Source organism: Athene noctua, chromosome 16 (assembly GCF_965140245.1).
Source record: "Athene noctua chromosome 16, bAthNoc1.hap1.1, whole genome shotgun sequence".
NCBI lineage: Eukaryota > Metazoa > Chordata > Aves > Strigiformes > Strigidae > Athene > Athene noctua.
This window is the reverse complement of record NC_134052.1, coordinates 15,453,092-15,521,522: the sequence shown is the minus strand read 5'-3', so window position 1 is coordinate 15,521,522 and position 68,431 is coordinate 15,453,092. Positions and strand designations below refer to the sequence as shown.

Genomic DNA, 68,431 nt, shown 5'->3' with positions numbered 1-68,431 from the left:
GCTCTCTTGCTTGGCCTGTTCAACTTTGCTCCGATCTGAAAGCGCACGGGAAGGATAAAGCAAAGGCTCATGACAGAACGGCCCTTCGTGGTGTGCTCGAGCTGGAGAAATAAGGTTAAAGGCTCTTATCTGATGGAGCCGCAGCCTTGCCAAAGCCTGTTGCTATCAGCTCGGGACACATGTGCTATTGGCAAAGCTTCGGGGACACAATAATACAAACAGTTTTCATTGTCGAGTCAACAATGATGGGAGAAGGAGCCTGGTGCTATTACCGGTGTAAAAGGCGCGCTGTAGGAAAGCTCAGGACAGGAGGATGCAGTCGGGATCAACAGCGGGCTTTAGCAGATTACAGTTCTATTTGTATTCGGGAAGGAGAAACCTTCCATCCCCAGTGGGCTGGAGCCAGAAGGATGGAGCCAGGGGGGGCGGTTTAGGCTGCAAGGAAAAACTCTTTGAGCAGCGCTGGAAGCAGCTGCAGCAAAGTGCTGATGGCAGCGGGTTTGGGCAAGGGCAGGTTTGCAGCGCGTCAGCCCGAGGTCACACTCTGCCGGCTCAGGAGAAGTCACCCAGGGAAAAAACTTGGGGCCGTACATGACTGAGGGGGCTGCGAGGAGAAGGGGGGGGCTGCCCCCGTGACAGCCTGGGGCTGGCGGGATCCCTCTCCACAAAAATCTCTATTTGAACGGTGTGCGCAGGGTGGGAGGGCATTCGGCACACGCTGCACCCCCTCCTGCTGTCATTCGGACCGACACGAGGGCGGTGGGGAGAAGGTTGGTGCCTCGGGGCTGGTGCGTGGGGGCCGTGCTGCACCCCTGAGTTTTATGGGGTGAAGCGGCCTTCCAACACCCGTGTCACATCTCCCCGCACTCTTCCTCCTCAGGTTTCCTCCAAACAGGGGATTTATGGAGAACACACGCTCCTGGGCTGCGTTGGATGTGCGGGTGGATGAGTGGGGTGGGAGGATGAGTGGGATGAGGCCACCGTCCAGCCCAGGGCAGCAGCCCCTCCAAAGTGGCACCCAAGGTGGCTACCACATGCCCATGACTCTGCCTGCCCCAGCCTGGGGGCTGTGCCATGCCCCTGGCACCCAGGCAAGGTCTTGATCCACAATTCCACACACTGACGGGGGCACAGGGAAGATGCTTTGGGGAGAAGCATCCAACCACAAGATGGAGGGTCTCCAGCCACCTGGCTTGTGAAGGGTGAGCAGCTGGGCCACCCGGACTGAAGCCCAGTGCCAGCCCTCACCCTTGGGGGTGGATGGCAAGGTAATGGGGAGCATCGCCTCGGCCGTGCCTGTGATGGCGAGGAGGAGTCACAGGTTTGCCAGGATCCCCCTGCCTCCACTCCACAGGAGGCTGCAAAGCCGGGCAGGAGGTCAGGAACTTATCGGGTGCTGTCAGGGGTCAAGCACGGCTGGGGTGGCCGTTGCGACCAGGAGCAGGGAAGTCAGGCGGTGGCCACAGCTGGGAGGCAGGAAGCCCAAGGCAGCCAGCGAGTCTGTCCTCCTCGGCCTTCACCGTGTATTTTCATGAAACAATGCACCCCATGTTGGGCACAGCACGAGGCTGGCCCCCCCCGCACTGCGGACACTGTGAGGCCACCTGGCCCCCGTGCTAGCCGCCCTCACCCCGCATGCAGCTCCCCATCCCCGTGGGCTGCAGGATGGCACCAGCGTTGCCCCTTTTGTGCCAGGATTTGGGGTCTCTGCTGCAAGGTCTGGAGGGAGGAAAACACGGCGTGCCTTGGCTGTGGCCTGCAGCGCTGCTGTGCCCCTGCCTGCGCGGGCAGGGCTGCTGCCCAGCCCCGGGTGGCACAGCTGGCCCTGGCAAGACACACCTGCGGGGCAGCCGGGCTGGCAGGCCCCGAGGAAGCCCCCGCAGGAAGGATGGCTGTGCCAGCTGCCGGCCTGTCCCTCTCCCGTTCCCAGCTCGGCTGGTGCAGGGTAACTACCCGCCTCGAGCGGCCGGCTCTGCTGCCCGCACAGCCAGATATTCCACCTGGAAACAGCAACAGCCATCACTCAAACGCGCCAAGGAAAATCCCCGGCAGACCGAGATGCTCAGAGATACTGTGAGATGCAGACGAGCCCCTCCAGGCTGGGGGTGCGCTGGGGCGAGGGGAGGCATAACCCCCACCTCTGCGCTCCCAGCCCGTGGCGGCCGGGGCTTGGCGCTGCCTGCCAGCCCCACGAGCAGCCCCCGCGCACCCGGCAGGCGCTCGGAGCAGGCGGGGGGGGCAGCGAAGCCGGGGACAGAGAGGGGGGCTTCCCACGTGAGCTCCTCAGCGGGGTGGCCAGGACGGGGCAAGGCGCCTGGTGGTGAAGGCGCAGAGGGAGAGGGATTTCCTGAGCGCCGGCAGCCCAAGGATGGCCCCAAGGCCTCCAGCGCGGCCTCTCCCTCCACCCCACCCCGCACACCCTTGTTTTCACAGAGGTGCCTTCGTGCAGGAGGTGGGGGGGGACGCGGGAGGCAGCGGCTGGCAGCCATGTCGGTGCTGGTGCCGACAGGCCGGCTGGCATGTTTTTCCCCCCGGGAGGCTTTAGCAGGAGGCTGTGCATTTGTCCAATTTCTGGGAATTGTGTCGGGCAGGGAAGGAGGTTATTGTTCGAGCTGCAAGTGCTCGGCGCGCTGATGAGATCAGGGCTCGGCGGTGGGGCAGCTGCGCCCTCCGCAGTGCCGCTGATGGGGTGATAAGCCGGGGGGAGGCTTTTATCCTTGGCCCCCTCGCTGCGGGGAGAACTGGGCACCGCAAAACCCCGGGGATCCAGCTCCGCTTGGCCTTGCCGTGTCGTTAGCAAGGGCTAAGGGGGTGTCCTGAGGGGGGGTTCAAAGGGAGGGATGAAGGCAGGGAGGGCACTGCCTTCGCCCTCTGGCACACCGCGGGGCAGCTGCCCGCTCTGCTGACTTCAGCCACACAAACTCTTCTTCCCAGTCATCCCAGTTCTCCCAGCAGCCCCCTCAGGTACATGAATTCAGCCCTAGGAGCTCCAATAGATGATGGGTGCCCTCACCATGGGGGGAACCTGCCCTGCACAGCCCCCTGCGGCTGTGCCAAAACAGCTTTCCATGGGTGGAGGGGGCCAAACACTGCCTGTTCACTGCCTGGATGTCACCCTCTGCCTCACCAGTGGGCAGCAGGGGGGGGTGTCCCTACAGCCGCCATGTGGGCACCGTCTGTGTGTCCTCGGGGTAGCAGAGGGACCAGTGTGACCCCCACTGAAACACTGAGGGCCTTGTGCTCTGGCTGAGCAGCACAGGGAAGGGTATTTCTGAGAAAAGGCCGCTCTGCGCTGCCCCAGACCTCCTCGCCGAGCCTCTCCCTCCTCCCTCTCTGCCAGTCGGTCCCCATCTCAGCCCCTCTGAGGTCTCAGTGCCAGCCCTGGCTGCTCTGCTGTCTGCGTGCTCCTTTGCAGACAGGACACAAGTCCCAGCGATCCCAAACCGCGTGCGAGACGATATTGGCAAAACCACCGAGAGGAAGAGGCTGGGGAGCTCAAAGCTCTCCGCAATCCTTCGCTGCGGGTGAGCTGAGAGGTGCCACCTTTGCCCATGAGAAGCCAACCATCCTTCTCCTCCTCTGGAGGATGCCTCCCTCCCCGTGCCATGGCTTTTGACCCAGAGCAAGTCACGAGAGCCCGAGGAGGACGCTGCCACAGAGGGGGCTCCGCCATCCGGAGAGCGTCCCCCCACCCTGGTCTGGAGGTCGCGCTGGTGAGCAAGGGCCAACATAGGAAATGCTACATGGGAAAGCCCTGTGTGAGAGCCCAGCAGCCCCTGCCTTCCCACAGCAGAGTTATCGAGGCACCAGTTCAGAGTGGCGCTTTCCGTGGGCCAAAAGGGAAGTGCAGACACACCAGACTTCTCAGGGTCAAGGATGCTGGGCAAGCAGCGAGCCGAGAGGCTGCAGGGGGCAAGGGAGGGAACCGGGGCGTGGAGAGGGAGACACAAATAGCAAAATGAATGGCTTGAACTTCCTATGTTTTATGGAGGCAAATAAGAGACAGAGAGGGGGAGAGAAAGGAGATCTGAGCGCTTGCCCACGCTCTCACGCACACACGGGGCGGCCCAGAGCCCCGTAGCCCGTTGGGGGCCGGTGTGGCGCGGCAGCCTGCACCCACTGGGCTGGCACAGCTCTGTGCCAGCTGCTCGTCTGGCCCAGCATCCCCTGAGAACACCTCATGAAGCGTGACAGGCTGCTGCTTAGCACTTATTCCTTCCCCCTGTCGTTATTATTTTGAACAGCAGCCAGTATAATTAAAATCGTTAGAAGGAGGAGGTTTAGAGAACATCCAAAGTGTCTCAGAAGAGTGTTTGCAAAGCTGGAGGTCCAAACTCCCCCCTGGCACTCACAACGAGCAGGGCCCAGGGGAACTGTCATCTCCTCTGTGTCCTCCCTTCCACGCTCCCTGTTCCACAGGGTGGCAGAGGCTGGGCTACCATGCAGGGTGGTCCTGGCCACGTTCCCCTCTGCGGCTGCTGCCCACTGCAGACCAATCCTGCAGCCCTTCCTAGTGCAGGACTTGTCCCAGGAGGTCCAGATGGCAGCGGCCCCAGGCACAGGCTACTCACCAGTAGCACCAGGAGAGATGCAGTGGGAGGCTATGGGGAGTGGAGGACACGGAGCTGGTTTCTGGTTGTGTTAGGAGGGCCTGTGCCACAAGGCGAGGTGTGGAGAGGTCCCTGCCCTCCTCAGAGGAGAAAAGAGGATGGTCTGCAAGACAGAAATGCAAGCCACCATTTGTGTCAAATTCTCCAGTCTTTTTAACGGTTTGACTGGAGGATTTTGGCTTCCCAGGTCCCTGGTGCCAGGGCTAGGAGACTAAGGACATCAGACAATCGCAGCAAGGAGGGGGACACAAGGCAAATCCCTGCCTCAGTTCTGCAGCTGGCACAAGCTCGTGTCTAGGGGATCCGTTCCCCCGTCTCTCTTCCTCCTCCTCCTCTCCCAAATCTGAGCTGTCCTGGGCTCAGGGAGGAACAGAATAACCATCCCAGGGCGGTCAGTGCTAGGAATGGCTTGTGCAGGACAACCCTCCTCGCCAGTGATGCCGTGCCAGGAGATGGCCAAGAGTCAGAAACGCTCCACTGCTGCTGAGGCAGGCTCATGAGGGCAAAAAGGAGGGGAGACACAACAAAACCTCTCCCCAAAATCAGCACTGCTCTGGCAAAGTCTACGACAGCTGCTCCCATCTCCCACGGTGCCGGATGAGGGCTCGGGGTCTACCAGCCTCCTTGCTGTCTGTTGTTCCCTGGATGGGGTCTCTCGCTACCAGCTCAGTGCCCAGGACAGCTGAACATCCTGTCCCTGCGAGCTGTGGCCCCAAGGCTGAGATCCTGGAGACTGGGGCACACCTGAAATTTGGGGGTGTCTCAGGATAGAGCTTCTCCAGGGGTCTCATGGTGGGTAGGTGGGCAAGGCTGGGCCCAGGAGCACCTCTTCTCTCTGCCTTCCCCAAAAGTGGACCGGATTGATCCGCCAGTGGTTGGGAGCGAGGGAAAGGGTGGGGTTTGGTGGCCGATCTCCAAAAGAACGACGGTGACTTGAATCTGCTGGGGATACTGGAAGCAAGGAAAGCTCATCGGACTTGATCCAGCCCATCCGCTGGGTCCAAAGCAGCTGAGAGTCACTTGGGAAACACTGTAGCCCAGTGGGAAAACCAGGTGAGATCTTGTGGGGTTTTATTTGCAGCACACTCTCCTCCTGGCTCTACCAGCTCTGCCTGCTGAGGGGAGCTGCCAGCAAGGCACCACGTACAGAGACTTTGTTGGTGCCTCTGGATGTGCAGGGGTCAGCTGAAGCCCCCTCCCAACCTCTCCCCCGAGGCCAGCTCCAGCGACAGGCTCGCTCCTGCTCTGTTTTTAGCACATTCAAGTAGCTGCTTTCACAAGAGGTAAAAGAAAGTTCACGGATCCGTTGACAGATCAGCCCAAGCAGGAATTTCTCTGGGAATTCCTGCAATAGCAGGTTGGCTCCCGCGGAGGTGGAGTTTCCTCTGGATCTACCTCCACCCAGGCTTGGGGAGCGCTCCGGCCACCAGCTCCACGCTCGGGGGGCTGGGCTGAGCGACGCCACCACCACGGCTGCTTCCCGGCCAAGGTCAGCCAGAAACCCTCCCCACTCTGCAAACGCCTGTCCTGTTAACCCTTGGGAAGAGCAGAGCCACAGGCTGGCAGGGTTAGGCTGAAGATCTGGCCCGTGCCTGCAGGCGTGCAGGGACAGGGGGCATTTTCTTCTCCTGCCCAGCCGGCTGCAGCCGGGGCTGCAGGCGTGAGGATTTCATGCCATTCTGTTCCTCGGGGACCCGCTGCCAACCAGGCAGTCAGGCCTGGGCGAGGACGGTCCGCCGCGGCGGGAGGCCGGCGTTGGTGGGGTGACGGGTTTCTCGCTTGGAGGCAGGGAGCGACGGGGTGACGGCGCTCGGCATCGGTGACTGTGTGCTCTGGAATCTGAGACACGTCCCCGGCCATACTTGTGGTCAGGAACCATCTTTGCGCTGCAGCGATACAAACCACATTCACAGTGGCAGCAGTGCTGCTCGAGCGCGTCTCTGACGCCAAGGACTGGCGTGACCCGACCCCACACACGAGACAGGCAGCTGCCCGCTTCCAAGGGCCTCCAGAAGGTCCCCTTGTTCGGACTTCTTTCCTCCTCCCTCACAGAGGTGGGCCTCTCCAAAATGGCACCCCCTCGCTTCACAGCCAGACCCTGCCAAGGGATGGAGGCTTTCCAGATGCTGCAGACGCTCCAGACGGCTGGTTGGAGGGAACTCGCATTCACAAACATGGGGCCAAGCCAAAAAGTTTCAAGGTAGCGCCAAGTGTCATGCCAAGGAGAAGAGGGTCTGGAGCTCGGGTCTGGTCTGAGGGCACCTCTGGTTTGGGGGATGAATCGAAACGTGTCTTGCATATCTGGGGAGTGGCTCTTGCTCGAGGGAATCCCAAAGGTCTGTCCAACTCCATGAGAGCTACCATAAAGATTAGCAAGCTGGCAGCTTTAGGTACCTAATGGGCATCTTGGGGATCAGCCACCCCAGAGAGGTTTAAGATCTGCTCAATCCTCCCCACCTTTGTGTGCTGGTAAAGTTACCTCTGCCCTCAGTGACTCAGTTGCCAGAGGACAGAGCGAGGCTGGAGGGGAGCTCAGGGAGCCCTGGTTCCCAACGCCTCATTGTGCAGCCTGAGGCCACACGTAGCACATCTCCATGCTTTCGCTTGATCGGCAGCCCCGCCGAGGCAGGACACGGCCGCTCTTTACCAGCACAGTCAGGGCCTTCTCTGAAACATCCGTGCTTGGCAAGGGCTGTGAAGCCGGCTGTTGCAGGAGGAGGCTTCGACGTTGTCCCCCTGCCAGGAACCAGCTGGAGAGAGCAACAATATTCAGCATCGAGCGAGTCCCATCGTGCAGCTCCCGGGGGAACGTGCTGCCCTCACGCAGTCTACGAGTGCCACCTACAGGGGGGCTACGTGCCCTGGCCTGGGCACCCCCAAGCCATCCGTTCCCTCTCCACCCTTCTGTTAATTAGTCCCAAGTTCCTAAGGTCACGCTGGACTGGCTGCACAGCCCCACGTCTCCGTTTAGCCAGGCAGCGGGGCTAACCGCAGCACTGAGAGTAACCCACAGCAGGACTGCTGCCATAGGTGATATTCTTGTGGTGCTCAGTCACTGCTGGAGCTGCTTCCCTGGCCCCGAACACCACAGGATTGCTGATTCGAGTCGTCTTCAAGGCAGCGCTGCGGCTCCATCGGGATCAGCTCACCTGCGGCTGGTGCAGGAGTGAAGCGAGGCCCACCTGTGGTGGGGCTGGGCAAGTTACAAAGAGCAGGGCTCCCTGCTCCCACCCTGCCTGGGGTGTGTGTGGGTGCAGCGGTGCTCAGGCCTCTGTGGTGGTGGGGCCGCCTGAGGCCCAGCTCAGTGAGCCCTCGGCTGGGGGCGCTCCCCGAGGGATGGGGCAGCATCCACCTGGGGGGTGCCAGGCTGAGGGAGACGTGACCTGGCTCAGTCACAGATGCCCCGCGGCAACAACTTGGGACACGTGTGTCCCTGCTGTCTCAAGGAGCCCTGAAACGGCACCGCGAGGGGAGACCACGGCGCTCCCCTTCCGCGCTCCCGCAGGGCGGCGGCCGGCGGGCCGTGAGGGGACGGACTACAGCCCCCACAATGCCCCGCGGCAAGGGCCGGGCGGGCGCGGGGCACGCTGGGAGTTGTAGTCCCGCCGCGCGGCAGGAAGAGGCGGGCGGCCCCTCTGGAGGACTACAACTCCCATCGTGCCGCGCGCGCCGCCCGCCCTGACTGCGGTACCGGGGGCTGTGGTGGGCACCGGGCAGCCGCCGCCAACCCCCCCCTCCCTCCCGCCTCCTTCCCCCGCCTCGTCCGGCCCCCGGGACCGGCCGCCGCGGGGAGCGGCGCGATGGGCGGGGAGGAGGAGATCGTGCGTATCGCCAGGCGGTTGGACAAGATGGTGGCCAAGAAGAGCGCGGTGAGTGGCGGCGGCCGGGCCCCCGCAGCCCGGTTGGGGTCAGGGGGCCTCCCCCTTTACCCGGTTTCTGGTCCAGCGGCCGGGGCCGCCTCCTCCGCGGGGCTCCTGTTCTCGCTGCCGCGCTGTAGGGCCCCCCCCTACTTCTCCCTCAGTGCCCGTTATGAGGGGGACCCCCCCTTTCCTCATCCCCCATTTTGGGGGCCTCGCTCTCTGTGCGGCCCCCGTCGCTGTGGTGGAGCAGAAGCCTCCCCCCAGGCAAGGTGGGGTTCTCTCCCCGGGACCGGCTTGCAGTGGGGTGGGCTCCCTCCCCGTGGGCTCCGGTGTAGGATCCACCCCTTTCCATCGCGCTGTCTGTTACTGGGGGGCGGTGGCTCCATGTTTTCCCCCCCCCTTGCTGCTGTGACAACCCATCCTTCCCACGCTGTGCCCCCCACCCGGGCCTCATGCACCCCCTGCCCCACAGCTCAGCACCCTGGGGTTCACCCTGTGCTGCCTGCTGGGGTGTTTCCCCCCAGGGCAGCATCCTCAGCCCTCCGCCCCCCTCCATCCCATTGGGGCCCTTGGCAAGGGGGATCCTTGTGCACTGCCCCCCAGCACTGGCCTGGGGCTCTGTTGTGCCCTCAGGAAAACCCCCAGTGCTTCTGTATTTGCCTCCTGCATCCCCATCCCATGCTAGCACCACTTCTGCTCACTCTCATGTGGCCTTTGGAGCGTGGAGGGCTGGCCTTGCCGCTCTCTGCACGCTGTGGGTCTCGCAGGGTGTGTTGTAGCTGTTGTCGCTGTCTGGGGGGGACAGAGCAAGTATTTCCCTGCCCAATGGGCTCTGTGTGTTGCTGCTCCTACGAGGACAAAGTGTTATGCAAGTGCTAAGGCAGCAAGATGGGTGCTGAGGGTTTGTGAAGGAGGTAGGCTGTCGATCTATGTTTGGGATGGGGGAGAGGGCTTTTTGGGCCAGGGAGGGCTGTGGGGAAGGGGAAGGGGTGGGCGAGGAGGGGAAGGGCTTTGGGGAATGTGTATTTGGGTGATGGGGTGCGGTTGTCATGTGAACTTCTGGAGGCTGGACTGGCTCTGCCAGCCGTGGATAGGGGTGAGTGCTGGCACTCATGTAGCTGTTGTAACAACCCAGGGAAGCGCGTTTGGGCTAAACTGCAGCCTGTGATGTCTGTTCCCGTTGATGGCAGGTTTTCAACACCATTGTTGAAATAGGAAAGGAGCAACCTTGCAGAATTTGCTTCCAAGCTTCATTGAGAGAGAGAGGCAGCTTCTTAAACTGAGCGGTATGCAACGTTTCCTCTTGGTTGGCATTTTATATGGTACTGAACCGTAGCGTGTTTACTGTATATCGGCTAACTTGCAAACTCTTCCTGCAGGATGGTTGCCTGGAGTACCTGTTTGTTACTCTAGTTTTTGCATGGATCCCCATTTGCTGCCACTGTGCCAAGTGGCTCCATTTCTGATAACGGAGACAGGAATCACCGGGTCATTTTGTATGTTAAGGGCTGGATTTAATGGAGCCCGTTTGGCTGTTGGAGGAACGGAAAGGTGTGAAACTGCCTGAGTGGGAAGTCGCTCGCTCTGGGTACGGTAACGTGTGGTTTATGCTGGTGTGAGTTGCTTGTGTGCGCGCGCTCAAAGCTTTTGACTTTGCTTTGATTTGGCTTTCTCAGCATCTGTTCTGTAGGGTGGCACTGGCAGCTGGGGAATCGGAAACGGCCCTTCTGCGTAGGGAGGACTGGATCCCAGGACAGGGTCTGTCAGTGCAGGCTGCTTCGCTTCTCTACGATCGTAGGCTCTGTAGGTCTTGCGCTGCAAATGGGCTTGGAGTGGTTGGTGTTTTAAATGTGCTGTTAAATGTGAGCAATAGATGGCCTTGTGTGGAAGGGGGATGGGAGGAAAGAGCCAGCTGAACAGAGTTGGACATACTCCAGGCTGAGATCTGCTGAGTGCTGCTGAAGGGTGACTTGGCTAGTGCTTCTGTCCCTGCCATTTCTCTGGATGACTACCAATTTCAGGTAAAATTGGTAGAAATCTACAGATAGCTGAGTCAGTTTTTTTTTTTTTTCTCCTGGATTTGAGTTCTGGGCTGCAGAGCTGATAAAACTTACTATATGAAGCTTCCTTGGAAGTGACCAGCTTTTCAGGGTCACTGCTTGGTGGCTTTTCTCCTGGTATCAGCTCTTGTCCTGGGCAGAGTAAGGTACCAACATGAAAACTAGAAAACAGCCACATTACGTTTGATGCTGTGGAAAGAGAAAACTTTTAGCTCTGTCTCTGGACAGTGATTCTGAGCTTTAAGTGGGTGACTAAAGTTCTTGCAACTCTGCTAAACTGTTCTGGCGAGCTAATAACATCAGTTGGGTTCCCCGAAATAGTGAGTCCGATGGTAGGAATACTCCTGGAAGCCAAGTGATGTTGCTGAGGGGACAATTGTGATTCAGAGTGTGTTTTTCAGGTGTTAAAAACAACAGTAGGCTTGCTAGGTAAGGATAATAAGCTAATACTGCAGTCGTACCATACGCCACCAAAGATCTGTAGCGCTCCAGTGCTCTTCTGGTTTGCCCATTCCAATATCTCAGGTGCCTCCAGACTGTAGGATCTACTGTCTCTCTGGAACAGCAATCCTGGCAGTAATCTTACTGATGTGTTAGGAAAGGCTTGTTGGTGTTTTTCCCTTTGAATTCAACTTTCTGAATTTATTCCCAAGCTGTTGCATTTCTTCACTAAAAGCTGAGGCACTCATTCTGTTTCTCTTTTTCTCTCCAGGATGGTGCAATGGATTTACTGAAAGAACTGAAAAGTATGCCGATGACTTTGGATTTACTGCAGGTGAGCTGCACAGTTAGGGTAAAAAGCTGAAGTCTGCATTTGGAAGAGTCTAAAATGTTGCCTAACTAAAGTTAATACTTTCACTTCTTGCCTCATTGAAAGCATCAAAATAAACATTAAATCCAGAAAACGGTACTGAGTTTGAGTTTTGGCCTAAACAGCTCTGGGCCACCATGTGCTGCCTGAAACTTGTGTACAGCTGCTGAGGCAAACCTGGGTAATTGCTCAAATCCCTCCTTAAGTTTCAAAAAGGGGAAAGACCAGATTAAAGCAGCAAACACAAAGGGCAGCCTTGGGAGTCTTTGTAATGTTGATATTCAGGACACTGGCGAGGTGTGAACAGAATTACAATTCAGAGATTAAGACGGGCATCTTGGATTTTTTCACTCTGAGTTTAGAATGTCACTTACAGGTGTGTGGAGAAGGTATTTGTGGGTGATGGGATTTCTAGCTCGTGTTTGGAGAGCGTCAGCTCTTCCAGAGTTCTGAGGAGTTAATCATTCTGTCAGTCCATGGATGCTTCGTGGTTATTGCTTTGACTTCGTCATGCTTATTTCTGGTTTTAGTTAGTAGCAAATAGCGAATCTGTTCTTGAATGATTCATTTGGATGTTCACTTGCAGTCCACCCGCATTGGGATGTCAGTAAATGCACTGAGAAAGCAGAGCACAGATGAAGAAGTGATATCGCTTGCCAAATCCCTCATCAAATCCTGGAAAAAACTTCTAGGTAAGAAAATCAGCGTGTTCCTGTCAGATTCAATTTATGAAGGAGCTGGCTTCAGTGGGAGATTGGGTTTCTTAAGAGAGCTTATCTGTTGATCCGAACAGAATATTCTAGCAAATCAGCCTTTACAATTGCACCCTCTGTCTTTCAAGTTTTGTCTCTGACCATGCATTCCTCCAGATTTAGCTCCCCTGTAGCTAGCTCATCCTTGAAAGAGCACTGACAGCTTCAGGACTATTCTTAACGTGTAACTGTCCATATAATAATTAGCAGCATTAGCTGTAGAAATAATATCTGCACTCTGAACCCTCTGCCCACACTTGTGTGCTGTGTGGCATTAATACAGCATGTGCTGTCAAGCTTGTGCAACTGCTCGTGAAGAGAATTGCTGGAATGCATTTTGGCTGATGAGCTGGAGAAGGACTTTAACACCTTGTAGACAAATTCACATGTGGGCAAGGCTTTCCTGGTGATGAGCACTGAGAAGCAGAGGCTTGTAATTCTGTCTGAGGAATCTTAGTGCTGTTACAGCACAAACTAATGTTGAGTTACAGATGGAGGGATTGTAGATGTGAACGTAGTGGTCACCTTTGTGAAAAGAATAAGGCTGAGATTGGAAGGGCAGCTCTACCTGCATCCTGCTAGCCAGAGCTGGTGTCTCCCACTCTATCCTAGTGGCAAAGTACCCCAGTGTGACATTCAAACACCTCTTACTGTTTGAACTGATCTCCTGGGGAGCTGTGTGTAACAAAGAACAGAAGGGATTTGAGGCTAAAGGAGATGTGGAGCTGCCTCTAGTCTGCACCCCAGGGCTCCCCATTTCTTGATAGGCTAAATGAATGTTAGAAGCCCTGTTTTCCTGTCCTGGCTGGGGCTGTCACTTCCACGTGAGGGTTGATGTGTATTGGCAAGGCTGAGACAGTTTACCTCTGGGTTGAACTTGTTTTACAGTGTCATGAAAGTCCTCTCCAGGGCTGTGCTATTGGCTTTCAGCACCCCTTGGGGAAACACTAGAAGTTGTGTTCCCAGAAGGACTGGCCTGGACTGGCCCTTCAGGTGGTGCTGGCTGGAAATGCTGCTTTTAGTGGTTCTTCAGAGAACTTGATCTAATCTGCACTCAGAAGCCAGGGTGTCTCTGAAAGGAACTTTTGTGATGGGGCATGTCTTGAGAGGAAGCTTATCCCCTCGGCAGGGAAGGTGATTGCTCTAGTTTGGTGAGGAAAGGTTTTGTTTGAATTACTTTCTACTTATAGGCAAGTGAAAGGTCTGTTGGAAAGCATGAAAGACCATAAAAGGTGTTCTTTCTCCTGATTCTTCTTGGAGAATAATAACTTGCTTTAGGCCGACAACCTGTAGTGTGGAGACATTGATTGGTGTGTGCAGGGTTGTAGCATACAGACCAGTTCTGAACCCTTTAGCATCCATTTCTCTTCTTTTGAATATAGATGCTTCTGAGGAAAAAAGTGAGGAGAAAAAGAAAAGCCTGTCCCTGCCAACATCTTCCTCGAAGGAGACTGGTAACTCAAGAGACCAAAGGTAATGCTTCCCTTTAACCGAGGGTGATACTGCTATGGAATTTGAATTTTCTTAAGGCGCCTTAATTTTTAAGTGTGAGTTGTGAGTTTTACGTAGTCAAATTCCTAATCAGAAACACCAGAAGCGTAGACTTCTTCAGAGAGGATCTGTGTGGTGTTTTTAATAAACTGTAATGCAGAAATACTGATCTGCAAAATACAGTGGCTTTAGTCACTTTTTAAGATTTTATTCACATCTTATTTCATGTTTTTCTACTCTTGGTTATGTGTTCTATTGGTAAAGCATTCCTCTGTTCTTTTTTTGTGTTGCATTTTTATATATTTTTGTTTATTTCTAACTTTGAACTCCTTAGAATGAAGATTTTTGGCTTTTGCGATCTCAAGTGATGGATGGGATGGTTGATACATCACTTACAGTAAAACTTCCATTTCTTTGTCCTTGGCAAGTCCCAGAAGTCCTCTTTTCACCCATCTGGCAGGTCTGCTGTATGTAGGATACACCCAGTGGGACGGGGTCTCCCAGCTGCTGTTCCCTTTTGTCCCATTGAGAGGAGGTGAGGGTTAGAGCCCAAAGAGCAGTGGGTGATAGTGGAGAAGGGTTTGCTGTGTGAGCTGAGAGAGTTGGTTTGAGCAGTATCACCAGCCTTGTGATGCAAATTACCTTCTCTTCATGATCCTTGTACTCGGAAGTGCAGACTGGGGCTGCCTTCCTCACGGTGTGGACACAGGAGGGATTTGTTCTATGGTGGCTGAGGGTAGGGACTGAGTCAGCCATGAGTAGGAGCCTTTGTGAATGTCCTTACTGGTCAAGGGAGGTGAATTTCCCTCCAGGGTAAGGGCTGAAGCCTCTGTGGAAGTACTTGTTGGCTGTTCCTGGTGGAGAAAGGAGAAAGCAAGTATTACTGACTTGGCTGGTACTGCTCAAGCCAGGAAGTAGTATTGCAGTTCAAAGGAAAAGGGAAGCTTCTGATTTAACCTTTGGAAAATTGACCTTGTGGAATGTGGAGCCTGGAGGGAAGGAAGTGAGACACATTCCCTGGGCATGGTGGCACAAGACACTTGAAGAGCAAAATGAGCTGGGCCTGCTAGGACCTGTGGTTTGAAGGCTGAGGCTCGTAGTAATTTCACTTGGAGAAGGATCTTGGCTGTAGGTAGAGAGGCCAAACCCCACTGTCTCCTTGCCTTGTCAGACAGTTATTGTGGGGTGTGTGGAGTAGAACTTCTGGCTTGTGCTGCTAATGCTCCCCTCTGCCTTGATGTGTTGCAGATACTGCAGGGTGGGGTTTTTTTTTTTCCTCCTGGATGCTTTCTACATTTATTCAGCCTTCATCTTCTGAATGGCAAAGCATTCCCTTGGTTGGGAAGGATAAACAGAAGCAAATGGATTAGTGTACACAGGCCAGCAGAAGTGGCTAGCTCCTGGTGTCAGCCTGTTGAGCCAGGCTCTCTTCACAGAGACAGGAATGCTTATTCTCCAGTGCTGCAAAATAAATTAATCTGCCTTGACCAAAAAAAAAAAAAAATTATTAGCAGTGAAGAGTCTTTGTTCTTCAGAGCACAGGCTGTGATGAAGGGAGTCTGACTAGTTGCTCAGTGTGTGATAGCTGGTTCAGCTGAGGCTGCTATCAAGACACCAAGGAGATCAGCTTGTATTTAGATATTTCAGCCACTTAGTCTGACAGATTTTGGCTAGGCCGCCATCTTCTGTCAGGGAGAAATACTCGAATAGCTCTTGGCCTGAAACTTGTCTTCCTTTCTGGAACACAGATGTAGAAATCCCTCTGTAGTGACGAGAGACTGTGAGACCTGAAGGCTCTGGGCCAGTCAGCGCCAAGCTGGCACCTGTGAAGTTATATGCTGCATTACTGTAATTCAAAGCATATTCTGTTGTGCTGAAGTATTTTAGACCATTAGTGTGGTACATTTTAATGGGCTATGTCTAATGTTTCTCTGTCTCTGGCAGCATTTTTCTTTTCCAGGATTCTCTAAACTGCCTCTTAGGAGGCATTGGATCTGTGGCCTGAATTCAGCTCTTCCATGGGATTTTCTTACAGTGCAGCCCTGAGTTCTGCATGCAGCCCCTGGCTGTTGCTTTGCCACCATTTTGTTCCAGTGTAACTTTTTTTACGTATATTCCTTTGTTGCTGGGATGGATTTACAAGCTCGTTCTGCTGTTTAACAGGAACAGTGTGAACCACAAAGATTTCCTGAGATAGGCCTTCTAGGTGTGTTTAAGCTCTATTCCCAACTATTCTAATTATACACTAATTTAATAAAGCTTAATAAATAACTTTCTGTACGGTCTTTGGAATGGCTGAGAAGTCTGTTTCATCTAATTTGTAAGTGATCAGTTGTCATCTCGGAGCACGTATGACGTGTATGTAGGTGAATATGTCTGTACTCATCAGCATGGGATAACTGTATCTTGTTCAGCTTTTTTCCACCTCCAAAGAATAAACATCTAAATATTTAAGTCAGTAGCATTTGCAGATGGAACCTTCCTGAATATTAAGTATTATCTGTGCAAATACTAGTTTAGAGACCCGGCTTTAAGTATTGAACGTGTTGAAGGTCGGTGTTGAGAGTTCACACGCAGTGCTTTGCTCTGGGAGACCTCAGTGTCATTGTTGCTTGCAAAACGAGACAAAAGTTAAAGCTAGAAGAGCTCTCAGGCTCCTGCCACCCTTCCCACGACAGCACAGCCTCTGCCCACGCTGTCCCTGACAGGCCTTTCTCTAAGCTCTTTGACAACCCTAAAAACCATCAGGGTAAGACGCTTCCACAGCTGCCCTTGGCAGTATATTCTAATCCATAACTTGCAAAGCTTTACAGTTTGAAACTTGTGCTCAGTCAAAACCCGTCTTGCCAAGACCATTTCTTTGTGCTTTCGTCTTTAGCAAGTAGAGAGGATTTTTCCTACCATTTTCTTTTGTAACAAGTTTTCCAGTATTTCAGGACTCATCTCCTCTAAGCCTTCCCTGCTGCAAGCCACCCCAATTCCTTCAGTCTTTCCTTTTATTGTAGGTATGTTTTCTAGGTTTTGTTTGCCTTTGTACTTCAGGAAGTCTCATTTTTTCCAAACCATTTTACACAACATGATCAGCTGTGATATTTAGATGAGTTATTCCTGAGTTGTGTATGCTTTGATCTATATACACCCCCATGCACGCTGCCTGTGATCTGTGTGCAACTTCTTAGGCACAAAAGCACCTGATGGTGATTTGCACACTCCAGATGGGACAAGATCAGCATCTAATTGATTATTTGCAAACTAAGTTGGTTGTTCTTTTTGTATTATGTGCAGTGCAAAACCAACTGAATATTTTGAGCTGTTTGGACACATATGTTCCTTAATAGCCTCCTGCAGTGCTGACTAGTAAAACAAGCAGGTAAAAAGTGGGTTTTATTCAGCTACTGGTCAAAGAGAAACAGTAAACTTACAATATAATCTCCCTCATAGAATGCATCTATTTCATCTGGGCATGAGCAAGGAATCTGAGCAAGAAATTAAACTTCTGCTGTGGTTTGGCTCCTGAACAATTTGGTGAAGCTGCACGGGTGGATACCTCTTAAAAGGGCCTGGTGAAGTTTTGAACTGTGGAAATCCAGTAGCCCCAGTGATTATCTACAGGTTTGGAGGCACTGCAGAGCCAGACTGGGCTTGAATTTAGCAGCAGCAGGGTCTCCCAGGATAAGTCCCTGAAGCTGGCTGGCTCAGTTTGTGCAGCAGCAGATTCGGAAGGTTTCCAGCTCAGTGCTGTTTTTCCTGTGGGTTGATAATCCCCTCTGGGACAGTGTAGTGGAAGTGCCTGTTCATAACAGATTTATTTTTGATGGCAAAGAACTGGCAGTAGTGACCCAGCTTAACAGCAATTGTCAAGCCACTTGGATCTTCAAGGACATGTTGCTGGTATGGCATGGGTGAAATATCAGTGTTTCTCTTTTTATTTTTTTATTTTATCTCTTACTGCATTAATGTCACCAGACATTGGCCATAAATACAGTGCATTTTATGGCCCAAACACCAAAGTCAGAGCAATCTCTGCTGAAAAAATTGCTGCCTAGATTTAAGGGTGGGGAGCGGGGGGAAGCTCTATAAAATCTGGGAATCACAATAGCACAAAGCTTTTACCAGCAGTTATTTGCAGGGCTAACTAACTCTACGTGCAGATGTTAGGCTTTATGGGTGTGACGTCTCAGCCCCGTGGGGGTACGCCCAGCTGAACTGCTCAGAGAAATCACTTCTCGGGCGTGCAGACCTCGCAGGGGTGCATGCCAGCCTGGCATGTGTGGGCACTCAGCCTGCCCACGCTGTGCTGTGATCGTCGGGCAGTGATTCTGTGCCTTTGTCTCTCCAGCTGGCTCCCGGGCAGATGACCTGACTGAGTCAGGCACAGCAGGCAGGTGTTTGCATTCCCTTGCCTGTGTCCATGATTGCTTGCAGGTGGAAGTTATTTTTGTGAGTGAAGCAGTATTTTAGTCCTGTGCTAGCCTGGCACCTGTGGGAGCTGTGTGTGGTTGTGCAGGGGTGCTCTTCTGCGAGATGAGTAAGCAGAGTCTTGTCCAGATTACAGGAAAAAGGAGGATCCTCTTCTGTGTTACGCTTTGTTGGTTGTTTTAATATCAGAGCTGAAGGAGCCATTTTCTTTCTTTTCCTTAGCACGGCAGCTCCTTCTGGAGGGGCCAGTGTAGGCTTCTCTGATTTCTGCCCCAGAAGGCAGCATGTTGCACTCCTTGTTGGCTACAGAGAGCTCGAGTGATTTTTTTGTTTGTTTAGCTGTTCTCTTTCCTACATCTTGGCAGTAAAGGATGAGAGACGAGGAACTAGAGATTAACCAGCTTCTGCTCCCTTTTTGCTGAGATCAGTTCTGGCCTCAGTGTCCTGTGAAAGAAGAGAAGCGTTAAAGCACCAAGCATCTTTGTGTTATGCTGCCAGACCGAGAGTGCTCGTGGTCTCAGGAGGTCCTGAGCGTATGATGGTGTCCGACAGCTTTGTAATATTTTCACTTGATGCCCAGTGGTGCAGAAGTTGTGATGTGTTGAATAACAGAGGTTGGTTGGCAGGCCCCTGCCTCGTGGATTAAACCCTCCGTGTGCAGCCAGCAGAGTCCCCAGGAGAGCTCCTGCCTGGGTGGATGGTGTTGGCTGCTCTGTGTGCTCTGTGCTGCTTTGGGGCGAGTGTCTTTGTACTGTTTTCCTCTGACTGGTTTTGTATTATGATTAACAGGATGCTTGGCCACATACCTGCTGATCTCTGCTCTCAGTGACTTGAACTGAGACATTCTCATAGGTGAAGTTTCTCTTTTAGCTCCAACAAAAGGCAGGAGCCTCCGAAGACTCCGACCACCCCCAAAATCACCACCTTCCCCCCGGTGCCCATCACCTGCGACGCTGTCCGCAACAAATGCAGAGAAATGCTGACAACAGCTCTGCAGGCTGATGGTAAGTTCTGGGGGAAACACTGCGTTGTCTGGAGTGCTTCACAGCTGCTGGTGCATCCTGACAGAGACCTGCACCTAGGTCAGCCCCAGCTCCTCTTAGATGTACTCTTCTGGAGCAGCCTTGTCAAAGGATTATTGCCATCAGCCCAGTCTAGTCACTGGCCACCCCTTTGACAAACTGGCTGGCATTGCAGCATTTTTAGGTGCTTGCACATGGACCTGGCTCGAGCCAGAGGCACGGCTCTGGGTCAGGTAATGGCTGTTAAGAACGTGGGGTTAAGTGAGGTCTTCTGCTTTGCAGCCTGGGGTGGTCTGGCCAGAAGTTTCCTCTTCAGGTGTGCAGGTATTTGCTTCCAAGTCTCAGTCTTGTCTGATTGCTGCAAAGTGGAGCTGTCATTTCTGCTTACTCCTGGGGCACAAAATGAGGCTGTAAATACCTGGGATTTGTCAGGCGTGGTGCTTATGCCAGTCACCATCTGCACTCTGACTCCCCTGCCACTGCAGGCTGGAGCCCCCGAAATAATACTGTGGTCCTCTGGCTCTGGGGTGCAGCAGGTCTCTCTTGCACTCAGGCTGTGCCGTCTAAAATGAGGCAAGTGCAGGTGCTCAGCATTTCTGACAGATTTTAAACACCTCAAGCTGAACGCGTGCTTGTGGACAAATTGCAGATCCTTCTGGAGAATTGGGGTCTAAGCACTGCAGCGTTTTATTAATTTGGAGCCAAGGAATGTAGACGGCAGATGGAGAAGTTCACAAAGTCTTTATTTCTAGCCTTCCTGTGCACTTGCATGTGTTTATATATATGCTGCCATAATTATTATTAAATAATTTAAATATATTTAAATACTCTGTAACTGTTAGAAAAACCCTTTCCATATGAAGTCTGGGAAGGCGTTCCCTTGAGCTTTAAGTTCAGCCCTGTTCTGCCCTATCTTCCCTGCTTTGTGGTGTTGGTTACCATACCCAGGGTCCAAACTCAGCAGTAATTGCTGTTTAACTGGCATGTGAAAGAGGGGAGGGAGAGAGTCCCGAGGAGAAGGGAATGAAGGCTCGATTCTGCTTGCAGGCTCTGACAGATTGTTGATGTGAGTAGAGCTACTTCTCATTGACAGCAATATCTGATGAGACTCAATTCCTGTCTATAGATGTGTGATTTCAACTATAGCAAGAATATACTGGAAAACTACGTTCTGAGACCAAGGTTCTTGTTAGCTTAGTCTACTGCAGTCCATCTCCTAGAAAAGCAGTCTGTGCCCTCTGGGTTGGTCTGTTTTCATCACTGCCCTTTTCAGAAGGGTCAGAAGGTAGCTAGATCAAAGGCCCAGATAGCTTTTGATGGAAAGAGCATGTAAATCAAAATAATAAACTATCGAGATTTCTATCGCAGAAGTCCTGAGCCTGGGGACCTCTTGCCTGGCTGGAAGTCACTGACCGTGGGTGTCTCTTGTCTCACAGATGACTACATTGCCGTTGGCGCTGACTGTGAGCACATAGCAGCCCAGATTGAAGAATATATCCTTGCTGTACAGGGCTTCCTAAGGGCCTGCGTGTCTCCGGGCCACGTAATTAATGTGCTTGGAGGAAAAACGGGCCAGTCTTTCTTTGCATTAATGTTCTGCTGCAACTCTGGGGTTCTGGGTGGGGTTCCAGCCCTGCTTGGCTGAGTCCTGGGTCCCTGAGGAGACACCAGTGTGGTGTTGGGAGCTCAGGGCAGACCCCGTGCTGGGGGGGATGGATGTGGTTATCCCCTTTGTGTTTGCACCAGCGTGGACTGTGGTGCCCGGTCTGTCCTTCCCGTCAGCGTGCTACTTCCTGCTCTCAGCTTATTCCAAATCCATGCGACTTCCCTGTGCCTCCCTGTTGTGGAGAGTGTGCTGACAGACGAAAGGAATGGGAAGGAGGGAGCAGGGAGGATCAAGTTGCATGTCGATTTGAGATTAGGCAGGAGTTTGCGTGGTTTGGGGGCTGTGGGGTAGGAGGTGCAGGTGGGCTCTATTAGTGGAGGGTTTTGTGGCTGCCTTCCTGAGAGAAAGAGCGGGTTGAAGCACGGGAGCATAACTGAAAATAAAGATTATTCCCAGCACAGTGAAAAAGCCAGAACTGAAAGCCTTGGAGTCTGGGATTGTGTAAGTCTGCTATCAGATCCAGCAAAACCTCCCAGAGCAGACACTGCTGTTGGGTCCTGGCAGCAGGTAACATGCCCTGCTGTTCAGGAGTGGTGTGGCAAGTGGTCGGAGGCCTCTGGGTTGATTGCAGACTCCTTGACTGCCACGTACGCATATACCAAGATGTCAAGAACACCGACATGAAATACAAAAACCGAGTGAGGAGCCGCATCTCAAATCTGAAGGACTCCAAAAACCCTGAGCTGAAAAAGAATGTGCTGTGTGGGGCGATCACCCCTGAGCAGATCGCGGTGATGACCTCAGAGGTGAGAAAGCCTGAGGAGCAGGGTTTGTGTCTTGCAGGGGCTGTATCCTGGGGTTTAGCTTGAAGCAAGGGGTTGATCTGCTGCCAGGGTTGTGGATTTAGGACAAGAGGGAATGGCCTCAAGCTGCCCAGGGCAGGGTCAGGCTGGCTCTGAGGAAGGATTTCTGTGCAGAAGGGGCTGTTGGGCGTTGGAATGGGCTGCCCAGGGCAGGGGGGAGTCCCCGGGATCCCTGGAGGGGTTGAAGAGTCGGGCTGAGCCAGTGCTGAGGGATCTGGGGGAGTTGGGAACGGTCAGGGGGAAGGTCATGGTTGGGCTGGAGGAGCTGCAGGGGCTTTTCCGACCCAGATGGTTCTGGGATTTCTCAGCGGCTGCTGCCAGAGTGCATGGGGAGTGAGCGAGTGGTGGGGTTTGCAGTGTGGAGAGTAGTCTGGTGCTTCAGATCATCGTGGTGGGCTAGGGGTGAACCAGAAACCAGGAATGAAAGATTTTTGGTCTTAATAACCATATGTTAGGCCACTCAGTCCTGCAGACTCTTTCCACTGTAGTGGGTGTGGTGGTAAAACTGGACAGATGTGATTATATTGCTTTTTTTTTTTAAAGGAAATGGCCAGTAACGAGCTGAAAGAGATCAGGAAAGCCATGACAAAAGAAGCAATCCGGGAGCATCAGATGGCCAAGACAGGAGGGACGCAGACTGACCTCTTCACCTGTGGAAAATGCAAGAAGAAGAACTGCACCTACACCCAGGTTAGTCCTCCTGCTCCTACGGCCTCTGCACAGGACACACTCCATCACAGTCACGAGCTCTTGCTGCTCTGTGACAGACCCTGCAGCGCGGCACAAATTCTGCCACTGCTGGAGAGAATGTTTTTTTTGTACACTTGGAGGCTCTCTAAAATGTTCTGGTTTATACAGTGGTTTTGCACACGTTTCCTCGGTGCTTGTGTAACTTTTTTTGGCTCATTTGTACAAGAGCCAGGGTTGTGCAGCACCGAGGAAGCTTTCAAAAGTAACAGCAGTGCTGCTTGCTGTGCAGCTCGAGAGAGCTGCGTGTTGAGAGCAGGTGTGGGAATGTGGAGGTTCAGACAAGAAAGGAGTGGGTAGCGTCGAGGAGAGAGACAGCAGAAACCAAGGCAGGCGTGTTGATGGTATTAAAAGTACAAATTAAGAATGTAGATAAGCTGTGGCTGGGTGAATCCCAACTTAAAGTCAGACAGCATGAAACAGGTGAAATGTAAAGAATAAACAAGGCAGGGATGTGAGCAGGCAGAGGAGGGGTTTTCTTCTCAATGGGCAGCTGCTTGGAAGCCTTGTGCATTACCAGTGCTTTTAGTTCCCCGGTTTGAACCAGGCGTCTGGAGAGAAATGTGCCTTTGCAGTGAGTCAGCACTTCAGAATATGCAGATACCCACAAACACACCAGCCACCACGCGACCGGGGCCGACCGGGTGTGTGCAACAACGGCCCGTGCAAGCGCCGAGTGAAACTCCCCCCGTGCGCTTGGACCTGACGTGCAAACGCAGCCGAGCCAGGCAGCCGGCGGGGGTTTTCCTTGTCCCTGGGCTCGGCAGCAGCGGCCTGGTGGCCCCGCGGGCTGGCCCCGGGCGAGGGGCCTGGCTCTGCCTGTGGGTCAGCTGGAAGCTCTGCCTGGGCTGTCCCACTCACCTCGGCAGCACGTGGGACTCTGGAATTGAGGCAGGTGATGACAGCGTCTTCTAAATAGAAATATCAGAAGGTTTCCTGTGTTTTTACGAGTTTCCCAGTGAAATCACTCTTTGACTGAGATGTTGTAAGTTCCTAGTAGATGAACTGGCATTTCTGAAAGTGTTGGAAGCCAGGCAGTAACATTGGGTGAGAATTACAGAACTTAGCTATCCAGCATGCTTGCAAAACATGCTTAATTTGCATCATGCGAATACTGTGACTCTTGCATATTGGGTAATTACACATGTAGATCGGTGTAATTGCCCCTCGGCATAGTTCTGCTGTCTGACTTGAGCAGGGAGTGCCAGTATTTTCAGTGTAGATCTGCCTTGTGGTATTCAAATGCCATGAAAATCTGATTTTTAGCTAAGTATGTCTTTCTGGCAGGAGACAGTCAGAGGCAGCAGCCACATCTGGGTTAAATTCCTGAATTCTGGGTTAAGTTCCTTAAGTGCCTGGAAATGTGCAGAACCTGGTAACCCAGAGCGTGTCTCTGTGAGGTCAGGACGTAGGACTGGTCTGTAAATGAAAATGGCTTGGGTTCTTTTTTTTTTTGTGCTGATGTGGAGCCTGTGCTTGATGGGCTGAGGGGTTTGTCATCTCGTTGATGGCTGCATCCCTTCCTGGGGGGGCACTGGCTGTGGGTATGTCCCCCTCCAGAGCCACCTGCAAGGAATGAGCAGCAGAGGGGGTGAGGAGGGGAATCTGCTGCCCCAAAACACATCACTCTGGGTAGTGTCAGGCTAGAGAAGGGTCATGAGGTGTGTGTAGCTCTTTGTGAAACAATAACCAGACTCCTTTTGCTCTGCTGAGCCTTGGGGTCTCACTGATGGAGCACAGGTCTGCTGGGGAGCGGCTGGGGGAACTGGGGGGGTTCAGTCTGGAGCAGAGGAGGCTGAGGGGAGACCTCCTGGCCCTCTGCAACTCCCTGCCAGGAGGGGGCAGAGAGGGGGGATGAGTCTCTGGAGCCAAGGCCCCAGCGCCAGGCCCCGAGGGAATGGCCTCAAGCTGCCCAGGGCAGGGTCAGGCTGGCTCTGAGGAAGGATTTCTGTGCAGAAGGGGCTGTTGGGCGTTGGAATGGGCTGCCCAGGGCAGGGGGGAGTCCCCGGGATCCCTGGAGGGGTTGAAGAGTCGGGCTGAGCCAGCGCTGAGGGATCTGGGGGAGTTGGGAATGGTCAGGGGGAGGGTCATGGTTGGGCTGGAGGAGCTTCAGGGGCTTTTCCAACCCAGATGATTCTGGGATTTTTGGACAGTGTGACCCCAGCATGAGTCCCTGGTGCCAGAGGGATGGGGAGCTCCCTGTGAATCCCCCCGCTCCACGGGCACACGTGCAGTGCCCCGCTCTCACATCCCTCATGTCCTCCCCCAGGTGCAGACCCGCAGCTCCGACGAGCCCATGACCACCTTCGTCGTGTGCAACGAGTGTGGGAACCGCTGGAAGGTAGCGCACCAAGGATATTACTGGCACTGAGGGGTGTTAGGGTGGCTGCACCCACCATGCTGCAGAGGCTTAGCTGCTGCCCTCGGAGGTGCTTGCCAAACGCTGACAAGCTCTAGCAAGTCAACTGTCCTCCCAGCGCAGAGGCGAGAGCTCCTGGGTTCATCCCATCTCTGCAGACCAGCTGGGGTCGAGTCTCACTTTTGCGTTTCCCCGCCTCCCTTCTCACCCCCTCTTCTGCCATGACCAGCTTCAGAGTGCTTTCCATGCTCCCTCTGCCCCTGAGAGGTGGTGGTGCTGACATTCAGGATTTTAAAACTGCTCTTTTACACTGCGCCCAGAGCTCGGGGGTGAGCAGAAATCTCCTGGTCAGTGGCGAGCAGAAATGGTGCCACAACCACGTGCCAAAGAGCCGCAGCTGAGAGATTCAAACGGGGGTGCCCTGTCTGGCCCCGGCTCCAGGGGCTGAGCCCTGCCTCTGCGGAATCCCCCAAGCCCTTGCCAGCTTCAGACATGAGACCATCACCTGGATCCCCATCTAGGCAGCACACGCATGACCCACAACTCCCTTTAGGCCGCCAGGTTTTTCTAATCGGGGTTTAAACTCCCTTCTCTTGCAGTTCTGCTGATATGTGCCATGGCCCGAGAGCGGCAGCCAAACGCAGAGCGGAGCGCAGCCTCCCCACGCCAGCTCCCACGGCAATTGTGTATTTGTGTCCCGAGTGAGTTTTGCATTGTCACGCGCTGAGCGCCGCTGCCTCTCCGCTGGGGGTGGAGAGCCACGGCTGGCAGGGTGGCAGGAGAGCTCACTAAACACACTTAGTCGTTATTTTTCTCATCTAAGCGAGTATGGTCACGTTTTCTTCCAAAACTAATATTAAACGTTTTTGTCAGTTTCTGACTTTTATTTGAACGCTGTGTGTGCAGCACTTGGTTGTTTGTTTAGGTTGGGTTTTTTTTGTGTCGTGGAAAGGTGTGGGAGCTTGATGGAGGGTCCAGGAGGATGAGGACTGAACGCTGCCAGGGCCACCAGCGAGGTGTCACTTGTGGGTACTCCCGTGGTGCGGGAAGGCGTGTTCTGGTCACCTCAAAACCTGAACCCCTGGGCCGAGTCCTGGGGTGGCTGCATGGGCAACTCTGCTCTTCCTCACCTGGCTGAGGAGACCGGGTGAGGGCACACAGGTTTTGGGGTGCAGATGCCTTCCATCTTGGCAGGGGTAGTTTGATTTTATTTTTTTTTTGCAGTGACACGTGCTTTGCCATCTCGAGCCTTTAAATGCCAACAGCAAAGTTGAATGTGTTACCTGGGTTGTAACACTGAAAGCTGGGTGACACCAGCCACAAAAAAAACCCCAAACTGTTGATTTGGGGGAGCAGGAGAGGGAGGAAGGTGAGGTTGGTGTTTCCTAGTGCTCATCCCTCTGTGGAAGGAGACTTGTCATAGCCAAGAGCTCTCTCAGCCCCTCACAGGGAGCGGGGGGGCCCGGCAGCCTGTTGCTGTTCCTGTTCCCCAAGAACTGGGGACTGGGAACAGCTCGTGGTGAGGGAGAAGCCTCGGACAGAGGTGGAGGGAATCCCCTGGGCAGTGCGTGTGTTAAAGGAGTCCCAGGCACGTTCCTGCCTCTGTATGCTCTGCTCTTAGCTTGATTTCTGACAGGCAGCCTCAATTTTTGGAAGGATTTTCTGGAGAGGCTCAGGAGGAGGGGAAATGCTGCAAATACAAGGAATTTTCCAGAAGCTTGGACCTGGAGGAGGTTGGGGAGTCCAGGTGTCGGTGGGAGCTGTTAGCACTTGGCTTTTGAAATGGTTTGAAGTGAGAGATGAGGCTGGAGGTGAGCTCGGAGGGGCGAGATGAAGAAAGGAGCCGGTAGCAAAGCGAGCTGCTGCCTGCAGGTGTGACCCCGGGAGGGGACCTGCAGGGTCAGGCTCTTTCTGAGGGGGTAGCTAGAACCTGGTGGGGAAATTCTGTCCCCACAACTTTCAGCCTGAGACTTAAGAATCCCTCTTCTCCCTTTCTCCTAGCCTTTAACTAGGAAAAGCCTCTGAGTTTCGAGGCGGCGCTGGAGCAGCCCTCCACACTGCAGCTCCTGCGCTGCGGTCGCATCTCTTACGGCATCGCTCCCCTGTTCCAGAGTGGAAAACAAGTTATTTCCCCTGGCTTTTGAGAGTGCTGGAGAGCAGCCTCTCGCTGGAAACCTTGGGGAGGCTCAGGGAGAGCGAGCAGCCACATGAAAGCGCTGGCGAACGTGCTGGCAGCCCCTTGGCGGGCTCTGCTCCTCAGAGGGATCCCCGCAGGATCCTTCGCTCAGGGCTTTCACTTTACGGGGTGCAGCCAAGTCTCCCGAGAAGGGAAAGATTCAAAGATGCTGACAACTTGTTTAAACCTCACGAGTCTTGTGGCAAATGGGATTATTCAAGACAGGCTTGGGAGGGAACAGTGTCCTCGCAGAAATGCTTAAAAAAACCCCTTCAGGATCTGAAACCCAAGCTGGCCATGGCGCTCTGGCTCGTGTGCCCTGACCGGGAGCCAGCTAATTACTAGTTGCTCTTGCCTTTCTTATATTACTGTAACGAGGGGAGCTGAGCTTGGGTACAGTTTGCTGACATCTCCAAATTACACAGGGATTGTCCTGAGCAGGAGGAGCCCCCCCAGAAGCAACAAGGGAGAAGGGCCGTGTCTCGGGGTGTTTTTTATGGTGCCATTTTGGGGGATAACACCAAGGAGAGGTGGAGGGGAAGGCCACTGGCTAAAGAGGGGTCCTGGAAGTAGAGATTTGCTTTAAAGTGTTTAAAAGCTCTTTCAAAGAGACCAGATTAACTGGTCCCAGCAGACTCTTCCCTGAGCTGAGCCCTCTGGGGGGGTGCAGAGAGGATCTGACCCCCTCCTGCCCTGCTCTTGAGTGGCTTCAGGGATGCTCAACCTCCAACCCTCGAGCTCTGAGGCCACCTCAGCCCTTTCCTTTCGCTCCCTGAACTCAAACCTCCCCGGCACAGGGTGCTGCAGCGGTGCAGGCTTGGCACTTGCGGAGGAAAACCTGCCAGTAAGAACCAAATAATAACAATACTGACATTCCTGAAGAAATGAACTATCTCTGGTCTCTCTCAAAAATACATTTTCTTGAATTGTGTTTCCAGCTTGGCAAACGACACTCAATTTACTGACATGATTTTCCACGCAGTTGTGCCACTAGGAAGGAAGGAAACAAAAAAAAAAGAAAAGCTGAGAGAGTTTTTTTCTTTGTTTAAAAAATATCTTCAATAAAAAGAACCAGTGCTGTGCTTTTTTTTCTTTTTTTTTTTTGAAAGGGAGGAAGAGAGAAGGAGGGAAAGGGGTAGATAAATAAGAAACCAGGGGCTGTTTTAAGTCAGGAAAAGCAAAGACTTGTGTTGGTTTTCAGCAGCAGGACTCCGGTGTGGAAGGCAGGAGCTGCTGGCAGAAAGAATTTAATTCTGGGTGCCAGTAAATGATTTCTCCTGCCCTACAAAACCACACGGAAATTATAAATATCCCTCGTGGAGCCTGACCTGGCTGCCGAGCTGCTCCTGAGGGACCAGGGGGGCTTCTCCTCCCCGGGGGGGGCAGGTGTGGGACAGCTTTTGGGGGTGCTGTTGCCTGTGGGAGGGCAGGTAATGTCCTGTCCCCTTCCCCAAGGATATGGGGTGATGGGGGGGGGGGCCTGGTGCTGCTGGGGACTGGAGGAGAGGGGGTACCCCCTGTGCCCCCCCCAAAGCTCATCCTCATGGCCCCAGTGTCCCCTCAGACCCCTCCAGAGCCCCTCGGGCAGCTTTGGAGATGGGTGAGGGGGGGGGGTCATGGCTCCTGGGTGCTGCTGCCCCCCCAGATCTGCTGGGAATACAAAGGGGGCCGCAGCACTGCCCCCCGCCCCATGGGCCGCTTCAAACAGACGGAGCGACGTAAACCTGACAAGTTTTTATATGTACAGAGACGCTTGTCAAACCCCCCTCCCGCCCCTCGAGTCCCCCAATAAAAGCCAACAAAACCGCATTTAAAATAAAAAGTTAAAAAAAAAACAAACAACAACAATTGACCTCCCCCCCCCCCTTGCCCCCTCCCCCCCCCCCCCCCCCCCAAAAAAACCCCCAACCCAGTCCCCAACTGGGTCTCAGGTGGGAAACGGGGACCTGCCGTGCCCCCGGGTGTGGTGGCGAGGGGATAAAGTGACCTTGTCAAAGGGGGTGCGGGGGGAGCGGGACCCCCCAGGCGCTCTCGGGCGCGCTCCCGCGAGCTTCCCCGGCTCGCTCCGGCCGGGGACGGGGGTTCAGTAGTACGAGCCGGCCCGGGCTGTGCTGCTGCAGCGGCCCCAACCCCGGGGACAGTCCTGGGGGGTGGCCCAGAAACCGGGGTGACGGTTCATAGGTAAAAAGCTAAAAACTTCAAGGGGTGGGGGGGAGCTGGCGGGGAAGGGCGGCGGAGGGGAGGAGGCACCGAGCCCTCCCTGAGCCCACCGTGTCCCCACCGGCGTCCCCGCGGCCGGCGGGTGCTTTTAGGACTCCGAGGAGGAGCGGGAGACGCTCTGGAGCAGCGATTTGTAGATGGCAGAGTTCAGGAAGCGAGGGTAGGAGTCTCTGTGCATGAGCGTGTAGATCTGGAGCTGCGCGTCGTCGAAGGTGTGCGAGGACGGCTCCTGCATCTTCCGGTTGATGACCTCCCGCACCCGCGAGTCCAGGCTCACCTGGGCCGCAGGGACAGAGATAAAGGGGGAGGTTTGGTTGAGGGACACCCCCCCACTGCCCCACCCCTGCACCCCCAAAATCGGGTATCAACAGGGCGACCGTGCTGTGCTCCACCCTGTTGGATATTTCCCAGCGTGGGGGGAGCAGGGGGGGTCTTTGGGTCCTCCCTGTCTCTCCTTGCTGGGGTGCTCCTGCCCTGGGTGCCCCCCCCCACCCCACTCCCAGTTCTGGGGGTGCTGCGAGCTGGGCTGCAGCATCTCCTCGGCCCGCTGGTGCCCTCCTGAGGTTTCGGCCCCGCAGCACAACCCGGCCCGTGGTCCCGCTGCCGGCTGCGTCCTGGGGGTTTTGGGGGGCCGGGGATACCCTCCTCACCGCCATCCACAAGCACGAAGCAAAGCTGTTACCCTGCCAAACTCATCCCCACCCCCCCAAAATTGCCGCAGGGCTGCGACGGCAGCTGGGACAGAGAAACACACCCCACACACACCACCCAACCGAGCCCCATTTTCACCTGAGCCCCCCCCAGGAGCTCTGCCCCGTACCTCCTTGGGCGAGAGGATGGAGATGTAGTCCTCGTAGATCATCCTGGCCTTCTCGTCGATGGTGTGCTTGTTGCACTCGGTTTTGAGCTCCTCGCACGCCAGCCAGAAGAGCATGTTCTCCTCGCTGTACTCAGTCCGCAAGAACTCCCGGAAGACGTTGCGACCCGCCGGGCTCTTCATCAGCTTGTCGAAGGACTGTGCCCACCCCCGCACCTCCTCCGGCGTGGGTTTGGCGCTGCCGGGTACCGGCAGGGAAGGCAAAGGGACAACACAGAAATCGCAGAATTACTGAGGTTGGAAAAGCCCCTGAAGCTCCTCCAGCCCCACCATGACCCTCCCCCTGACCCTTCCCAACTCCCCCAGATCCCTCAGCGCTGGCTCAGCCCGACTCTTCAACCCCTCCAGGGATCCCGGGGACTCCCCCCTGCCCTGGGCAGCCCATTCCAACGCCCAACAGCCCCTTCTGCACAGAAATCCTTCCTCAGAGCCAGCTTGACCCTGCCCTGGGCAGCTTGAGGCCATTCCCTCGGGGCCTGGCGCTGGGCCCTTGGCTCCAGAGACTCATCCCCCCTCTCTGTGCCCTCCTGGCAGGGAGTTGCAGAGGGTGGACTTGTTACGCTCAGCCCCCGACGGGCTGCGGGGTCCCTGCCGTGTCCCTCCCACCGCGGCTCATCCCTCGGCTCACACCGAGGCGGCTCCTGCTCAGGCTCTGGTTATCACAGGGGCTTTCGGTGTCGCTCATGGGGTCTATCCCGGCTCTGTTCAGCCAGGCTGCAGCGCGGGCTTAGTTTCAGCTGAATTTTCCAAGCTGCATGAACCCAAAAGGGAGCAAAAGCCCTTCCCTTGCTGCGCTCTGAGCTGCCCTGGCCGGAGAGAGACTGACACGGGTCCATCATCCCTCCCAGCTGGGGACAGGACGGGGAGGGGAGGCTGCTCCCCAGCAAATCCTCATGACCTGCTAAAGCAGGGCAGGAGCAATCATTATCAGTGGCTAATTAGCACGTCTGACCCCTGACCCTGCCGTGCCAGGGCTGTGCTGTGCGTGGGGGTCCCCCAGGGGGTGGGTGCTGGGCTCAGAGCATTCCTGGAGCCGGTCCCTGCCCGTCCCGCTCCCCTCCGCACTGTGAATACACCGTGTCCCGCGGTACATCCGCGCTGCCTCCGCTTCTCTTGCAGCGCTGAGCCCCCCGCAACGGCCTCTCCCCTCCTCTCCCCGGGGCTCTGGGCAGCAGCTCGGAAGGGCAGGATGAGGCTCTCTGCCCTCGGGACGTGGCCTGAAAGCTGCTGAGGTTCTTGTGTGCCTCAGTTTCCCTTTGCAATGGGCCCAAGGGTCAGAATCTCCGAGGGCTCCAGCCCGTAGCTCCGGGCTCCCCGTTTCTTGCTGGGAACCAGGGACAGGCCGCTGGAAGCAGCACCAGGAACCCCCGAGTCTCAGTGCCGCGATCCAAGGGGTGGGATGCGGGGCTGGGGGCCATGGAGGGTGGCAGCAGGGACTGTGCCACACCGTGCTTTGCCACGCTGGTGCCCCCTCCCTGTCCCCTGTCCCCGCGGTGCTCCCCTGCGCTCACCACGCTTCACAGTTTGGGATGGTCTCCAGTTTGGTCTCCCGGGACGCCCTCCACGCTCGCTCCCGGTCCTCGTTCCTAACGGGGAGATGGAAAGGTAGTCAGGGGCGTTGGGGATGCACCCACACCCCCACCTTGACCCCCTAACTGGCCCTGGCCACCGAATCTCCTCTACGGGCATCAGCACACCCTGCCAGGATCCTCCCCAGCACCCAGCCTGGCGGCACCCCAGCTCCCTTGTGCAATTCTGCCGCCATCGTGCTGCGCTTGGCCCACGGCAAAGCCGTCCCGAACCACCACGAAAAAACACCAATGAATAAATAAATGGGGGTGGCTGCGGGGCCCAGGGCTGGGGCTCAGGGTGCTCAGCCCCCGCGCCTGGTTATCACCATCTCAAGCCAGCGACAGCCCCGGCTCGCCCAGGAAGCCAGTGGCTGGGATGGATGGAGAAACGCAAAGGGCCGGATCCTGCACCCCCAGGACACCCCAGCACCCATCCAGCCCAGAGGCTGAACGCAGGGTGGAGGTGCTGGGGCTCAGGGGTGCTGGTGTCCCCTGTCCCCGCCCCATCCCTCACCCCCGGGGGGTGCAAGGGGAGAGCAGCCTCCAGCCAACTTCCCTCGAGCCCTCGAATTTCAGCACCCGGCGCCGACCGCAGCGTTTCCTGCTTGCGACACCGTCCCGCGCTGCTCGCCCAAGATTAAATGTGCAAACTTCTCCCCCAGCCGCGTGGGTGGGCGAAGCTGCGGGCACATCCCTGCCCCTGGCATTCACTGCCTGAGCCCCAAAATGGTTGGCACCGGTCACTACTTGCTCCCGGAGCGGGGTACAGGAGGGACACAGGGAAGGGTCACCCCCCCCGTGGCCAAATGCCACCAAGACCGCGGCAGCATCCAGGAGGGAGATGTTTGGGGCAGGCTGTGAGGGGAGCGTCTCGCCTCGTCAGTGAGGAAATGAGATGGGATCAGGCGAGATGAGGCCCCGATGACACCGCAGGGGTTTGCACGGGGCTGGCATCAGTGCCGGGGCTGCAGGGGGGGTCAGCTCCAGGCTTTGCTGCTCCTCCCAGCTCGGCGCTGTCGGTGGCCGTAAAGCCGAAGCTGCTGCAAAACCTGAAGCCATCAGCAATCTCAGAGCGGGCTGATGCTGAGGATGGAGAAGAGCAGATGGGATCTCCAAAAATCTGGGCTATTCAGAGAATCAGGAGCTGTGGATTCTCGGAGAGGACAGGAGGTGCAGCCGCAGGCTGGTTAAACCCTCGGCTCTGGGCAGCGCTGGGAGGGCAGGGCTGGACTCTGCACCCGCTGCTCCATGGCAGGAGACGAGACAGGCATGAGAAGGCAGCCGTGACGCTGGGCAGGGAAATCAGCTATCCTCCTGCCCTGCCCTGCCTGAAACAGGCAGCAAAATCCTCCTGCCCGCACAACACCGCACCCAGGGGGCCTGCTGCCCAGGGTGGGTGGGATGGGGAGGCAGAAGTTGGGGCAGCTCAGCTTGGGCACTGCCGCCGGGGGACATCCAGCCCAGGAGATCCCTTAGCGCAGCACCGTGGGGGGCCCGGACCTGCTTTTTTGTATTTTTAAATATTTGGCTGACAGGGAGGAGTCCCGGTGCACCGAGGCTCGGCTGGGGCTCACCGTGTGGAAGAGCGCTGGCTGATGCCCGTCGGCTCCAAAACGCCGTTTATGCCCTTTCTAAGCCCAGCACCCGCTTTGCTCTCGACTCCCAACCCACCGCCAGCACACGAGCGGCCCGGAGGCTCCATCCCAGCCGCCCTCCTGCACCCGCTGCCTGCAGGCACCGTGCAGGGTGGGGGCGGCTGCAGGACCCCCCCCTCCCTCCCCATCCAAGCACTCGGTGCTGCACGCAGCACCGAGGACCGGCAACACGCGGGGGTGACCCTCGTGTCTCCCCGGTTTTACGGGACCCGCGGATATCGGCCGAGGAGGTGGGTGGGTGACGCTCGGTGGCCCCCCCGTCCCTCCCCGGGAGCCACGGCCGGGGCGGGCGATGGGACGTACCATGAGCAACTGCAGCAGCAGCACCAGCAGAAGCAGCAGGCGTTGGGGCGGTGGTTGCTGGCGGGTTGCACCGTTGTCGGAGAAGTCTCATGCCGGGACATCGGAAGGGGTGTCTCTGCGGACGCGGGTCCTGCGTACTGGAAGGCAGGAGGGGAGGGAGCGGGTGAGCCCCCCCCCCACGTGCAAAGGAGGGACCCCCCCCACACACACAGCCACTTGCTGGGATTTAATTTTGACTCCCGCTTGCCACCAGCCGGCCCTGAGACGGTCACCTCGGCTACCTCACCTGCGTCCCAGCCTCATACACGGTGGACGGGGTTGGGTCGTGCTCCGGGGGCTCTTCTGCTGCTCTCCGCTCCCCGCAGCCCGCGGGTGAGCCGTGCTGCCCGGACCCCCCGGCTACTGTCCCTGCCGCCTCCTGGACGGAGCCTGCGGGGAGGGAGGGGAGCGGCACCGCGTTACCTTCACAGAGGGACCCCCTCCGGCTTCGAGTGGCTCCCGGGGGGGGCTGCTCCACGCTGGGGAAAGCCCTTTGCAGGCTGCAAGCTGGGGCATGGCAGGCAGAGAGCGCGCAAGAAAAGGAAGTGAGAAGGAAAGGAGGAGGGGAAACACGGAGGCAAGACGCTCTGCCAGCCCCACGCTTTGCCCAGGACCCCCCCTCCACGCTTTGGCGGTACTGCCGAGCCCCCCCAGGCAGCAGTGGGGCTCGGCACCGGCCCCGTGCACCCCTGGCCGTGCCCTGTGCCGTGGGGAAGCGTGGCCGGACCCCCCCGGTATGTTCAGGCCCAGGATGGGGAAGTCGGAGTCGCTCCACGGCATCATGTGAGTGGAAGGAAACGGGGTGTGGGGGGGGAGTTTTCACAGCTCCCAGCACTTACACCAAAACTCGGCCTGTGCCAAGCGTTGGCTGGTCCAGCGTTCTGCACTGGTGGAATGGCCCCGCCGTGCCCACAGGCCTGCCTGTCCCTGCCTGCCTGTCCCTGCCTCACTGCTGGGCAGGGATGCTCGCGGGCAGGAGCGGTGCCGGGGCTCAGCACCCACCTCGGCACGGCGTGGTGGTAAGGATGCGGCCACGGCCGGCTCTGCCTCCCTGTGCCCCGCCGAGGGTGGTGGGCAGCAATCATGGGCCTTTCTCTGCCCAAAGGAAGGACCAGGAGTGGGGAACAGAGCCCCCCCGGCCACCCCAGCCCCAGCATCTCTGTCACGAGCTGCCCCAGGTCTCATCCCTTCGGGTTTGAGTCCTGCACAGACTCAGTGAGGGGGACGGAGCCACGGCACGGCTCCAAGCTGGGGACAGGACTGTCCCCAGAGCCCCCCCCCCGAGCCCACAGCCACCCCAGCGGGTGCAGCTCCCCCCCCCCCACGCCGCTAAGCTCCTCGCCTGGGCCCTTGCAAACCCTCCCGCTGGCTCCCATCGCTCCCGCAGGAACGAAAAAGGAGAGAGTCTGCGTTTCGCTCCCAATTGTCCCTATTTATAGCCCCGAGTGCTGGCAGGCCGGCCGTGACCTTGTCACCCGGCTCGGCAGCAGGCTCCACTCCCTCTCGCACCGCGCTGCCCTCAGGTCCATTTAACCCCCCACTTTTTCCCTTTTCCTTCCCCCCCGACCGACCATTTTCCACTCCCTGCACCCACTCTTCCCCCACGGTGACATCCCGCTGGCCCCACGGTGCCACGGGCCGTGCCCGGCGCTGCCAGGGGGGGGCTGTGGCACTAATTACAGCGCGTGGTGACGAGGCTGTGGGAACTGGGAACGGGGCGAGCAGGAGGAAAACCTGAAGGCTGGGAAAACGCTGATTCCACCCAGCCCACCCCGAAGCAAAGGCGGCCCCGGGCTCTGCTGCGGCCCCGGGGTGCAGAGCGGGTGGCTGGGGGGTGGTTGGGGGGACAGGGACGTGGGGACAGCGCGTGGCATTGCTCCACGGGGACTTTGCTTCTGCAGCTGGTGCTTGAGCCTTGGCCAGAAGAGACCCGCAAGCAGCTGAGCCAAAACACCCCAGGGAGGCAGCGGGATGGAGCAGCATCCCCCGGGGAGGAGCACCCCCTCCCCACGCCTGTGGGGTGCACCCAGCCAGGAGGCAGGATCAGCTCGCTGCCCACCCTGGGTGCTGTAGCACCCACCTGGGGACACCACGGCTGCATCGGCTGTGCCAGGGAGGTCTGGGGGGAGAGGAGAGCTGTGGGGCTGCAAAGGCCCCCCGCTTTGGCCCATGGCATGACAAGGCGATGCTGTCACGCTCTGGATTGGCAGGGCTGGTTTCACAGCCCTGGGCACCCCTTAATGCCCCTGTAGCACCCCACCCCACCCCACCCCGCCGGTGGCCGTTTCTGGCTGCCCCCAGGGACCGGGTACCGCTGTGGGGCCGGTGGATAAGGAAGTCCCAGCAGGCCACGGAGCCTACGGGCGCCGGAGGGAAGGTGAGGGCGCGCGCGCGAGGCTGCCAAAAGAGGAAGGATGACAAAAAAGGGGACATTTCGCCAGCAAAGAGAAGAGACGCCCCAAAAGCTGCCCTCACCCGAACACCGGGAGCTCCCTGAGCCCCCCGTGAGCCTTTGCTGTCATTGCCCAGTGGCTGCAGCACCCGGCCCGGGTGTCCCCACGTGCTGGGTGTCCCCAGGCCGTGCCAGCTCATGCGCCCGTGACGTCCCCAGCGAGCTTGGCACCGCCCTGTCCTCTCCCCAAATGGAGAGGGGACCCCTCACGCAACCGAACAAGACGAGCGCTCCCCAAAATCACTTTTGAAGCGAAACCTCCCCTTCCCCGGGGCTGCTCCTTGCCAGGGCGCTGGGTCAGCCCCATCCCGTGCAGCACATCAAGTGCCCTGTGCCCAGCTCACCCCGGGGCAAAGCAGGTGCCAAAATCACCCTGTGTCAGCTGTGGCATCGGGGTGCCCACGCGGGCAAAACCAAGGAGATGGCAAATGATGGCTGCAGGAACGACACCCCTCCATGCACCCCACTTGCCCCGAGCGCCCTGGCTGGGGACGATGCCCTGAGCGGCGCAGCATCCCCCTCCAGCCATCCCCACCTCTGCAGAGGGGCACAAACCAGCACCCAGCGTGGTGCGGGGGCACCCCCGGCACAGCCTGCGCCGAGCTCCTGGTGTGCCCACCTGTGCTGCGGCTGGCAGGAGGACACGGGGGGCAAAGGGGGGCACGGGGGGGAGGCAGTGGCGGCGTGTCCGTACCTGCAGCCTGGCCATCGCGCGGCGGCGGCGGCGGCGGTGGGTGCCAGCCAGGGTGACCCCGGCCGGCTTCAGGGGGTGCGTGGCATCGCCAGGACTGCCGGGTCTGAGGGCAGGGAGGTGGGAGAGAAAAGAAGAGAGAAAGAGAAAAGAAAAGCAGCCCAACACATCCTCTCACAGGAAAGGGAGTGGTAAGGGAAGTGGCAAACTCAACCGAAGAGTTCAGACCTTTTTTGGGAAAGCCCCGGCAGGGCCTGGCTGCTCTCCTCGCCGCCCCGCCGGGGCAGGAGTGGGGCCGAGCGAGTCCCGCCGGCGGCTGAGCCAGGTCACCCTCCTGCTTCCCACCCCTCGGCCGGGGCCGGTGGCTGCCACAGGCATGAGGGCGGCCAAGCCGGGGCTCCCCGGCCAGGACGGGCACCGACACCTCGCCCAGAGAACGCCGGCGCTGGAACAACCCCACGGCCAAGGAATTGGCTTTGCCGAGGAGCGACGGGCAGGACACGTCCCCAGGGTGGGCATGGGCTGCGCTCCGGCACCCGGCTGAGGCCGCTTCGAAGCGCCGGTGCATCCCCGGGGGCTCCGAGCGAGGGAAGGGGCCGGTGCTCACGGGGGGGCTGAGTCAGAGCCGCCCGCCGTGTCTCCCCGCAGCATCGGCCCTGCGACACCGGGATGTGCCAGCCTGCCACGCAGAGCAAAGCCCGGCTCCCTCGGCCAGGAGTGACTCACAAACAAAGTTGTTTGTTTTGTTTTTTTTTTCCTTCTTCAGACACAAAAAAAAAATAGAGAAGAGAGAGAGAGAAAGAAATCAGACGCCCAACCTCCGTTTCCTTCATTAAATTTGCCCTCAGCACCGCTGCGGGCTCTGGCCCCGGCACCACACCAGTGACTGAAACTGGTTTGTGGTCTCTGCCGGCGGCTGTCCCTTCGCTCATGGCACTCGCCACAGGTGGAAAAGGGGGAGAAAAGGGGAGAAAGGGGGTGTGGGGGGGATGCCAGCACCCCCCGCACGCTCCCCCGGAGCCGCGGGGCCTGGCCACGGCACGTGCCCGTTATCAGCCCGGCCCAGCGCAGCCGCTTCCCTCGCCCTCCCCGGGGACGCCGGGCTGTTATCTCCTCTCCTCCCCACCCCGGCACCCAAAACCCAACGCGGTCACACCGCCGCCGTCCCCAACCCCACCCAAGTGTCACCCTTTGCTCCTTTGTCTGCCGGCGCCCGCCCCACCGCCGCCGCTGCCCGCACCGATGTCCAGCACCGCTCTGCCTCTCCGGTCGCCTGAACCTCATTGATCTTCCAGATGGTTTTCCAGGATTCCCTTTGCTGCTGCCAGGCGGCTCCGAGAGCTGGAGGCTGCCAGGATGCGGCCACGCTCCCACGGGGGACCCCCAGCACCCCGCCCTTGGGGCACCCCCCCACCCTCACCAAGGATATTTTTATTCTTCAGGCACCATATGAGCTCTCCGCCCCAGGAGGGACCTTCCCTTCGCATTTTACAGGTCAAAACCGAAGCGAGCAGCTTTGCTGCTCATCGCAGACCCCCGCAGGGATCGCTCGGCCGGGGGTGACACACAAACAACCCCCCCCCGCCCCGGGGTGCTGGCGGAGGGACCGTCCCGCACGGCCAAGCCCCTGCCCCGCACCAGCAACGCCTCGGTGGGGAGCAGCCCTGGCCCCTCGCCGTGCCTCGGAGGAGCTGCCAGACGCCCCTCACCTGTGTCAGGGCAGGCAGAGCTCGGCCTCCTGCACGCTGCTGTTGGATTCTCCAGTGTCTAATAAGGGTTCAGCCCAGCCTGCAGCTTCCCCACCTCCTCCCTGCCTTTCTCCCGGGAGGGACCCAGCACCTCCAACCTCTGCCAAATTTGGCCAGAATGGGCCAGTGAGTGCGACCAGCAGCACGTCAGCCCTGCGGGCAGCACGGGTGGGCGATGGGGGAGACGGGGCACCCCCCCCCCTCGGACCCCCCCCTCTGCCGGGGTTACCCCACGGGCAGGCACCGCCACCGAGCCCCACAGCTGCCGCCCGCCCCCGCCGCCTGCCCCAGCCACCTGCCAGCGGCACAGGAAGTTTTAGGAGATATTTTTAGACTCGGCTTTCGCCCCCCACCCCCCCACCTCCTTTAGCAATCTCTTAGAAAAAGACTAAAGAGGTGAGGCTCGAGCCCCCCCATTCTGTGGGGACGGGGCTGGGCTGACCCCACACACACGGTGGTGCCAGCGGTCCCGGGCACCGGCTGGGTTGGGGTTCCCCCCACCATGGTGGGACGAGGGGGTGGCGATGCTGCGCCCCGGCCGTGGCCCCCGTGGTGCCGGTAGCGCCGGCAGATGTGCCCACGCACGTGGCGGAAGCGGGCAGATGCCTCTGGGGGAGCTCCTCGGCCCGGCAGTGATTTTTCTGCCATCCCCCGAGACTGGAAAGGCAGGTCCTGGCGATGGGAACTGGGAGATGCTGCGGCGTGTCCCAACACCTCCCCGGTCCTTCGCATCACGAGGGCCGAGGGCCCCGTGGGCACCTCTCCTGACGGGATGAGGATGATGCTGGAGTCCTTCCTCCGGATCAGCCATCTCTGCTCCCTGCCCCACCCCGTAGCCGGGGTGTATTTCTGCACTGAGCATCCTCTGAGCCAAATCCCACCACGAGCCCTCCCGAAAGCACCACACGAGCCTCTCCAGCACCCGCTGGGAAGCGGCGAGCGGACCCACGGCTCTGCCCGGCACGGCACTGCCAGCACCCACCCCTCCGGCCCCGGCTTTGGACTGAAACGGAGTTAATTATTTCACAGCGTAAAAATAGCACCCGCGACAATCAGCTGGGGGATTTAATAAGGCAAGCCCTGACAATTATGTTTCTATTAGTAGAGGTATCACGGCGTTGTTAAAGCAGACTCCTATTAAGCATCTGGTAATGATCCGTGTGAAAGGAGAAAAAAGATCACGGTAATCAATACTCCACAGGGGCTAAACCCTACGGACGGAGCCCGGCGGCTGATGGGAGGGAAGGGAAGAGGAAAGGGAGGGATACAGCATCGTTGTGGCCCGGGTGAGAGCTGAGCAGGGAGGGTGTCGGGGTGCTCCTTGTCCGCGGGGTGCTGCCAGCGCAGGACCCGCTCGTCCCCAGCCCAGCCCAGCGCGGGCAGCGCTGTGTTCCCCCAAGGACCACGGGGCAGAGGAGGTGTCATTTGGGGGATGGGGATGCTAGGGGCACCGAGGATGAGAAGATGAGGAATTGCCTGTTCTGAGGAAATGAGGAACCAGAGAATCAAGCCCAGATTGGGACAAAAAGGAGGGAGCCTGCAGCAGAGGGAAACGCTCGATCGAAGGGGTCGCTTACCGCGGCTCCAAGCGCTCCCCGACGCGTGATTTTGTCCCCGGCACCAGACCAAACCCCGCCGGCTGCATCCGGAGACCCGCGCCAGCACGGGAGCCGTGGCGGGGCAGAGGGAGGAGGTTTGGGAGCCGGCACGGGCGGGAGGTGGGTCAGGCCACGCCGAGGACAGGCCTGGCCCTGCTCTCCAGCCACGCTCCCTGCCCAACGCGCGGCCCAGCGCCATTGATGTGGGCAGGGCAGGGCTGAGCCCGGCAGCCGCCTCCACCCGTGGTGGGACCGGCCGGGCCGGGGCTGCACCAGCACCACGGCTGGGGACAAGGGGGAGCACCCCCCAAATGCTGCACCCTGGGGATATCTGCCCACGGCGGATATCTTTTGGGGTCTGGCATCAGGGCAGATCTCACGCCTCAGGGATGGGATGTCCCCCCAGCCCCTGATCCAATGCCACCTCAGGTCCCACAAGCAGAGCTTGCAGAGCTGACCTTTCGCTCGTACCAGTAAAAACCTTCCTCCCACGCCAGGCTTTGGTCCTACGTTCAAACAGCGAAAGACTGAGGAAGGAGTTGCCCAGGACCTACAGGCAAATACCCAGGGCAGGGAGATTTGGTGACCTGATGCCCTGTCCCAGCCCCGGAGCATCCCGAGGGATATGTGACCCTGTCCTGCGGTCACGGCAGCCTCAGCAGCACCGGGACACTCTGCCCTGGCCCAGCCATGACAAGCAATGGGGAACTCATGTCCTCCGAGACCGGCAGCGCCAGTTATTTAAAACCCGACCAAAGCAGAAGAAAGACACTGGGGTTCAGCTCAGCCGTCCCCAGGGAGGAGCTGGCAGCGCGGGGAGGAAGGAAGCGATGTCACCCTGTGTGGCCCCTGTGCCACAGAGGTGGCTCCTGGCCCCCGGGCAGTGCCAGCCAGCCACAGCATCCCTCTCCTGCTGCTGGACAGGAATGTGGAGCCGGCGGGGGCAGCAGGAGCCTGACTACGGGTGGATGCCCATCGCAGGAATTCTGGGCTCAGATGGCAGTAGTGGCCCTCAGTGGGGGTCTCAGGGGGACCCCCGATGTGACAGAACACAGCGACGCCCTCCGCCAAAGGCCCCAGGATGCTGCAGGGCTCAGCTGTGCCGTCGGAGGACACAGGAGCTGGGCTGCCACCACCGTCACAGCAACACATTTCCCCAACCCCAAATCCCCTCTGCAAGCCCTCTCCTTGTGGTGAAACCCACAGCAGACTCGCAGGCAGCACCTTTCCTTGTTTTTTTTTTCTCATTTTTCAAGGCTAGCTTGAAGCTTTCCCTTCATTTTCTGGGGTTCCTGCCTGCCAATGCCAATATGTACCTGTTTGCTCTTCTCCTGCCCTTTGCACTGAAACGCTGCTTGGGCATTCGCCTTCTGTCAGAGGAAACTTAAGCCCCGGTTGGGCTCATGCCTGAAGGAGGTGGAAACCCAAACCCTTAACCCCAAACCCCCTTGCTGGCTCCCTGACCCCCTCTATACTGAACCAGCAGTAAATCCAGCTCCGGGTGCAAGCTGCCAGCGCACCCACAGCCTGTCCCCTGCACCCAGAGTCACGGCCACGCGCGGGGACCTCGGGGGTTCTGCTCCCCCGGGTGCCCGTCCCGTTGCTGCCCCGGAGTCTCCGCGGATTTTCTGCCTCTGGAGAGGGCAAGTGCTGACAAGAAAGCCCAGAGCGTGGCAAACGGGGCCCCCAAACCCAGCGGATCTTCACAGTCTGAGCAAAAAGCCCTCAAAAGGTCAACTGAGGCCGTTTCCACGTGGTTAGAGAACTGGAAGGGCGGCTTGTTACAGAACTCTACCATATATTTTCCTGCCATCAGGAAACCCCCTTTTTTCCATGCCTAAGATGAATGTTAAAGCTGAACCCCAAAGGACTTTGTTGTTGTTTTTGTTGCTGTTGCTGCTCCACCCTCCCCCCGGTTAAACCTTTGCTTCCATGAAATGGCCAAAAGCAGGAGGTTTTGCAGGACGGGCGGGCGGCGGAGCACTCCCCACCTCTCCCAGTAAATGCATCCGGGACGGCCGAGCTCCCACAGACCCGCAGGAGCCGACGGGGTGGGCTGGGGCATCACCCTCCATGCCCACCCCAGTGGATTCCCGGCCAAAAATAACAGAAATAAAATAATTCTCCATGCTCCCAGAGAGTGCTTTCACAGAAGGGTGAAGGGTCGAGCAAAACCCAGGGGTTGTTGCCGTGTCTTACAGGGTGCTCTGGAGCCAGCAAGAGCCAGGATTTTGCCTTTGCTGTAGGTTTACTCTCAAGCCACCGGTTCCTGTGTCCCCTGGTCCCGGGCAGGCCCCACGGCTCGTGGATGGGCACAGCCACAGCTCAACCCCGGCAAGGCACCGAGCTGGCAGCTCCTGCAGCACACACAGAGCTGGATTTAAAATATCTGATCCCTGCAAAATGTTCTGGGTGTCCTGAACCTCGTGGGCGCGGTGGGGAGAGCCGGCTGGCGGAGTTATTTGCTGCAAACAACATCGTGTCTCAAAGCTACCGTCGGGATTGGGGATTTTCTGCAGGTCACCCTGTCTGTGCTGCGTGAACACCCCGTGGTGAAGCAGCTGGGGAAAGAAACAAGCTGGCTGAGCCTGGTACTGATGGAAACAAGCTGGTGTGGTGCTGGGTGCAAGACGGGATGAAAAGGGAGATGCTCGCGGCGCTGGAGGCCCGTTCCCTGAGCTGGCTGGAGCGGGGATGGCCACCGCAGAGCAGCTTCCCAATCTGCGACGGGGCTGCTGGAGTCCCCGCGAGCTGGCGAGTTTAGTTTTTTCCCCTCTTACACCACAGATGTTGGACACTCTTCCCCCATCCTGTCCTGCCCACGGGCGAGAAACATGTTGTAACACGTTGGAGGATGAAAATAATCAGTGATAAGGTCTAGTAGCTTTTCTTCCCCCCCCTGAATTAAGAGGTAGCTACGAAATAATGTACATAAACAACTGGCTTCAGATCCACCCCCCTCTGAAAAGCTTTTGTAATGGAAATGCATAGAGATGTGCAGAGACAAATAAGGAACTGAGTAATAGGAAGTCTCGGCGGAGGCCGTGGGCACCGGCGCACCCGGAAGGCGCTGTTATCCCAGGAGAGCCCCGAGCGCCAAACCCCGGGAGCGCGTGGCGCGGCGGCACGAAGGTGGCGATGCCCGCTGGCCCCGCTCTGCCATCCCTGCTCAGCTTTTGGGTGCTCAGGCCCAGGTTTGGAGCAAGAAACGAGCCCGAGGAGCAGGAGGAGCTGGAAGGGAAAGACAGGGCAACCTGTGGCTGGCACCCAGCATGGCTTTTACCTCTTCTTGAGCTGACTTCCCCAAATCATTATATCCAGAGGATAAAAATTTGGAAAGAAAAAGAGGTAAAGTCATAGCTTGAGCTCTGCAGAGGTCAAGGAGCGACACGGCGCCTGCTTTGCCACTCCAGACCTGTTGCTCAGAGGGAAGAGCCCTGAGCGCTGAGCTCATCCGGCCCCTTTGCACGAGCCCAGGGGAAACTCAAGACGTTGTAGCCCAAGTCCAGCCTAAAACTGAGACTACAACTCAAGGTGCACTTCAGGAGGTGACAGAGATGCGCTGCTCCCGCACCTCGAGCAGACTCAACATTAATTACTCTGCCAAGGTATTTTTCTCCCTTTACCCTCTCTCAGTTTGAGTTGCGTTATCTGAATATCTGCCTTCGGTTCCTTCTTTTTTCTAATAACAGTATCAAAATGGGCACCCGCCACCCTGATTGAGATATATTCGTGTCACTAAATTCCTGCTTCTCCACTATAATCTTATGAGGTGGAGTTTGTTTAATTGCTGAAGAACACGACTGTATTTTGATTAGCGGCTTGACTCATTTGTGGGGAAGGGCTGACGCGGAGGAGCTAAAATCCTTGTAGGGAAATCTGATGTGGCGCTCTCCCTTGGGAGAGATTCTGAAATATGTGCCCACTGGGGCGACCCATTTAACCAAAGAAAACGATATCCACCAGGCCAGCAACCGCCACGGGCTCTGCTCATCCAGCATGCCACGGGATGAGCGTCTCTATCGACGGCGATGGCGGAGACGCATCCAGAGGGGAATGAACTCCCCTCGCAGCAGGGAAATCCCTCCCACTCACTTAACACTTTTTGTTTAGTTTCTTAAATAAGGCCATGGATCTGCGCCAGAGCAGCCTCATGGAAGCGACGGGGAGAGGGAGCTTCCCGGGGGAAGCTCTCCATGCCCGGAGACGCACGCCGATCCCCACGCGGGGAGCTCCGGCCGCCGCACCGGGCCCTCTCCAGCCCTCGGCCACGGCGCGGAGTCGCGGCATCCCGCGACGCTGCCCCACGTGATGGGCTCGTGTTGGCCCACAGTTGGATGTCCCGTCCCTACGGGGTGGGGGAAAAAGCTACATCCCGGTCACCCCCAAACTAGGTCCCTCCACCCAACCCTTTTGGCCACGCCGCTGCTGGAGGAGCCGGCGGGGAGCGGAGCCCGCAGTGCCCTGACCTCAGCCAACCCCCCCGCGCCCCGGCACTCCCCTGTCACCGCCGGTGGGGTCAGGGGTCCCCAAGGCTGCTGCTCGCCACGTCGAGGCCCGGCACCCCTCTGCGCAGGGACCCCCACGGGGACCCAGCCTGCCTGGCCCAGCCGGTGCATGGATGCTCCAGCACGGCCCTGGCACCCACCTGTGGGTGCTGGGAGGGTGGGAGGGCCGGGGAAGCCTCCGGGGTGGGGGGGTTCTTCCCTGCAAGCCCGCCCCCCCCCCCCCGGGGCTGGGCAAGCCCCGGTGCAGCCGGCCCTGCGGCTGGAGGATGCCCCCCTCCTTCCCCCCTTCATCCTCCTCCTCCTCCTCCTCCTCCTCGCAGGAACCCTGCCCTCCCCCGGGGGGATGCGGCGGGGAGGGACCCCTCCCTGCTCGGTGCTCGGGGTCCCCCCCTCCCCGCCCCGCCGGCTGGTCCCTACGGAGCATCCCTCTCCCCCCCCCGCAGCCCTCGCACATGGGGCTGGTGACAGGCAGCAGCCGGACAGACGGACGGACACCCGGCCGGGCTCACACCGCCCGACCTCTCCAGCACCCCGGCGCTCCGCGGTGCCCCGTGCGTGTCCGGCGGGGGGGGGAAACGTGCAAAAGGGAGGATGCATGGGGCGGGGGGCGCACGCAAAGTGGGGGGGGGGGGGGGGGGGGCGTGCAAAACCGGGTTCACCCGGGGGGAGCGGAGGGAGGGGGGGGGGGGGGAGGCTGGGCTGGGCATAGGGCGGGGGGGGGGGGGCGATGGGCCCGTGTGTGTGTGTGTGTGTGTGTGTGTGTGTCCCCGCCTCCGCGGCATCCCCCGGTACTCACGGGCCGGGCATCCGCGCCGCCGCCGCCCCGGTGCCCCCCCCGGCCGCCGGGTCTGCGCTGCCTCCGGGCTCGGCACCGGAGGGAGGGAGAGGGAGGGAGGGAGGAAGGGAGGGAGGGAGAGAGAGAGAGAGAGAGGGAGGGAGGGAGGGAGGGAGGGAGGGAGAGGGAGGGAGGCAGCGGGAGCGGAGCGGCTGCCAGTGCGCAGGCGTCCCCCGGCCCCTGCGATTGACTTCCTAAAGCAATCGGGGCTTTGGCACTTCCCCACGTCAAAACACACACACACGCACCCAGCACCGGCACCCAGCGGGGGCACCCAGCACCGGCACCCCGCACCGGCACCCCGCACCGGCACCATGCACCTGATACTGGCGCCCTGCACCAGCACCCAGTACCAGCATCATTTAACCAGTACTGACGCCCTGCACCAGCACCCAGTACCAGCACTATGCACCCAGTATTGGAACTTTGCACCCAGTGCTGGTACCTTGCATCAGTACCCAGTACCAGCACCATTTACCCAGTACCAGCACTCTGTACCCAGTACTGGCACCCTGCACCAGCACCCGGTACCACCATCCTGCACCCTGTCCTGGCACCCAGTACCAGCACCATTTACCCAGTACTGGCACCCTGCACCAGCACTGGACACCAGCACCATGCAGCAGCACCCAGTACTGGCACCATGCACCCAGTACTGGTACCCTTCCCCAGCACTGGATGTCCCCTCTCTCCCCCTGCCCATGCCATGGGGTGCCCATGGAGCTGCTCCCCACCCCGTTTCCCAGCTGAGCCCCTGCTGAGCAGCGGCTTTCCCTAAATCAGTGGTTTCTACGCCTTTTTGTTTTTTTTGTTTTTTTTTTTTCTTTTTTTGAAAAGGGGGGGGGATTATGCATGGCTAAAAATAAAGGGCGATAAAACTTTGGGAGAGAAAGGAGACATAAAAATTTCATGATCTTGCCAGCCAGGGAAATTATCCCACTTTATTATTTAAAACCTCATTAAAACCCATTTCCCTGGGAGAGACAATGATCAAACCACCGTCTATTTCCATCTCGAGACGTGCACTCTGCTACGCGGGGAACGCTTTTAAAATAGGCCCCGACATGTGTCTGAAAACACCAACCTCGACACCCCCCCCCCCATGCGAGCAGCATCTCCGAGCTGAGCCCCCCTGCCCCTATGTGGGGGGGATGGCACGGCCGCCCCCCGGCTCCTCCTGCCATTTCAACCTGCTCTGCCCAATACTCCAGATTTTTCTCATTTTTCCCATCCAGCTCACGCCAGTGGGAGCCGCAAAGTGTTTGCCCAGGGAGCTCTGCGGGCGAAGCAGGGTCTTTCCTCCAACTTTTGTCTTTTCCAAATCTGTGGAGCGGCGGCTGCCTCCAGCCCTCCGCTTTGCTTTAGGGCTTCATTTAGCTGGAAGCTCATGAATTCCTGCATCTTCTGGAACTTTGTAACGGGAGTTTGGGATTATTAGAAATCCCCGTGAATATTTGGGTTTGAGATTCCTTACGGTTTTCCAGCCAGTCTGTTCCTTTGGGTGGTGAAAGGACCGTGAGTGTTTGGTTTAGAAGAAGTCGCCTTTTTTAAAAAAAAAGTGTGGCTTGGGAGGAAATGTTTGAAGCTCTCAAATCACCTGCAGAGAAGTGCTGTCGATAAATAAATAGCCAAACTCACAGCAGCCTCCTGCGCTCAGGGTGCCGCAGCTCGGCCCAGACACCTCTGCAAATACACACCCAGTGTGTGTGGGGGGGGAACGTGGCTTTTCTGGCAGCTGTAAACGCTCCGATAAATACCCAGGAACGCTGCTCCAGTTGGATTTTTGAGTTTGGAAACCTGCTTTCCGGCAGTGCCAGCCTGGGCTGTGAAACAGGGGTGGGAGCAGGAGCTCCTGGGAAGGCCGAGCAGCACCCAGAGCCCCCCCACCCCACCCCGAGGAAGGACCCGACAACCCGGCTTGAGCCTTTTCTGTGCGAAACGGTGACAAGCGGTGGCAGAGGCGCTGCCGGGGTGTGTGGGGGGGGACGGGACCCCGCGCCTGGCCTGCAGCCACCTCTCCGGTTGTTCCCCAAGGTGTAAAGGCACCCCAAGCTCTTAAGGCACCCCCAGGGCTTTCCCACCCAATTCCCCCCCCCACCTCCGGCGGGTCTCCAGCCCCTGCAGTGGCGGGACCCGCCCGCAGGTGCCGCCCGACTCCACCGGCAGCGGCTCGGCGGGGCCCCGGGTCCGCCGCCCCCCCCGTCGGGGAGAGAAGGGGGCTGGGGCGGGGTGGGGGGGGCGAGGGAGAGGAGGCTGCAGGGCTTGTTGCAGGGCAGCTCCAGCCCCGGAGCACCTGGGCAGCATCCTGTTGGGTGCTGGCGCCGCGTCTGTTTGGTACCAGACAGAAGGGAGAGGGTGTGCGCCCCGAAAGTGCGGAGCGGGGCTTGCACAGAATCATCAAGGTTGGAAAAGACCTTGAAGATCATCATTTCAGTGGGCATTTTCTCGGATTTTCCGATGGTGTTGCTGTAAGACAGCCCTGGGCAAGCGGAGGTGACCTCCGCCAGTCTAGCTGCGAGTCCAGTACAAAGCCAACACCTGCAAAATTTGTTTTCCTCCTCAAAAACTCCTCCAGTACCACCAGGCAGGATGCTAGGGAGTAGGAAGCCTCTTGTGATGAATATCTGAGAGGAGTCAGGCTGTGTCAGGGCTGAGATACAGCAGCCAGGCTCCCGATGGGTCTGCAAAGCACCGTTTGATGGAGAAATCCTGTCAGCGGTTGCTCAATACCCGTCTCGGCCTCGCCGGAGCGGGCTGAGCCCTCCCAGGGTGTTTCCTGCTTGTGAGCTCCTCGAGAGGCTGGCAGGTGATGAAACCAGATGGATGAAGGCTGCTGAGATATTCTGCTTTAGAAAAGCCTCTTTCTCCCACCAGCTACCTGGGTCTTTTAAAGCTTTCCACGCAGCAGAGCGTAGTTTGACTGGTGTGACCACAGGAGATGCGCCTGGGACTGGAGCGCTGAGGAGGCAACAGTACTTGAGCTACTACAGCCTGAGTGGGAGTTACAGGAGGAGCAACTCAGCTGTCATCCCACAGGCAGGGCTTGTCAGAGCCGAGATTGCAAAGGTCGTGTTCGTCCTGACCCTGCATATGCACCTCCTGAGGATGCTCACCTCGCAGGCAAAGAGCTGGCATGGGTGGGTGCTGCCCTGGAGACCAGCCCGTACTACTCTGGGGTGTAAATCCACTCGGGGTGTCTCAGTCGCAGAGCTGTCTTTGCAGAATACCTACTCTGAGCTATGAAGTCCCACCACAGCTACTTTATTCCCTTTTGAGAAATACCTGGGTACTTTTTACAGCCTTTTTTGCTCTTTTAAGCTCAGAGCTTCCCGGGGAATGTCAGAGCCACATTTCCCACACAGTTCTCTACCTTAGCTATCAGGTGTGTAACAAACCTCCCTATCTCCACGGCTCCCCGTGACTGCTCACGTGCTGACTTAAGAGTCATTCTGGTTGGGGGTCACGTTTTATCCCCAGGGCCCTGAAGTGTACAGGTTGTCTCTCCTCTCCTTAAGCTTGAAGATAAAGCAACAACTTGAAGTTCTGGAGTGTGGCTCTCCACAGGTTGTAGAGCAAAGTTTAAAAGAGGCTTTTGCACTACCAGGAGCAACGCAACTATAAATCCTATCACATTTAGAGGGAAAAGGGTTGATTATTTTGATTTCCTAATGTAACACAGCTTATGCAATCATACTGTATATCAGCGCACTCATATTCTTCCAAATTCCTCTCTTTAAAAACTTTTTAACTCTTTGGCCAGTTTTATCCCACACTGACAGAGGTACAGAGCTCCTGCATGTACAAACAGTTGGGTCAGGAATGACCCTGCCAGGGCTGCAACTGTGAGAAAGGCCAACACATGCTGCCAGACCTTATTAGACAGTAGAGAATCCACACGGATCGGACATTTGATTGATGCCCGAACCGTGGGAAAAGCTTCAGTCAGAGTTTGTGCCCTCTCAGGCACCCAGGTCAGTCCCCCAAGAGACGCCAGCCTGTTGAAAGCCAGACTCTGCAAATTCTGCAGCTCACAGACTTGTTTGTTTGCTTTTTAGTGCCAAGCTGGGAGGGGGCGGGCAGGGAGAGGGAGCTTAGCAGAAGCCTTAGCCAAAAGGGCCAGTGCTGGTCTTCGAGGATGGAACTAATAAGAGCAGCACTGGTACTGCAGCCCCAAAGCCTGGTAGAAATGTCCTCCTTGAAGGAATCGCTGCAAATCATCAGCTCTGCTGCCCGGTGGTACAAGCTGGCAGGGTCTTGGGGCACTAAGCCATGTCACCACCACGGTGTTTGTCTGAGCCTCTCGGTGATCTACTGACGTTCTCTCAAACTCTCGTCATTGTTTGAGAGACGGCTGAGCTCTTGTTTGAAGTGTGTCAGAAGGAGCTGGAAGTGGTGACAATAAGGACAAAACCGAGGTGGCTGGACTTTTCTGGTTACTTGTGGCTGAAATCAGGGCAGGCAGAGGAGAGCTGGACGGCTGTGCCCTTTCCTCAATCACAAGATGGACGGTGGAAAAAGCTGGACCAGATCCAGCCTGTTCCAACCTATGTCTGCTGGGATAGTTCAAAAGCATCTCTGACTTTTAAAAATGTAGAAGGAGTTGAAAGACTCTTTGGAGACCTTCCACCTGTCAAAAATGAGCACAGTTTGGTCTGGTCTCTGTACAAAAGTCTGCAGGAGGGTGGAACAGCTCCTGCAGGTGTGTTGGAGAACTAAGTAGAAAGTCTCTGCTCCTTGGCTGCAGGGGCAAGGTGATGCAGATTATAGGAGATGGGAAGAGAGTATTTGAGGGGAAGGTTTGAGAAGTCAAGGGCAAGTGTCTATAAGGAAAACACTTTGCACAAGAGGGGAAGGTAAAGATACTCTTGGTCACGTAATCTAGCCCGAAAACTGTATTTTCTGATTTTTATTCTACTTGCATAAAAAGCATCTCTCCATCACTTCCTCATCTCTAAATTGTTTGGTAGACACAGTTCATTAGAAATCTGCTCTGTTGAATAGCAAAGTAATGAATCTTTGTGCTTTCCATTTCCTCCATCTGAGCTGGAAAGTGTTTTTCTCACACAATCTCAGTCTCGAGCAGTAATAACAAAACCACAACTTCTGTTGCTGTTCTTTATTTGCAGGTTGGATTCCTCTGCGGACACCTCTAAACACAAGTGTTCACGACCTGCTGGCTACAAGACAGCAGACAAAGAAAATGATGGTTATGGCTGTGTGAACAAATATCATTCTGAGATTTCTGTTTTAACACAGCAAGGTCCAGGACTCACCGTCAGGAAAAACTGCTCATGACTTTGAGGTTTCTCATGTGTATGTTAAGCTGAGAACAACATCTATACGCAGACCAACTGTTGTATGTGGGTTTTGGTTTAACACTATACACTTCCTATTTCTAATTGATCGGGTGACAGTGAAGTGGGTAAAGCTTCGATTATGACCTGATTTCTGTTCGTGCAGTTCCAGAGCAAACACAATCAAATTGCAGGATTTACGTTTACATTTACATTAGCATGATCCTGGGCTAACTCACGTGGCCAACCTGCCTGTTCCTCTAGCTCTTCCACACTGAGATACTGAAGGCCCATCGACTGTAGCTGAAGCTGTTGCACAGGTTGGGAAATAATTTCTTTAACTCAGTAGCTGAAACAGCTGGCTATTCCTGGTCCCCCATCCCAATTTGTCAGCTGTCTTGAATTATTCTAAAGAATTCCGCAAAGTTTCAGGGTCTTCTAACAAATATTCCACCTATTTCATCTTCTAGTATTGCCTTTACGTGACTCCTCTGTAACACAAAAGCAGTGTGAGATGGTGGAGTAAAGGAGAGCAGGGTGCAGTGCACTGAGGGAATGCTGCCTCAGATGCTGTTTCCCAGGTTAGAGCTGTCAGTGGATTCTCCTCAGTCCAAGGGAAAAAAGACAAGAAACAGGAATATAGATGTTTTCTCACTTTCCCCTCTTCTTTATGCAATGGATGTGGGACAGAGGGAAGGTATTATTTGACATCCCTGCACTCTTAAGATGTTTTTCATTACATAAAGTGTCAAAATTAAGGACCTCCCCCTGCCTTAAGATGCTTGGTCCAGTGTGGGAGGCACTGTTTCCGAAGGGAAAGGGTTTATTTTTTCTCAGTCTTGACTCAATCTCGGCTTTCCCTGCTGTGACTGCTGGAGGAGGAGGGGAGGGCTGGTGGGCTCGCGTGTGAGGATTCATTTCCCTCCAGGTCCCCGAACAACCATCAGATAACACCGGGGTTCAGGTGCCACGAGCCCAAACTGAATCCCAACCGGTGGTCCCGTATGAAATCCCTGTGGCCCAGGGGGTCTCGGGGAAGCAGCCCTGCCCTGCTGCTGCCTGTACCAAACCCCATCTGCTTCTCCTGCTGGAGAGGGGGGTTAGGAGAGGTCTGAGCCTCTCAGGTCTGAGCGCTGCGGGAGCAGAGATCTTCTGACGTTTCTGGGGACAGACTTAAAAGTACCCCTCGAGTGAACTGAGGTGTCCTCTTTCTGACCCGCTCCCAGGGAAGATGAAGGGAGCCGTTTGCTCCTTCCCCTGCCCCTTTTCTCGGTGACACAGATAGAGGCCATGCGGCTCTTCCTCTGTTTTGGCGAAGGGAGGGGCAGTTTCCTGTTTTTATACAGAAATTAAATTGATCCAGGATGCCTTTGTGCTGCTGCCGGTCCTGAGGCACGCAGAGGGGATGATGGTGTAGGTGGGCTCTGTGGCTTTTACTGCAGTTTTCCTGCTCGCACCAAGCATCAGACCCTCCCTGCGCTGCACCCTGGGGTTGAGCTGGATGCAGGGTCACCTCTCCGACCCAAACACCACTAAAAAGCTTTCCCTGCAAAACCAAGGTCTGTTTTCCCAGTGGCCCATTTCAGGGGGTTTGCAGGGTCCTGGTGAAGTAACGCAGCTCCATCCCGCTCCAGCCATGGGACTGCCTGTCCAAGGCCAGGGCTGTATCTGGCATTAACATCCCAGGAATCTGCTCCAGGCGAGCAGGAATAAAGTGGAGAGACATGTTTACAACTGCTAGTGCGGGGAGCTCCTACAGGCAGGGGAGCAGACCCAGCCCAGTGTAACAGTCTCACGGTCTAGCTGTCGCTGTCAAGGAATTGGTCTTGAATAAGGAGAAATGGCAAGCAAGCAGCAAATTGGTTTTGCTCAGTGCTTTGGCCACAATTAATGAGGAGGGAACAGGACAAAGGTAATGTATAATTAAGTCGGCTGATAGCAGAGTTCTGTTCAGAGCAGGAACGTGTTGTATGCTGTCACGCTATAATTAGCAACATTTTGTTATAGTGCTTTTCCTTTCCTTGATGGAACCCAAAAAGCTTCACAAAATGCACTCGGTTAAAGTTGCCAGCTCCCCTTGGGGACAAAGCCCTGATCCCGCATGCTGGCACGGCCCGGGGCTGGCGGAGGGAGTAGGATGAAGCTTTTCCTCCAGAGACACCCAGCTGGGAGACCCAGGGTCCCTCCACCTGGGGTGACCTGTGAAATGGGGGGTTTTGCCTATGAGAAAGCTGGGGCATGGAGAGGTGAAGTGGCTTTCTAAGGTCACCAAATGAGTCATGGGTAAGGCTAGGAATAGTAGCCAGCAGTCAGGCTCCCAGCTGCTGCACCTATGGTTATTTCTATTTATGCTCTTTACTTCTCTCGCCCGTGGTTTACTGAGTGCATTCCAAGAGTAACTTGCCTGCCAGACTTCCTCCCCTTTAAAACCAGAAATGGATAGATAAGATAGTAGAAGAAATCAGTTTAACTGCTGGTATGTGCACAAACATACCTGAACCCCATCCAAGTTATCAGCCAGGGTTTTTTTAATGCTCTTTCGGGGCAGGAGAAACGCCTCCAGTCTCAAAGCGCCTGTGGCAGTTTGCTGGCAGGGTACCAGATGATTTATTTCCTTCGCCTGTGGTCAAAAGGAGAAAAAAATAAAAAAAGCAAAAAGTAAAGAAGGCAATCATGTTAGACATAGCAAACCCCGGTCAAGTGACTCCAATATAAATCCCGTGAAGGCAATGGGAGAATCGTGGCTCTGGGAATTAGAAGTTTAGACTGTAAACCAAAATAAAACTGAAACCCCAAATAAATGCTGCATTCTCCCCCAATAAATTTTCCCAGCATGCCTTATCTACCTCTTAGTGAAGGCATTGAGGCTTTCTTCCATCAACTTGAGTTCTAAATCAGATTGGCCCCAAGGCCAGAGTATCTGAAAAGCCCTAAACCAGGGGGTAATGGTTTGGCTCCTCGTTATTCTTGGGGTGAGCAGAATTAGGCTGCTGGGTAAACTGGTGTTCAAAGGCAGCATAAAAAGGATCATTCAGGCAGCAGAACCGACATGCAGTCAGACTGTTATAGCAAATGGAAGCACGGTAGTGGTACGAGCGACCAGAAATGCTGTGCTGGATCTGCCAGTCTGCAGGCACTGAGGATGGAGACAGGCTTGCCTATTTTGTGACACGAGCTGCCTAAATTCTCTCAAACTGCCCTTGGTCGTGGAGCAGCAGGTGGGCTGCCCTTGTACCCTGCATTCCAGTGCAGTATCCCATCACTTCCTCACGCTTCTTGGCTCTGTCTCTTCTTTCCAGAGAAGTCTCTAAAGAAGAGGAGGCTGAGGGGAGACCTCCTGGCCCTCTGCAACTCCCTGCCAGGAGGGGGCAGAGAGGGGGGATGAGTCTCTGGAGCCAAGGCCCCAGCGCCAGGCCCCGAGGGAATGGCCTCAAGCTGCCCAGGGCAGGGTCAGGCTGGCTCTGAGGAAGGATTTCTGTGCAGAAGGGGCTGTTGGGCGTTGGAATGGGCTGCCCAGGGCAGGGGGCAGTCCCCGGGATCCCTGGAGGGGTTGAAGAGTCGGGCTGAGCCAGCGCTGAGGGATCTGGGGGAGTTGGGAAGGGTCAGGGGGAGGGTCATGGCTGGGCTGGAGGAGCTGCAAGGGCTTTTCCAACCCAGATGATTCTGAGATTCGGTAATATTTCTCCTCCACTTTCTTCTTTTTGCCCTTTATTTTTCTTTTTGCAGTGCTTTTACTGCAGTCTTGTTTTACGGTTCTCTTCACTCCCTGGCTCGATGTGCTGTGGAAGGCACGCAGAAGCCACTGCTGCTGCCACAAGCTCCCCAGAAGAGCTGAGAGGTGCCGGGGTCCCTCGGCCACCGTCTGAGCCTCAGGATGTGGCCGTGAGCTTTGCTCTCCATGATCTGCCCCGTGGAAGGCAGGGAGCTGCCTGATCTTTGACCAGGAGGGATTCAGTGTTGTGTGGTTTTCTATGTTTCTTCTGTTTTCTACTCTGCTAGATTCTTCCCAAGCTTCTCTGGGATTTTCACAGAGGGATCAGACTGGAATAATGTTGGTTCAGTCCCCAGATATCTTGTATACACAGGCTATCCATTTTGATGAGGTGACTTTTGCAGTGTCCCAGGCATAAAAGCTGACTCCCCCTCTTTGCCCTCGCGGTGATTCCCCGACGCTAGAGCTGATGAGTAAGTGTACAACCGAGCTCTCCCTCCTCCTGCCAGCCCTGGCTCTGCACAATGCAGTTCCAGGTCCTTTCACGGAAATTAACATTTACTTTAAGAACTAAAATAAACAAAAACAAATAAATCTCCTAACAAAATAAGATCAATAAAAACATAGCCAAGCGCTTTGTTTTGCTTAGAAGATGCATCTTTGTGCACATCCACTTGTGTGTTGCCAAGTTTTGGAAATCAGCAAAGGCTGACATTGTTTACTGCAAATTAAAGACCCTCTGGAGACATTCTGTCTTGCTTTCCAGTGTAGCCTGGGGCTGGAGGAGGGAGGCAGTTGGACAGTAGCATAGAAGAAACCCTGTTCCAGTGTTGCTAACTATAGCATTAATTTCAGAGTCATAAATAACTTCAGTACCATGGTTACAGCACTAGCCAAGTATGATATCATTTAGTTTAGGATTAGGGAAAAATATCTTCCTTGAGCTGTGGGTTCTAAAATAAGCAACTTTTCCCGAATGGGTTTCTCCCAAAGACTACACAGAGAAACTCCAGCCTGTAGCTGTGAATTCGAAGGATTACTTTGGTAAGACTGACTGGATGAGAAGTGTCAGCAGGTAAAAAAAGCTCAGAGGGGAGATTCTTCTAAGTTCCTCAGTGAATGACAGCCTGGCACTCAGTCGGTTTTCTTAGAAAACAGCACCTTCCCCTGAGTGAGAGCGAGCGTAGTCTTTTCCAACACGAGCTCTGGATTAGGGAGGCAGGCAGCAGCGCTGATCCCTTCAGAAATCAGATGCCACTAATGCCCATTAGAAAGATGGACCGAGAGATCGGCGCTGCCAGCTCCCATGGCTGCGTGGGCAACTGATGGTAACTGCGTGAGCAGGTGAGAGCCAGCGTGCATCCATTGCTCCAGTCAAAAAAAACCAACTGTGATATTTGTGTTACAAAATTTACACACAATTGCATGCACGTGCAACTCCGCAGGACCTTGGGGGCAACAGTGGAAGGCTGTTGTGAGAGAGATCCTGATCACGTGTAGAGTACAGCGCTACCATGGACTACAACAAGAACCTCAAACGGGACAAGGGGCTCCTGTGAGGAGGCATAATGAGAGAAAATTGTATGGAGAAACCAGACACTTTAAATACTGCAAAAATGGTCATAGGTGGATGATAGAGGAAATCTGAATCTAGTGCTCCAGGATAGAAAATACTAGACAGCTCAACCCAAAGCCCTGATCCCATTCAAAATTGTTCAGAAAGTTATGACATTAAGTCTGTATTGGTAGGCTTTATGCCAGATTAGATATTGTCTTTCTTCCTGCTGCCGGCGTAAAGCCAGCATAAACGCTGTATTATGTACTCTGCCTAATTCAACAGAAACATAATTGTGTGCCCAGGCATGATCTGGATTGAATTTGTCCTGCTAAATGATCCAGTAGTGCTCAAACTTGGTATAAAGGACCATAGAATTGTGGGTCAAACTTTCAAATTTCATGTCTTCTCTAATGTAAGGCGAGAGGATTTTGCCGCATGCAAACGTCCACGGTAATTGTTGAAAAATGCTTTCCCTCAGTTTAATGCCATTTCACAGCACAGATTAGAGGGTGCCCTCCCATGAAAAGCCGTGGAGAAACTTGAACACACGGAGAAAAAAATAAACGTACTTTTTATTTCTGCTATTCCCGGTTCTAATCATACAGAGATCAGCTGAAAAGTGACATTTCAGGATAGGCTGAACGAGTCTGACTGATACACTGCATTCATTAGCCCTGCCCCTCACTGCTACCCGCTGATCCCAGCTGAGAGATCCTCTGGTAGTTAACTTACCCCCACCTCCTGATAGCAGAGTCTCCAGTGTCGAGGTGACTGTGGGCTTCTGCTGCTCTGAGCAGCCCGAGGACCACGGGCTCTTTCTTTCTGCCCTTTGTCTGTGCTGGGCTCGGCTTCTTTCAAGTAACTGTTATCCATCATGAAGATGTGGGAGGCCACATGGAGTTCATTTTCTCAGCAGTGGACTCAGCAAATATCAGAAACCTTGCCCTCTCCTGGGCTGTGTTAAATTCAGGGATGCTTTTGGTTTGGGAACAGTCCTCTGTGTGTGTGTGAATCTCTCTGTCTTGAAGTCATCTTTCCTTTAGCTGTGAACTGCAAAGCAACCTGAAGGGGGGAAAAGAGGAAGATGACAGGACAATTATATTTGTGTGTGAGGACAGAGGTTCCTGGAGTTACTTGGTGTACTTCACACGCAAAAACAGACAGGTCATCTGGCCAAAAGAGTGGCTAGAAGAGATCTCAGTAACATTCGTACTAATTCGCAGTACCGATAGTTTCTTTAGCATGGCCAGTGAATAAAAGTATTCAGGCTCAGAAGACATGCAACTTGCTTGTGGCTTCGATGCTGACCTGTCCTTTAGCTTTAGCAAACTCAGATCTTTGTCATCTCTCACACTTGTGCCTGTTTTCTCCACCTTGGTGGCAGGACATCTGGGCACCACCCACCGCTGGGATTTCTGCCACCACACGCTCCATCACTTCCCCAATGACCCAGTCCTATTTCATCAGGGTTATTTAGAGCTTCACTCTTTGGTTCAAATCCTGTGCTGTCAGGTAACAGAGTCAGATCTGTCCCACTTAAGAGGTTTTGCAGGTAGCTGAGCTGCACTATGCCAAATAGCCTCATCTGTATTTGGGACAGGGCCTGGACAGCCCAAGGAGCCCTCTCTCCTGCAAGGAGAAACCATCTGCCAGAGCTGTGTGTGAATCTCTGCTTGGAAGCTCCTGGAAGCTGTTCTCAAGTGTAGCTCAGAAATACGCAGACAATTACATATCGCTGCTGTTGTACTGAGACTGCCAACTGTGGGGTCAGGTTGTCCCCTTTGTTTTCCAGTAATTACTATTTTTAGTTCAGGTTTCGTTTGGAGTGTAATGTTTTTAGATGAGCCCAAAGGTCCTCTGGCTGCGCTCTGTGCAGCTTCACAGAAGACAGATGGGGCATTACAGACACAGTGTACTTAGTTCCTGCCACTTCATGAGATTCAAAGTCCAATTCAGTTGATTAAAGAACGATGTTGTCAAGTTCTGAGAAACGCCGTCTCTGCACGGAAGCAGAATACCTGCAGCAGAAACACAATTTAACAGGGAATAATTTCATCTGCGCAGTAAACGAGGAAGATTGTAAATGTTCAGGGATCACAGGGAAAGTCTGCCACGGCTTGTGTTTTGTTTTAGTAGCTCAGGCCATGTCAGCTTGTCAGGTACATCTTGAGATTCATGGCCCTCCTCAATTCCAAGGCAGTCTGTGACCTAAACCAAACCCAAATCGAAGGCAGGACCTAGGCGCCAGGCACTAGGCCAGCCTGTCAGTGCAGCTCCACAGTTCCCATCAGCGGGGAAGTGGGGCCGGGCAGAGCACCTCAGTCCAAACGCCAAGGTCACCGGTGGCTGTCCCAGCTGCAGCGTGAGCTGAGGGCGTGAGTCAAAGCCACAAAAGGCTGCCACGACCTTGCCAAGTATAAGAAGTGCAAAGATACTGCCTTGTGTGTGCTGATATTTCTTGCCGAAAGCAGTAGAGAAGGTACAAGCCAATGGATGTCAAATACTCCGGCGATCAAGATACATCTGTTGTTCAGAAAGCACCATATATATATTTTAACCTCCCACATACATTAACCAACTGATCCTTCTAAGAGGCCTGGGAAGATCCCAAGTAGCACAATCCTCATCTGACTGAGGCCACAAAGGGTAATTAGCTGATTAACAACTGCAAACATCAGCACCCATATTAAAACCAGGACTCAGAGAGTTCTTGCTCATCACTTGCTGCTATTGCTGTGTACCTGTAGCACGCGCGGCAGCCAGGGAGCACTGACCACAGTCCCAATGTTGAGAAACCCCAGCTCCCGAATAAAGGGCTGGCACACAGACACAGGGGTCTCACGCTTAGGATGTCCTCACGACAGAGAAGACAAGGCGGGGTTAAGTCAACAGCTTCTGAAAACAGCCTGTGTAAAATAGAAACTGCTGTTGGATTTAGCTTGTTGCGACCAGAATGGGTTCCTTGGAGTCATACCGGCATTGTAGAATAAAACCTGAAGTCTAAGTCCTGATTTCAGCCCTAGCTGGGCGCAGATTAACACAAGGTGGCTAATGGCTGCAGGTGAAAATGATCCTAAAGATGGATTAAACACAGATATTATGGCTGAAACGCGGCGAGGTGCCTGCCGGAGCAGAAAGACCTGGGGACAATCGGTACAAACCCATGGACGGACGATGGGAGCCCAGACTGGTTTTCACACCAAGCCGTGTGAACCAAACCTGTCAAGTTTCACACGAAGGGCAGCCCGAGGCATACTCATTTAGTTCTCAGAAACTGGAATTTGTGCATAAATATGTGCCAGCCTGTGGTAACCAGAAACTATTCTTATCACAGGAAATGCTGTTGGTCAGGAGGAACAAAGACGTTTGGTCCCCACAGCACCAGCAAGCCTTCGACTTTGTCTGTGCTACACAGATCCTCGGGGTTTATTTCATTGACAATGTTCTTAATGACAAAAGAGCTTGAGTAAATTGGTCTGACTCTAAGTAGACAGGCCACCAAGACACAGAGAATAGCATGCTGGGAGCAGAGGGATATAGTGGAGTATAAGCAGTCTGCCTTTGCCTCAGCTGGGTTCTCCTTAGATTGATTTGTACCCCGATGAACATGACTAGCAGGAAGGCAAATTGATTTAATCTACATATTAATATAAAAGAAGAAATTTTAGGGTGTTTGAAGGGTTTATAACACACAATGGAAGGTGGGTGGCAGTTTAAGTGAGACTAAAAGAATCTAATTGAGTGTAAAGGAGGTTAAATTTCTGCCAAAGCTCAGTTTCAGGAGCTGCCAGAAGATGCCAACTTACCTCAATTTAGGATCCATCAAAGTAGTATTAGAATTTGGCCTTAAGCATTGAGTAAGCAGCTTTACGTGCCTGTGGGAGGGAGTGATATCCTAACAATAGTAGGAATGGTGCATGGTGCATGCAGATTACTCTGAATACATTTGCTCTTCACAGTGGATTTTGGATGAGGATGGAAAGGAAATGAATTTCTTTTTGAAATGAAGCCTAAGATGTTTGTAGTTATTAAGATCAGTAGGTGATTTCAGTGAAAAATTAGCTCTTACGAATGCAATAAAAACTTTGCTGAGCTGTAGCCCGGAAAATATATTTTGTAACAGAAATAGTGAATTTTGGGGGTTCTATGTTAACAATAGCTGTCTTAAAAAACAACCAACCAACCAACTGAAAAAAGCCATGAAAAGGGTTTTGACTGTAGATATACTCTGAATTCTGGGGGGGGGGGGGGGGGAAAGAAAAAAAAACTGTTAGAAAACTGCTTTAAAGAGGGGTTTTGTAAGTAGATTTAAAAAGAAAAGCTGCTAAAGACAGAAAATAGCTTTCTATAAATGAGGAATCCTTTCATTTGGACTGCTCTTACAAAACAAGGCAGGAAATCACACAGGATGCTGCAGACGAGCAGGAGGAAGTGGTTTTAAGGATGACATTGGACTCTGCAAGTGGGATGCAGCCATATCTAAGCACACTTCTGCCGGTTCATACAGCACAAAGTGCTTTTGCTTTCTCTGCCTCTGCTGCCAGCGCAGCGGCGCACACCGGGATGAGCAGCTCGGGGAGCTTTAGTTGAAGCCTCCCTGGCTCATGACTCAACAGGACCAAACTGTCTTGTAATCTCTCTTGCTTCGGGGTGGTGTTGTTACAAAACCTGTTCAGGAACTGAAACTTTTGAAGTCTTACCGAGCCGTCTGGTGAAGGCCCCACCTACTCTGAGTCCTGTTTGACTCGCGACACACCATGTGGGAAGCAGGCAGTGCGTGAGGCCTTATTATAGAAATAGGGCAAAGCACTTGACTTCTGCAGAACTCAAGGCTGCCTTTGCCATTTTTAAGTGGTTACAGTAAACAAGCTAATCCATGTTTACCGAGGTCCTCGGCGTCTTATTTTCCTTTCACTCTTGATGTGGTGCACAGGTTCAAAGGCGCAATACCTCTTTGCCTCCACAGAAGCTGCACGAGGTGGTTTCTAAGAAGGCTGCACGCTCACAGCCTCGCGTGCTTGCTGTGATAGCGTGTGCATCCACTGTAACTGCAAATGAAAAGAGTTTCAGTTCTAGCTAGTCATTTGCTACAGTTTTGAATACGCTTAAAAATAACTGTGCACACAAAAAAACCCACAGGGACGCACCTACAGAATTTGTGTAGACATTTGTGTGTGTGTGTGTGTGTGTATGTATATGATACACTTTCAGCGAAGGTGCCTGTGTGTTTCTACATGGAGACTATGTCCATGCTTCTTTTACTGTACAGGAAATGTAGCTCAGATTCTTTTCAGCCAACCTATATAGTTTTTAAGCAGTTAAGTTCAGCTCAGTAACCACGTGAAGCTGAATAATCTTAAATTTCTATCAGCGCCCTTAAAAACGTCCAGACTCAGAGTAAAATAATTATTCATAAGGCTTGCTCATAAATGGTTCATGAAAACATGATATTGGTGAGCCTATAACAAAATGCAGGCTTTCATCTCCATGCTGGTTGTTACTTGCAAACAGAAATTCAGGAGTACTTAATTTAATGAGAGCCAGTGCAGATTTAGCTGCCTGTTCATGTGTCTTAAATCTCCAAACGCAGTAATGCATCGATTCTCTCAACTCTTGCTACAACACTGAAATATATTTTCCTGCTAAATGTCACCTCAGCATCAGAAGGGAAAAAAAACCCACTGAAAAGGTCCTTTGTTTCAGTGGCACCTGCCCTACCTGTCCTTGAAATGTGCTGTGTGCCTTTGTCTTCCAGGCAAAACGTGGCTTCACTTCCTGACTTCTGTAGTGAAGCAAGAAACAGCTTCTTCATTACTAAGAAAATATTACGGACAAGACAAATAGTGATGTTTTATATTCGCAATTTATAAAATACAACTCAGTTTCAAATCTGCTGGGGGGAAAAAAAAAAAAAAAGTACCTTTGCTTAATAAACAAGGTCCACCTGCAGTTTGGCTTTTTAGTTTCAAGGGGTTTTTTTTTTGCTGATGGAAGTGGCCTTCATGTGGGTTAAAGCTCTATAAATGGTTGCACACTGAGGTTTAGTGCTTATCCAGTTTCTCAAGAGGAGGTCAGCCCCTGGTATTCGGGTGGTCCAAGGTAAAACAACAGTGGTTTTCATGATGGTAGAAATAAGACAAGTGAGGTCTTTGTTCTACACCATTCTAAAAGTTATCAAAGAGCCCTGGAGCAGGAAGACCTGGGGCTGAGGTTATCCCCACAGATGCCTTTCCTGAGCTAGATCCCTTCCCTGGGCAGAAGAGTGGAGAGTGAGGACTGCTCATGTACTGCACTCCCAGACAGAAAACGCTTTTGCAAACGAAGGAAGGACTGATTTCCCCCAAAATACTGTATCACATTTCCTAGGCTAGTACTTCCCAAGACAGTCTGGCTCGCTGCCACTTCGGTGTGGATGCAGCCACACAGATTTGATCTGAACACAGGCAAACATCGTGGTTATCTTGGCTCCCACAGCTGGCCTTCCACCCTGGGGAAGTATCAGGGTGAAAACCTGGACGCACCCTGTGAGGCCTTGGGTATTGCCTGGGTGGGTGGATGCCCTGTGGTCTCACAATCTGGCCCTGCACGAGGTTTAATTTTCAGAAGAGCTCAGCTGCTGTCTGTGTGCTGGGGTTAGCAGCCAGGCTTTGAAAACAACTCAGCTCTTTCGAGATTGAACTGTCGAAAATCTGGTCAGTTGTGTAACAAAAGGAGCTGCCACACGCTAATTCATAGTCATTCGATCTCTAAGAAAAGCCACTTAGCAGATCTGGACAAGGCTGAAGCTGATAAGGAAAGAACTCATTCAACTGATAGAATTAGAGATCTCTTTTAGCCTTCTCCCCTGCTTGCTATTTGCCACCTGTCACTCACTCTGTTGTTTTTGTAACTCAACAGTAGGTTTGGGGAGCAGAGATTGTGTCTTCCTACATCTTCTGCTTAAGGTTCTTTTACCATTACGTAATTACCAATAATACAAAGGGAATAGGGTATGAGAAGGGAGCTGCAGAAATCCAATTTTTATGATGTTGCTCCTGACAGCAAAAAGCCCTTTCTATCTCAAGAATCCTTTATAGTAAGTACATCTCCTAAATAAAACATAAGACTCAGAAAAAAAACAAAAAAACCCAACAAAACCAAATCCAGCAAAGCTCTCTAGAAAACCTCTGTAGCTAACACAGCACTGGAGCCAACCACAGGCAGCCTCACAGGCCCGTCTGTTGTTTCAGACGATGCTAACTCTGCCTGGGAACAACCCCAAAGAGCAGGCGTTTGGGTTCAAACACCACAAATCCAATTTCTCATGGACGCTGAAGAAACAGGCCTGAAATATATACATATTTTAAAAAATGATCTATTTCCCCAGGAAGGCGTGGGAGAAATCACAGACTGAGGAACACAGCCTGGTTCAAAATCGTCGGGGAATTACCTTTTGAATCCTCATACCCCACAGTTCAGTGTCTTAGCAAAAGGCATTGCAGGGACCTCTCCCAGCTGCCAGAGTTGGGCTGAAACACTCACTGACCAAGTGCAGAGGCTGTTCCCCACCATTGTGTAGACAATATATTCACGTGAAAAGAGACAAAAAAGAAGCTCCTTTTTGGGGGCAGGACCTGTCGCCCCATCAGCAGCGCACCGAGCAGGGCACAGCAGTGCCATACAACACCCCCAGGGTGGCAGCACTCGCCGAGATCCCCTCAGCCGGGCCCACTGTGGCTCCCCACCCCCTGCCTTCCCCACACACAGATTTGGGGTTTCCTTTGAGGTTTACACACGGTAACAGCACAGCACCTTCCTGGCCAGCCAGCCACAGCGCTCGGCAGCGCAGAGCCTGGGCTGCCCCAGGCCCCCAAGGGGTGATTTTCTGTCAGGGTTTTCCCTCCGCTCCCCTCTCACTCCCACGCTCCCCCCCCGGTGCTTCAGGGCAGTGCAAGGAGGCCTCAAGGCCTCGGGGACTGCGGCGCGCTGGGCCGGGCGGCCTCTGCGCCCCTCATCGCGGCCTCTGCCCCTCCGGCCGGTCCCCCGAGGCCGGCTGGGGGTGTCGGTCCCCCCCGGAGGGGCTGGCTGGGGGTGTCGGTCCCCCCCGTCCCCGATGGCCGCTCTTACCCGTCCCCCCAGCGCGACCCGCCGCGGCCGCTCCCGCCGCCTGTGTACGGGCGCTGCCATGGCTACGGCGCTGCTAGGCAACGCGGCCACGTGACGGCGGCCACGCCCCCCGACAGCGTGACGTTAAACGACGGAGGGGCGTGGCCTGGTGGGCGTGGTTAGGTGGGAGGGGCGTGGCTGGGCGTTGCTATGGGGGCGGTGGCCAGGGGTGGGGGGGAAATGGCGGCGAGGCCTGGCCTGGGCCTGCGTGGTCCCTGCTCAGCTGGCCCACCCCGCTGGCCCCCTGGACCGCTCCGCTGAGCTCACCTGGGGCCATTTGCATGATCCTGATAATAATAATAATAATAATAATAATAATAATAATAATAATAATGATGAACATTTTGGGGCTCAGGCGTGGTAGGCCGCCCCTCAAGTGCCGTGCAGGCCTCAGTGTGGTGGCTCACCTCTTGTTGGGCCTCTTTTGGCAGTTAGCAGCAATAATATTTCATAATTATCATTATTTTCACGGGTGAACTCATTTGAATTTTTCTCATCTATCGCGCTCTCCGCTGCTCTCTCATTGCCAGCAGAGATAAGAGCCACTTTGTGTGATTTAATTTACTGCGTACTGGAGTTTTTTTGAGAGGTTTCCACTAGCGGCTCCTGCTTGCAGGCCTGGGCTGTATTTAATGCTGTTGGCTCCCTGCTCCATGCCCCCGCTGTGGGGTGCTGCTGATAAGAGCCTCTGGCGCAGGGTGTCTGCGTCAGGCAGCCTTTGGGTTCCTTTGGGCGGTTCAGAGCCGCCTTGTTTTTCCTTTGCATGTTATAGCTGGAAGCAAATGGCTCGTCTAGCTGAAGAATTCAGTTTGTTTATGTTAGTTAAGTGCTTTTTTAGGTTAGGAAAAGGTGTACAGTGAAATCTCGGTAAACAGGTAATGAAGCATGCTGCTTCAGGTGCCTGGTTTTGTTTGTTGGTTGGTTTTTTTTTTTATGACGAAGACAAAGACTTTCAGGAACTCAATTTTTATTTCCCAGCTTCTTTCATTTCTTTTGGCTGGGCATCATCAACCAAATAGGTATAATAAAACCATGGAAGAAAGTGAATGTACAACAACACGTTTTACCTGAGCAGATGTAAAATTGCACTCATTAAAGAAGCCCATTTAGGCATAAAATGCAGATCAAAAATCTCTGTAAGAGCTTCCACTAGGGAAAAAGATTGCTTTGACCTTCAGAGATTGACGCAATGTGCAGTGTTTATTAATAGTTTTAGCAAGAAAGTAGCTATATGGGGGGGATGTCTTGCCTTTTATTTGGCTGATGTTAAGAGTGCCCTTACCATTTGCTAACTTTCCTACTGAATAGGGTTGATGAAAAACTCCCCTACTCTTGGGTTAATGACTTGGCCGCTGGCTTATACTAATGTCCATTGAAGATTTCTTTGCTCCTCTGATGATGAAAGTAGCACTGTAAATGCTGCAGGACCCCGGGCTTAATCCCACTCACCGCCTTTCCAGAAAGGGGAGGCAACTCTGAGTCTCTCAGTAGTGGTTCCGTGTATGAGAAATGCTCTCTGAAGCAGAAGAGATTTTCTTGCACTGGGCTTTGCTCAAGTTATCAAAGAAAATAAGGACCCCACAAGAAAACAGAATGCTGTGGGGTCATTTTTAGGATAGCATAACGCTGGGAGCGTAAGGCTGGTTGAATCTTGAGGAAGAGTTTGACCCCCGTGTCCTGCTCCCACCCCCAAATATCCGTCAATCCTCTGGCAGGGTTTTTAACACTTCCCACGCGTGTTGCTTCGAGCTGCTGCCGTGCCCATGGTGTCTGAGACGGACGTGAGTCGCGGTGCTGGGTTGCAGGAGTCTCTTGTGCTGTGTGATGGGGCAGAGAAGCGCGAGGCGTGTCACAGCTGCCGCTTGGGGTGGCGATGAGGCCGTCTGTGCTGTGTCGGGGCGTGTTTCATGGTTGCCTGTCACCCGCACGAAACAAAAATGCAGCCTGAAGTCGGAGAACATGCCGCTGAGATTCTGACTGTGAGGCGTGTTTCCCGGCGCAGGGCTTGGGAAGGCGCCTTTCTGAAGCATCCCCTTGTTTCTCCTGGGGTGATGCTTCCTGTCCTTTAGGAGGTTTTTCTATAATCAAGATTTTCCAAGATCTGCTTTCATGTTTTTGCTCACAGCTTGTCATGGGTGTGATTACTCATGCTGAGGGCCTTCCTTTGAACACTGCAGCTCAAATCCATCATCAGCAATACAACCCCGTCTCTTTGCTGTGGACATGATTTTCAAGCGTAAGAGTTTCTCCATCTAAAGCAAAGATTACCTGAATTTTACCAACCTCCCCCCCCATTCCTTCTTTTTGACAAGTCTCAGCATAACCAGGCCATGAGCAATAAAGCTGGCAGAAGAATGCCACTCTCGTGTCTTAACACTCACATGTAGCAGAGCCAGGGCTCGGGAAGGGTTTGTGGGGTGACTTTTCACAGGCAGTAGGAGCTGGGATTTCTTTTTGCCCTTCCCCACCAGCCTCTCATCCAGCCCGAGTGAGCCTGCCAGCAGAGGGAGCGCAGCACATGGGCTCACAAAAATAGGAGCTTGCTAAAAAAACCCAAACAAACCCAAACAATTAGCAGAATGATTATGGTCTGTAGCAGAATAAACAGAATAGTCAGAAGTCAGCCTTTCCTCGGCAATGAGATCCAGCTGCAGGCTGGATGGGGAACAGGCACCACGTCTGGTAGCGATCATGTTCCCTCCGCGGGGAAGTCCCCCGCATATTGCATGTTCCTGTGTATCCCACGGGGCACTGTCGCTGGCGGGGGTGGACCCCTGTCCCTTTTGTCACCCCCCTTGGTGGATCCACCTCTGTAATTCCCTATCAGAGCGCAACAGTTTTAGAGAAACCAGAATGGAGCTTCCTCTCCCGCGGTGCGGCATGAGAGCAAGCGAAGGGCACGAGTGCAGGCGGTGGGCTCAGAGCTGCTGCAGTGTCATGCTTGCTCGTGCTCTGGCCATGCTTCAGTTTTTTGGCCAGAAGCTGGGAAGTTTTGGGGCTTGCCTGCGAGCGGTGCAGTTCCTGCAGACGGCAGGCTGTGCTCAGCATGGGGAGGTGGAAGTTAAACCTGTTGTCTTACGAGGCTGATAAATAAAGACTAACGGGAAGTGAAGGTCTCCCCTGGGACTTTATTGTCTGTGGTTTATGCTACCAATGGGCTTTTCCAAAGGCTTGGGCTAGTGATGGAACCTGCCTTGCCTACAGCATTCCCCTCATGTCTAGGCATGGGGGCACTGGCAGGGCTACTCTGGCTTGGGGGGAGCTGAGGACCCCCTCCTGCCTCCTGCTCAGACAGAGATCTCTGGGCCCAGCTGGAGAGCACCCCACCAGTGCTTGGCCCTGTTAGCAGGCTGCCAGCCCCCACGGGAGCCCCATGCTGGCACAGTTTGGTGTAGGGGAACCAGAGCACGTAGGATGTACGGCTGCTTTTCTTAGGGGGCAGCAGCAGCTTGTCCTGCTGAAAGCATTCAGCTCTGGGACTTGCTGCTCTCTCCCTGCCCTCACTGGGGTGAGAGGCAGCTAAATGATTCCTCCCATATCCCTGCCAGCATCTGGGTCCTCTACATCAAAGTTATTGCTTGTGTAGTGTCTCCTAACAGGGCAAACTCACATCCAGGCTCTGATCCCTCACCCAGAAGGTGTGGGGGGGTTTTGGTGGACTCACTTTGGCACAGCTGTGAGCTGAATCTGGCACCAAACCACTTTTATAGCAGGTTGATCATTAGGAGGAGCTCAGTGTTTGCAGGGTATTTCCGTGAGAGCTCTGCAGCCCTTAAAATCCAACACGCTGCTTTCATTGGGGATTAAAAAATGTAGTATCCAGCCAAGCTTTGGTAGTTTAGTTTTTAACAGGGATTTAAGCATTTTAAATCCTTTCAAAGCTGTAAGTAAGAATCATAATTTGAACTCTTGCAGACAGATGTCATGGGAAAAATATGAAGGCTATTTAAAAGGCAGCCTGCCTGCCTGTCCGTCTATCTATCACCTTCTAATCTGCCTGACATGTGCAATCGCCTTTCTCTTTCAAAACACTACGAGGCCAGGTCTGCACAGGCACGTGCGGAGTGACCTGAGCTTCCCCTGGGTCCTGCCTCCTGGCCACAGCCCGGTGGCGGGCACGACCCGGTGCTCAGCCTCGCTGCAGAGGGGCCTGTACCTGCCTATACCCGGTGATGCAGGTTTGCTGTAAGAGACGGGTACAACCCACGAAGCAAACACCTGCACGTGTGGTGGAGGAACTTATCCACCCAAGGCACTCTTCCCTCTGAAATGAGTGGGAGAAGGGAAGAGGTTTAACTTTACCACCCGAGAGAGTTTCTTCCCTACTTGTCTGGGGACGAGCGTGACGTTTGCAGAAACTCAAGCGCCCTTTGGAAACAAGCAACACAGGATGATATTTCACTTTTTTTAGGTGGCCCGATTGTATTTTTGCCTCCTCCCCCCCCTGCC

General features: G+C 55.1%; 2 protein-coding genes and 1 long non-coding RNA gene across 6 annotated transcripts; 1 reads left to right on the top strand and 2 right to left on the bottom strand.

The window, feature by feature from the left end:
• The first annotated feature begins 8,279 nt into the window (after positions 1–8,279).
• Positions 8,280–27,858, top strand: TCEA2 (transcription elongation factor A2). 4 transcript variants are annotated; one of them, XM_074919957.1, is made up of 12 exons: positions 8,280–8,479; positions 9,661–9,756; positions 9,850–10,058; positions 11,243–11,305; positions 11,928–12,033; positions 13,476–13,566; positions 18,874–19,007; positions 20,462–20,518; positions 21,283–21,437; positions 22,038–22,184; positions 24,511–24,582; positions 25,200–27,858. In XM_074919957.1, exons 4-12 carry the CDS (start codon positions 11,252–11,254, stop codon positions 25,206–25,208), a joined length of 825 nt encoding a protein of 274 aa, XP_074776058.1. In that variant the 5' UTR covers positions 8,280–8,479; positions 9,661–9,756; positions 9,850–10,058; positions 11,243–11,251; the 3' UTR covers positions 25,209–27,858. The 4 variants fall into 4 exon arrangements, with proteins under 4 accessions (XP_074776058.1, XP_074776056.1, XP_074776055.1 ...); XM_074919955.1 differs by lacking the exons at positions 9,661–9,756; positions 9,850–10,058 and adding an exon at positions 13,679–13,691 and having other exon boundaries at positions 13,476–13,547; XM_074919954.1 differs by lacking the exons at positions 9,661–9,756; positions 9,850–10,058.
• An 827-nt stretch (positions 27,859–28,685) lies between these two features.
• Positions 28,686–45,340, bottom strand: RGS19 (regulator of G protein signaling 19). Its single transcript, XM_074920167.1, has 6 exons — positions 45,235–45,340; positions 33,689–33,831; positions 33,403–33,539; positions 31,385–31,459; positions 29,817–30,051; positions 28,686–29,273 (listed from the first exon to the last, which is right to left on the bottom strand). Exons 3-6 carry the CDS (start codon positions 33,501–33,503, stop codon positions 29,085–29,087), a joined length of 600 nt encoding a protein of 199 aa, XP_074776268.1. The 5' UTR covers positions 33,504–33,539; positions 33,689–33,831; positions 45,235–45,340; the 3' UTR covers positions 28,686–29,084.
• Positions 45,341–52,350: 7,010 nt separating this feature from the next.
• Positions 52,351–64,044, bottom strand: LOC141967027 (uncharacterized). Its single transcript, XR_012634643.1, has 3 exons — positions 63,944–64,044; positions 56,570–56,899; positions 52,351–53,187 (listed from the first exon to the last, which is right to left on the bottom strand). It is a non-coding gene; the product is annotated as an uncharacterized LOC141967027 (long non-coding RNA).
• Positions 64,045–68,431: the final 4,387 nt, after the last annotated feature.

Bases quoted from the DNA above. Each gene is read 5' to 3' on its own strand.
- TCEA2 (XM_074919953.1), top strand. From the start codon at position 8,411: ATGGGCGGGGAGGAGGAGATCGTGCGTATCGCCAGGCGGTTGGACAAG. The intron at 12,034-13,475 runs GTAAGAAAATCA...TTTTGAATATAG, and splicing joins ATCCTGGAAAAAACTTCTAG to ATGCTTCTGAGGAAAAAAGT. The intron at 20,519-21,282 runs ATATCCTTGCTG...ACTGCCACGTAC, and splicing joins AGCAGCCCAGATTGAAGAAT to GCATATACCAAGATGTCAAG.
- RGS19 (XM_074920167.1), bottom strand. From the start codon at position 33,503: ATGTCCCGGCATGAGACTTCTCCGACAACGGTGCAACCCGCCAGCAAC. The intron at 30,052-31,384 runs GTGAGCGCAGGG...GGTACCCGGCAG, and splicing joins ATCCCAAACTGTGAAGCGTG to CGCCAAACCCACGCCGGAGG. The intron at 29,274-29,816 runs GTACGGGGCAGA...CCTGCGGCCCAG, and splicing joins CCATCCTCTCGCCCAAGGAG to GTGAGCCTGGACTCGCGGGT.